The 60,186-nt window shown below is 30.7% G+C and overlaps 3 protein-coding genes and 1 long non-coding RNA gene across 4 annotated transcripts; 2 read left to right on the top strand and 2 right to left on the bottom strand.

Moving 5' to 3' along the window:
• The first annotated feature begins 10,079 nt into the window (after window positions 1–10,079).
• Window positions 10,080–27,274, top strand: LOC125838597 (uncharacterized). The gene is made up of 2 exons (XR_007443584.1): window positions 10,080–10,403; window positions 26,777–27,274. It is a non-coding gene; the product is annotated as an uncharacterized LOC125838597 (long non-coding RNA).
• Window positions 27,275–27,717: 443 nt separating this feature from the next.
• Window positions 27,718–30,931, top strand: LOC125838571 (uncharacterized). Its single transcript, XM_049517624.1, has 2 exons — window positions 27,718–29,250; window positions 30,575–30,931. Exons 1-2 carry the CDS (start codon window positions 28,151–28,153, stop codon window positions 30,621–30,623), a joined length of 1,149 nt encoding a protein of 382 aa, XP_049373581.1. The 5' UTR covers window positions 27,718–28,150; the 3' UTR covers window positions 30,624–30,931.
• Window positions 30,932–35,269: 4,338 nt separating this feature from the next.
• On the bottom strand, window positions 35,270–39,422 carry LOC125838563 (3-ketoacyl-CoA synthase 10). Its single transcript, XM_049517615.1, has 4 exons — window positions 38,925–39,422; window positions 37,480–38,105; window positions 35,902–36,284; window positions 35,270–35,794 (listed from the first exon to the last, which is right to left on the bottom strand). The coding sequence occupies exons 1-4, from the start codon at window positions 39,324–39,326 to the stop codon at window positions 35,583–35,585; spliced, it is 1,623 nt and encodes a 540-aa protein (XP_049373572.1). The 5' UTR covers window positions 39,327–39,422; the 3' UTR covers window positions 35,270–35,582.
• Window positions 39,423–49,601: 10,179 nt separating this feature from the next.
• LOC125838562 (uncharacterized) lies at window positions 49,602–59,539 on the bottom strand. The gene is made up of 10 exons (XM_049517614.1): window positions 58,669–59,539; window positions 55,348–55,539; window positions 53,803–54,150; window positions 53,278–53,341; window positions 52,116–52,333; window positions 51,913–52,026; window positions 51,418–51,523; window positions 51,073–51,284; window positions 50,034–50,137; window positions 49,602–49,921 (listed from the first exon to the last, which is right to left on the bottom strand). Exons 1-10 carry the CDS (start codon window positions 59,476–59,478, stop codon window positions 49,777–49,779), a joined length of 2,313 nt encoding a protein of 770 aa, XP_049373571.1. The 5' UTR covers window positions 59,479–59,539; the 3' UTR covers window positions 49,602–49,776.
• Window positions 59,540–60,186: the final 647 nt, after the last annotated feature.

The raw sequence follows: 60,186 nt of genomic DNA, 5'->3' as shown, positions 1-60,186 counted from the left end.
AGTGGAATTTTATTTTTTATTTCATAAATGGACATTGCTAGATCATATATAGAGTTACCTAGTACTCCATTCTATAAAAAAAAAAAGCATTCTTAAACTATACCCTTAACTTAAACTATATTCTTAAAAAATTTCTTAACATAAAACATCCCTCAATTATTTAAAATTTGACAACTTTCATTCTTTTGTTAAAATTTGTCAAAAACTAACAAATTATTCACAACATGTACGGTGCACACTACTCTCAACAAATTAAACTCCCTAAATCACCCCAATAAACCAATTTTGTTCATTCGACATACATCTAAAATAATATTATAAATTTTTTTAGTAACAACATTTTGCATTGTCTTCCTTTAATTAGCAATTTTATTTTTATTTATTTTTCATTTGATTTGATATCAAAGAATTATCAATGGAAATGGTTTTTTTCATTTAATCTGCAAAAAGTGGTGTTGATCGAAGACTTTTACTTCTAATAATGGAAAACGAAACTTGAGTACTAGAGATCAAAATTAGCTGAATCTTGATCACTTCAATTATTAATTTGCCCCAAAAAATTATTGATCTAACGACATTTTGACTTTGCAAGGTGAAGATGGTGTGAAATTAAGCTTCAACTTCATTTAGTTGGTAAAGGAGAAGTAAAGATCATATCTCCTCGTAGACTCACACCGTCCTAACATTATTTTTTTAACAGCAAACATGAGTCCCAATTTTTTTTTTAAAATTTTGGATGCTTTTTTCAACCGGTAATAATATTGAAGATTTTTTTTTTATGAGAATAGTATGAATTGCATATGTTTTTGTGTGGAATTCGCTAAATTTTTGATAAATTTAAATAGAGGGATGAAATTGTTAAGTTTTAAATACTTGGAGGATGTTTTTTTGTTAAGAAGGATAATTTAAAGATGTAGTTTAAATTGAGGGTATAGTTTAAGGATGTTTTTAGCCAAAAACTCTAAAATTAGTTGTCTAGTCTAGAAAATCAAGAGATAATTTACCTTTTTGTGTCTATTTTACCATTGTTATTAAATACTCTATCCGCCCGCTTTTAATTGTCATGGTTTCTTTTTTTAGAATTAAATTATAAGAACTTTAACTAACATTTTATGATGTATTTTTTCATCATATTGATATGCAAGAAATTGCAACTTATAGTACTTTTCGTATAGTTTTTGAATATCTAAATTTTTTCTTTAAAATATCGAATTAATATAATCTAATTTAACTTTGAAAATTAATTAAATTGACTTTTGAAAAACGCAACATGATAAATAAAAGTGGACAGAGGTAGTACTACTAATCATCTAACACGTTTCTCAAAGCATTAAATTTAATAAAGTCAAAGGATAAAATAATAATATTGCCCCTATTATTTATTGTTTCTTAAGGGGTGTGTCATATCAATAGTTGACAACTATTGTTGGACAGAAGAAGTATATATTATTGATGAATGGTGAGAGATGTTTCGTGAAACTAATCGAGATGCACACAAATTGATGCGGACACCATGATTGTCATTTTTCTTTAAAAAGTTAAACAAAAATCTTGAGCTCAAACTCATATAATTTAAATCATGAATCCGCTTTTATTTTTGTATATTTACGTCTCAAAATTGATATTGATTTTTTAAATGAGAAGTTTCGAGTGTTGTGGATGCATGAATTTGGTGGTGCCTGCCTGCAAGCTGCCCTAAATGCAATTTGGTAAAATACAGCCATTGGTATCAATAAGTGCAATAATGCATTGAAACAGAGTAGAACTTGCCAATGCATAATGGTAATGAACCATCACCATCTTTTGTGGTCATTCCCCCTCTCTCTCATTACTAGATTATAATTTTTTCTATTTTTCTTTTTAATTTATTTTTAAAAAATTGATACCTTCTCTTTTTTAACAATTTTTTAGTTTCAATTTTTCATACGACATGTATGAATATCTTAAAATATTTGACATATTTATAACTTAAAATCATAAAATTTAATTTATTTTTTTTAAACTCTATGTCAAGTCAAAAATATATTGAAATGGAAGGAATAAGAAAATAATAAAGTTGAGAGTACAGTGGGTGTACCTTGTTCACATGGAGGGGATTGATTTTGCGTTTCCCTTATTGGTTACAATTACAAGTTGTCAATTGTCATTCACAGCCATAACCAAAGTTAGCAATAAAGCTATTTACTTTCTACTTTGCAGCTCTATACTCTAGGACATGGTCCTACCCACCACTTATAACAGACAATGACCTTTCAATTTTGGGCTTCAACGGTTGAGAAAAGGAGGTTAAAGGTGTAAAAAGGGTACCTTTCGAGTAGGGTGTACATAGCCGGGTTAGCTTGAGTTTTTCAAATATCAAATTAAACTATTTATGTCGGATTTTTAAATTTAGAAATCAAATCAAACCAATAAAATTCAGATTTTTCAACTTCGGGGTTTTTCGAATTTTCCGATAAATTATTCATACAAACATATATAATTTACTTGTACTTCAAATATTTATTTAATTCTACCAAAATACAACTATCTAAGGTGTTTCTTAAGAAAAAATAACACAAAATATGATATGATTAATGACACTAAAATATCCAACAAATAATAATAATAATAAAATCGCGTAAAATAAATATTGCAAATTAACAAGTTATAATGAAAATGATCATAATTTAAAAGTACTAAATCATGTTAAAATAAGTTTAATAAGTATTAGTTACATGACTAAATATTAAAGGAAATTAAAATTAGATTATGTATTTTAAGGGGTCGTTTGGTACAAAAATTAATAACGCATGGATTAGTAATGCAAGGACTAGTAGTGCAAGGATTAGTAATGTAGAGTTTATTTTTATCAAGTGTTTGGTTCATTGTTTTCAACCTCATCTTGTGTTTGGATTAAAACTATTTAAAAATCTTATTTCCAATTATATCCTTGAATTATTATGTAATTGGGTCAAGGTAGATAATTGTTGGACAATATTATATTTTTATGGCCTTCTAACTAGCTATGAGAAGAACAATTTTGTTTGTCATGTTTCCTATTTTTCACTTGAATTATTTGAGGATAATAAATTGTCATCTTAATAAATTGATCACTCACAAAATGTCAATTTTCAATTTAAAAAACATAAATCATCTACTTTTAAAATTAAAAAGACGGTCAACAATGGTAAAATTGAATAAACCATGTACATTTACACATAAAAATTGAAAGTTATAGTTTTAAAATGTATGTAATTTTTTAAATTGTTCAAAATACAAATAATTAGAAAACCACGCAAATATATATAAAATCGCAAACGTCATGTAGTAATATATTTGCCTTTTAATTAGTAAATGTTAAATAACTCACATTTCAAATTTGTATTGGATTTATTTAGTAACAAACAACTCTCTCTAAATAATTTGTAAGATAATTTATTTAAATAAATTTACTAGTACAAATATAAAACATAAAATCAAGAAAATAAACAAAAATAATTAAAATGATTTGAGGGATATTTTTGTCTTTACATAGACTTATCCCATGGTATTATATCATATGTATTACTAATACCTCTAAATGGAAGGTATTAGTAATACATCCTATAATACCATCTAGGATGTATAACTAATCCATGAATTAATTATACATAGGCTCAAATTTCTACCAAACATAGTACTAAACAATATCATACATAATACATGAACTATTTCTTTTAATGCGGCCTACCAAATGGCCCCTAATTGTCTAAATCAATGTAAAATTAAAGAACAAATACTCAATACTATTGTCATTCTTAGTGTTGAATTGATTTTCTTTTTGCATTAGTATTAATTTGATTTTGATTTAAGCTTTATTATAATTATCAACATCTGAGCACTATAATCTTTATTGAACCATTCAGAATTTTAAGTTTCAAACTTGAAATAATATATTAAAAGATAAAAACTACGAAAAAGTATAAAAATTATGTCAAAGTAAATATTTTTATGTATAAAATAAAATTTTAAAATTATATATATAATGTCGGGTTGGTTTTTTTTAGTTAAAACCAAACCAACCCAAATATAGCCAGTTCTTTTTTTTCAATACCAAACCAAGTCAAACCAAATCACTGGTCGGGCTTTTTCGATTTGACTTTGTTTGCAGTTTGATTCGATTTTGTACACCCCTACTTTCGAGATTCAAATTATATGAATGAAAGTTTGGTGTAGTAAACTTTCGTTACATATGAGGTCTGTGAAAATATTGAATGACGAGAGTTTATTGTATATAGTCTTATTCAAAAGATGAAACTTTCTCTCATATACATTCCAGAAAAAAGTTGAATTTTTTTTAGTGGATATAAGCGAGTATAAAGGGAAATTACATAGTAAGACAAACATGTGAATCTATTTATTATATATAGTTATAATTTAAAAGAATTACATTACATAGCTATACTTAGGATTTTAGTGCCTCCCTCTCTCCTCCTCTCATTCATCTCTCTCATCACTCGGCCACGTCGCTCGTCCTCCTCCTTTCTATTTTTTGCCTGGATTGAAATTCAATAAGCAACAAAGGACGGGGGAGGAGGGGGGTTGATCAAATTAAATGGGATATTACTGATACAAATTTGGCGAGAGATAGTGGGGATCTCTCTTCTTCCTCTTTGATTCCATACTTAAACTTTCAATATACCTAAACGAGTGAGAGTTACAATATCATAGAAATCGTATGTTTTGAAAGAATATAAACACATGATACAAAAATATAACAAGGATAAAATTCAATTGAATATATTGATACAAATCTACAGTCACTTTCAGATACAGGCAGATACATTGATACATAGTATACACAAGGAACAAATACACTTGATACATTATTTTAATACAACTTGATATAATTGTATTCGTTGATACAAATTAATTGCATCAATCATATTCATAATATACAATCTAATACAACAAATATAACATGTATTCATCATCTTTCACCTCTCTTCCAAATCTTGCTCATCCTTCTCCTTCCTCTCTCACTCTCTCATTCTCGTCGTCTCTTTCCTATTTCTAACATGTAACTATAAATCATAATTAAATAAACTATATTTATAGATCTCTAATTAAGCTTAAATTATATATATATTTTTTTAAGTTCCTCCATATTTAATTATTAGTACAACTTATTTAACGAAAAGTACTTGAACACACTAAATGACAAGGGAATTTGTGCACAAGCTTGCTAGCATTTCTGTTCACCGTGGTTTTTACACAAGGACCTGAGTTTTAAATTAGTTGTTATGTTTTGCTTCTTCACACTTGAATCATATAATTTTATAAACTAATGTTTTCAAATATTTTTTAATCATATGCTTGACTTATTAGCAGATTCTGTCCAAGTTCCAAGCTTGAAAGACAAGCTAAGCATTGCATTACAATTTTCTAGTCCAAATCTAGAAACCACAACAGGTTGTTGTCAATTGTCATCAATATTCTAAACGCATACACTTGTTTAGACGAAAATTGTTGTACAACATTGAATCTTAGAAATTGGAGATTTATTTCAATTTATTATTTATATTACAATACTATTTGATTTAGAGGTGTCGAGCTAATTTATAAAATATTAAAATAAATTAAGTTAATAAATGAACGAATTATTACTTCATTAAATCTTATTAGATTGAAGTGAGTTGGGTTGTAATGAGTTAAAAATTGAGTCATAACTCAATCTGTTCAATTTTTCTTAAATTTTAAATTCAAAGATTGATTTTTTTCTATAATTTATTTGAGTACCTAATAAATTGTCTCTTATATTATGATTAAAAAAATATTTTAAAAAATATATATAGACAAATTTTTCATGAATCAATATGAGTTGCATATCCACATTGTTTTAAATGATTTTGTCAAGTGCAAAGTTGGTACTAGCAATATGTCATATGCATATCAATTTACATCTAGCAATATATTATGTGCACAATTAGAATTAAAGAATTGCCAAAAAGGAAAGAAATATCTTTTTAAAATGAACTAAAAAAATGTAAGACAAATTAACAATTTAAAACAGAAGAAATATTAAAAGAAATTGGCTAAAATCATCTCTGAAGTATGACATAAATCTAAAGTACATCCTTGTATTATATAAGTGAACAAAAACATCCTTATACTATCCAAAAAAGTTGCAAGATTCATTCTTTTGTCTATTTTTTTTAAAAAAAAACTCACGCCACCAACAAAAAAAAATATGTCAAGTCGAATGAATATTTGTACACATGATTAAGCTAGTCAAATTGGGTGATTTTGCTAATTTTTAGATATTGAGTGTTTAAATCATATTCAGATAAAATATATTCAAATTTTAACAACTCCAACTTCAAAAATTTCAAATAAAGTAATTATATTTTTTTCATAACTAAACGGCTACGTAATTTCACTAAATTTCCAACATTTCTATACATTGTATAAAATGTGAATTGCATTGTAAAATGTATTTTTTTTTACATAATCTTTATTGCCATTAGAATCTACTGTATAAATATTTCAAGACTTGTGTATTGTTGCAAGTCAATTTACTTGATAATACAAAAAACATAGAAACTAACAACACGCAAAATTTAAATTCTGAGAATGAAAGATTCATTTCCTATCCATATCCTAATTCTTTTTAGGTAACTTTGATCTTCTTGTCGTGGCTAAGAAATGATGAACAAATAAAAGAAAATAAAAATTATTGATTCAATCAGCTTCTTAATTACAAAAATAATCTGAAGAATGATTCTTGTTATTTTTGGGATATTATAAAAATGTTTTTTGTTCACTTTAGATAATATAAATATGTACATTATATTCGAGTCATAGTTGAAGGATAATTTTAGCCAACAACTCTAAATATTAACTTAAGATCGTCATAAAAGCTCAGAAATTTCAAATTCTAAATTCATATCTACTTGAACTCAAGTTATGAAAATGAAGAAATCCGATTTGAAAAATGCTTTCCTAGTAATATAAATTTAAATTAATCGAATTAGGTATTTTATTTTATATTTGACCTTTTCAATATTCCATCTGTGGTGAAGTTTCAGGGGGTCCCCCCCCCCCCCCCCCACGTGGATATCATTGTCAGCAAACCATGTCACGTGGATACGTGGGCCCATTTTACCAATTTGATTTATATTCAGAGAATTTACCTACAACCAAAAATAAATTGGAACTTATCTATTTAAAATCTCGATAGTCTATGGAATTCGCCCGCAAATCGGGCTTCAACATTTAATATTACAGTTGCAGAGATATACACACATTTTTACTTTCAATTTATATAAAAAGAATATGATTCTTTTTCCAAAAAAAATAATTAAATAGTTTCCAAAAATATGATATGGTTGAATTTGTATAAGGTTAAGGACATGTGTTCTGATGGTATTGATTTTACTCGTTAGGTTTAATTATTATTTATTAGCAATTAAATATGTTTTTGTACGTAAGCAAAAAATGAAATAAAGATAATGAAAAGAAAGTTGTATGGACTAATGGATCCCAAATGATATTCGTTTTCACTAGATTCAGTGATGTTTGAGTGTTATTAGCTTCAGATTCGAAAATGGTTAAGTAAGTCATTGTTAAAGTAAAGACAACGCAAATATGAAAAGCTTAGAGCACAAGAGTGTAAGTGTATTTCTGGTGTATTACTTAATTAGTATCAAATACCTTATATAATTGTATTAAAACTATAATTTTTAAGTTTCTAAAAGTAATATGTCAACCAATGAAAAAGCTATACTCAAACTCTAAAGTATTATGATCAAGTGATTATTATTCGCGTGAAAATGACATTAGTAGTGCTACCTAATATTATAAGAAAATAACTATATGTCAGGCAAAATGAAGCTTATTTCACACCTCACTTTAGTGCTATATAACATATAAGGGCTAAATTTAACACAAAAGGTGAGATACAAAGAACAAGCTAGAGTTGAAAATATATTTCTACTTAATGTCAAGCTTATAAAAGAGAATAACATACGTTATAACTCTTTTAGGTCTAGTATTAAAGAAAACAAGTATTGTTGTAAATCCACCTAACCACTATTGAACATATCAGGAGGTAGACGAACATAAATAACTAGAGATTCTAAATAATTTATTGTCTTCAATGTACCAATAATTATATGTAAGGGATCATGTATTACAAAAATAATGCATTTATTAGCCTGAGATATTATTAGTACCTTATATGGTACTTCCCTGTTCAACAATAGTTGTTTGTTATATTAAAAATAGTTGTCTAACAATACTTGTTCAATTTAGATTAGGAGTGTGCATTATTTGGATTAAATTGAAAAATCAAACTGAATTCTAATTTGGATTGGTTTTTTGGATTTTTGGTTTGGTTTTGGATTAATAATTTACTTTGTTTGATGTTTTGGTTTGGTTTCGGATTTAGAAAAAAAAAAAAAAACCGAATTATATATATATATATATAATGTTTAGAATTAAGTTGGAGTTAACCACTTTTGTCCCTTTTTAGTTATTTTCATTATGATTTAGTTTATTTTTTATGTTTGGACATCTATAATTGATATACTTTTAAGTATTGTGTTTTACATTTTACTCGTGATTTATATTAAAAAGTATATTTAAGAAATTCAATTTATATATATATATATATATATTATTTTTTATTTTTTTCAAACTGCAAATATAACTTTGTTATGTTTCTAATTATTGACATAACCGATTAACCGAATTGAAAAAATCCAAATCAAACCAAATTTATTTTGGTTCGGATTGGGTTACACTTCTTCAAAAACCCAAATTGAATAGTTCAAAACCAAATCGAAAAACCGAATGCACACCCCTAATTTAGATAATTTATCTTTTGTGTCTATTTTGCCCTTGCTATTAAATATTATTTATCATCGAACACAGTTTTCAAAGCATTCAATTTAATAACGTCAAAGGATAATATAGTAATATTACCCCTATTATTTATTGTTTCTTAAGAAGTGTGCCACGTCAATAGCGGACAACTATTGTTGGACAAAAGAATATTTTTTTTCCAATTTAACATACCCTTTTATGTATTAAGATGTGTATTACTAATGTCATGGATTTGTAGGTATTAACAATACACTGATTTTAATGCAAGACCACTCAATTTTCCCCCCATTTTTTTCATCATAATAATGGAGGGTATCTTTATAATATTTTTTTTATGTAATGCATGCTACATAAGTAATGCAAGCATACTTAATTCATTTAATAGATCAAACACTTTGTCCCTTAATTATTTTAGAATGAGTTATCCCATCATGTATATGATAACTTATCGCATGATAAACGGTGTAATAAATAATATTTCATCCGTCCATTATTAATTGTCATATTGCGTTTTACGAAAATCAATTTGACTAAAGAGTAAAGGTGTAGCAGAGGTGTGTAATAGGTCACTGTATTAGTTTAAGCGTGTAACTGACTTTTCGAGACAAGTTCGGGGATGAATTTATGCCTTTTCCCTTAAATTAGTTTACATTAATTTGATATTTTAAATAAAAAAAATTAGATATTCAAAACTATACCGAAAAGTACTTTAAATTGCAATTTTTCGCATATCAATATAATGAAAAAATACATCGTAAAATGTTAGTGACAATTAAAAGTGGACGAAGAGAGTACAATGACTACCTAATACCTCTAACCAAACGCGTAATACAATAATCCTACATTTATCCTAAATTTATTATATCTTATACTTTACACCAAACAACTCGTTAGTTCTATAATTAAGAATGGAAAGTGCTAAATGACTAGAATTTTAAAAAAAACTAGAATATTTTTTTTATTTAAAAAAAAAACTGATCATTTTACCATTTTTTAGTTAAAAGGTATTAAAGTTAAAAAAACAAAAATATTTAAAAAGATAAAATAACATAAATAAAATATCAATCTGATTAAATTTTCTGGTCAAAATTTTTTTTCCATTAAGAATTTATAGATAATGCAATATTGTACCTTGTTAGTACATATTATTTACACCACATATTATTGTGTGTTGTTAAAACGTGGTCGGGTACACTTTTCACCCTTCTAAAATAAAAAAACAACAAAGGAAAATGAATGACCTAAAAAGTAAAATACTAAAAAATTCCAAGTTCTCCGCTCTGCTGCGGCGGGTTTAGTCGGCGGGGTAAGCTTTGATTAATCGGATAAGAAGATAAGAGAGGGAAAAACGGCAAAGGTGTGAATGGAATCGAAAGAAGAAAAGGATAGAGTTTTGTTGATGTATTTAGTGGAAGAATGTAATTGGCCCTATTTTCTGAAGAAGAAGATGATTGGTGGAATCAGGTTTCCTGTTCAGATCAGATCTTACAAATAGAGAGAGAAAAAGGAAGCAAATTCCATCTTTTTCTCTCTATTTGATGTTATCCAACACCACTCAGGTCTCTTCTCTTTCTTACCTACCTTTAATTCTATTTTTTTTAATATAATTATTATTGTTGTTGTTTATCTCTATTAATATATTGCATTTCTTACATATGTGTTTCTAGAATTTTTATTTGTCTGTGCCTGCAACTTACATGATTCTCCCCTCATTTTGTGATTTTGGGTTAATTTAATTCATTCTTTTGGCATAAGAAGTCCCAATTTTTATTTTTAGTTTTGAATTTTAGTGTTTATAATTTCAAAGTTTGCATGCACTATCGCCTGATTAGGGGTGTCAAATGGTAAGTTGGATTGAAAATGGAGATATTAGAATGAGTTGCAATAAAAATTGAGTTAAGTTTTGATCCGTCCAAATTTACTTTGGGTTCAAATGAGCTAAAAATTGGATTGGGTCATCCGTTCAATTTGACTCGCTTAATCTCAATAATTTTAATATATTGTTATCTAACTTCTATAGCCATAATGTAAATTTCAATTCAACAAATTTGTTTTAAAAAAAAAGAGTTACAAATGAATAGATAATATTAAAAGATACAAATAAATATTATTTCATACCTTCAATAGAGGAACCTACAATACGTCAATGCAAATAAAGAGTCTTAAAACGAGTTGAAATTGGAGATTAAATTAGGCTTAATTGAGGATTCTCTTAAAATAAGTTAATGCTTGAATGCGTTGATATTGAACCTAATTCAAATTATATTGAGCCCAACACTTAAAATTCTGGATGAATTAAACCGATTATCTATAATTGGGCTCATTTTTGACACTCCTATTTGTGATATTAAGTTTGTGAAGCATGTAATGATATTTTAGGAAAAGTGTGATAGCGTATAAATTTAGAGATACTATAAGATTAATTGAAAACTAGTTTGAATATGTTTGGTATATTTTGAAGTTTTATTCTTGCTAAGAAGAAAAATTCATACATAATATTTCATTAATCTTGAGAGGATATATGATAAGCACTAACAATGATTATTACAGTGTCGTCTAATAGTTATTGAAGTGGTTAAGAATAGGAGATATTTATTTTAAATTTTGAAGCGGTAATATAAACATTACTATGTGATTTCTTTCATTGGTGAAAAGAATTAGTTGACAACTACATTGACTGGAGATAGTAGATACAATATAAAATTAAGTGAAAAAGGATAAATATACTCCAAACTATCGTAAATGGTATGCATATACCTTTCGTCATATTTTTGGGACATTGTTGCCCCTTCCAAAAACTAGAGCATATATGTCACTCACTCTACCGAAAGATTAAATAGAGACACATGGCACAATCTCATCCGTCGATCCGATATTTAATAAATGTCGGGTCGGTGGATAAGATTATCACACGTGTATTTCCGTTAGTATAAATGGTATATATGCTCTAGTTTTTGGACGATAGGGGTACCAATGTCCCAAAAATATGACGAAGAGTATCTGCATACCATTTACGATAGTTCGAATTATATTTGTCTTTTTTTCCTAAAATTAATTGAGATACAATATAAAAGGTTAAGATGTTACATATAAAATCAAAATAGTATAGTTGAAACGAGATAGTGCTAACCAATATTGTTTGGTAGAAGAAGATCTACCAAAGTTGACTACAATTTTTTTATTGGATTGTAAAATGCAATTCATTTTTGAGTATTTAATTTGGTAAGTTTCATCTCCATCACCTACCTTATTTTGGTCGGTGTGGAGTCTATAGTATTTAATTTCAAGATATTCATCCATTTATTTTTTATAAAAAAAAATACAAGTTAAAATATTGGGGTAGGGGAGCGGAAATGGGAGGGGATTACAATGTGGGGATTGGGAAATTAATCTCTCACCAATAAAATGAAAATTCATATAATCAACTAATTGAGCTACTAAGGTTCCTCTCTAGATATTCTTCTATGTTTTGCATCCTGTTAATTTTTTTCCCTTTCGTAAATTTCTATTCCTTTTAAAAATATATACAGACCAGATATGATTTTCACCCTCACTCGACACTTAAACATGAACATTGTGCCTAGTGCTTTACAAAAATCAGAACAATACAAAAGATAAGGTGAAAACACTCCCTGATCAATCCTTCATAGCATCACCCTCTTCGGCTTCATCACCGGCTTGAGCGGGATCTACCTCCTCGTCAGAATCGGACACCACATCCGAGCTAGTACGCAATCTCTCCTCATCGATCAGAATGTCATCGTCAATCGGCTCACGAAACTCAGGACCAATGCCAAGTAGGGCCTTGGCGTGGGCATTCAGCGGATAATGCTTTTCAACATCTCCCAATTGTGTGTCAGTGGAAGCCCGACATCCATTCTAGTGGCGCAGCATCTCTAGGCCATATACCTTGGCCATGATAAGCTTATCCTGCCTATGGCGCTCTACAGTGGTGAGAGTCGGGCCAAACTCAGTGGTGGGCCCCTTTGTCCTCGTGATGTCCACAGGTGTTGGGAATAATGGTGCCATGTAGTCCATGTTCTCTTCTGAACAATTGCAGCACGACACAGACTAGTAATAAGACCACCAAAAGCATATCTGCGCTCCTTATGAACTCGGGCCTTTCGCATCGCCGATTTCAGGACAGCTCCAATGTTCACTCTGTGGCCGTCATCAAGGCATAGACTAAACAGACCATGTCCCGAGTGATATCTGTGTAATGCAGTCCCGGTATCAAACAATGCATCACAATCTTCAGCCAAACCCGAGCCTCTCTAAGCATGTGGGCATAGGGGAGAGATTGGTGATATCGCTTCCCACTATGCTTAGTCTATTGCACCATCGATTGTGGGCCGCCAAGAATATGTCGAATGGCCCGGTATGGTGGGCGTATGTTCAGCCCTGTAAGACTAGTGGGTCCGCATCCGGAGAAGTCCTCACAATGTCATTGAGGACTGCAGGAGTTATAGTCACATTGACACCCCGCACAATCACAAAAAGAGATCTCGCGTCAGGCACCCAGTTGACGTAAAACTCGCGTACCATGTGCAAGTTGCACTCTCCGGACTCTGCGAAGATGAACTCCATATGCAGCTCATGGATCCGCCTCAGTATTTAGGGGAACTCCGATACCAAGTTGTCCCTGTCAATACACACATTAGAAAAATACCTCGCTTCATTGTGCTTCTTCCACCATGTATTGCCTTCTTTGGTCACAACTTTTACCCTGAATCACCTGGTTTGGCCCTTAGGTACTACAGGTGCGAGAGGTATATTCCCCCCACTTGGAACATGTTTCCTTTAGCTAGAGGTCGCCACCTCCTTACCAGGTCTTTGAGTTCCAGACATGGTTACCTGCAATCACAGTACAATTCAGCCCAAGCACAATACACAATATTGATAAACATGGGTGATGTGCGTACACCACCCCACACTTATGTCAATGTATCCCTTAGCCTAGGTAATTAGACTTCCCACAGGCGAACAAACATACACCAATTTATGTGATTTACTTTCCTTTTTAGTCAGTACAAAAAAGAATGACACATTTCTATATTAAGTAAAAATTTAACTATAAAATGTCTATTTTACCCTTAATGAAATAATTTATAGCCACACAAATTTCTGTAATTCATTTTGGACCACAAGTTTTAAAAGTCTTCCTTTCTTTCTTAAACTTCGTGTCGAGTCAAACTACCTCACATAAAATGGGACGGAAGGAGTAACAAATTCACTTTTATTTGTCCACTATTTTAAAAGTTGATTTTCACTTTTACATATTAAGAAATAAAACATTAATGACTTATTTCCTAGTAAAATCTAAAACTATAAATTGTTTTATAAAAGACGTGCAAAGTTTAAAGTGGACAATGCGGAAGTATCAAATAGTTGCATCTATTCGGACCACATACAATGTGGCTATGTGTAGAAATCTGTGGGTTAAGTATGGGATTCGTGTTTTGAAAATAAATGCACATTCAATTTGCCATCCTAATGTGTTGTAAGGTTTTAATAATTAAGCCTTGAACAACCTCAGAGTTCAGACTATGTCTAGAAAATGGAATTGAAATAGTAATACAAGATGCAATTTTTTATTTTTGGTTGCAAAAGAGTTTAATACTTTAATTGTTCTAATGCCTCCCCATGTATAGTTTGTTTGGTGATGAAATTAAAGATTATATGCTTCAAAATTAATTAACTTTAAAACTTGTTATTACTGCTTGAAGCAAAGAAATGTATGAATATAAGTGAAAGTGAAAAAAGTTTAGCATTACATCACATTGACTTTTTTTTATCCTAGTTGTGGATCAAAAAAGAAAAGTATTTGACTTTTTCCCTAGTAGAAGTGTGAACATAAACCACCATTTTATATATAAAAAACTTATGGTCCCTTTTTGGCACAAAAGAGAACAGAAAGAAGATAGGGAAAACGATCCAAGAGATAAAAAAAATACTAGATGATTTTTCATTAAGCTTTGTTCGACAAAATTATCATTCAATTTATATTGTTATTGGATGAATTTTTACTAAACTTTGATCGACAAAATTATCATTTAACTATATTGATCGAATGTAATAGCATTTGATGAAATAGAACATATCTAGTGTCAAAATTTATATATCTTACTAGGTGAAATAGTCAAAACTATTGCCTACATGTCTAATGTCAAAATTATTGTCTATATGTGTGTCAAAATTGTACACTGCAGATGGCAGTGTATTTACTTTAGGCCAATTTTATTGCACTTTCTGGTCCCCTATAAGAAGATAGCACTTAATATCTTTTATTTTATTTGAAGATATTTGCTTAGATATTTCTTGAGTTTTAAAGTGTTAATGACGTTCTTGTTAATCTAGTGAAGATGGAATTAAATACCAACGTAATGGCTAAAAGTTAGAAAAAGTAGCACATTAAAGTTGGAAGTTTTTTAATTTAAAGAGTTCTGAGTGCTTGAAAATTTCGAAAGTGGTACTAAAGAAATGGAGTGGTGCCAAGCATTTTAAGCTGACAAAAACAATAATAGCATACCTGATTAATTTCACTTAACAAATTATTTCATTCTTGCTTCTTTTATCCTGTCGACATAGAAGTCACTCTTATCTTGCCCCACATAATTTTATTCTTAATCATATCTCTCCTAGTATGCTGATACACCTATGTGAGGATCCTCATCTCCACTACCTTCATCTGTTAAACGTGCGCAATTTTGATTGGTCAATATTCTGCCACATACAATAATGTTAATCTAACCACCACTCATGTTTGATCCAAGATTTAACTCTAGGGTCCATCTCCAAATTTTCATCCTATTGTTAATCCACCGCACATCTTGCCAATCAAAATTGTGTTACTATGAATAACATACAACACAACACTTTCCCTTAAAATTGTCATGTCAATTCCTCCATCACTATAGCAAAATCGAAGAAATATTTTTAAAGATGCACAATAATATGGCTTTCTCAAAGAAAATTCTTGCATACCAAACACCGTTTGACCATAGATTTTGATTCCAAAACTCAAAATAATATTAGGAGATCATTTCAAATAATTGTTGGTTTATTATTTTCCATATCATTTCAATTTCAAACTTGAAATATAGAATTTGAAGTTTGAAATATAGATTTGGTAAGTTTTTCAAATTTTTAATGATAAAATTTCAACTTTGTTTTCATATTCAAACACAAATTCGACTTTTAAGTTATTTCTTTTTTAAATTTCAACCAAATCATGTCCAAACGCGTACGATATTTGGGAGAAAACTTAGGGCTTGTTTGGAAAGCCAATCTGGTAATTGGATTTGGTGTAATTGAGTGTAATTATGTTGTCTGTCCTGTTTGGTTGAACATGTAATTACTTGGTTAGCAGGTAATTAGTGTAATTGGCGGGGGTAATGTCACGACCCAGACCATCGTGATTGACACCCACACTAACTCTCCGGTGGGAGAACCACTACTACAATCCAACTAAGCAAATAATCTAAAAACTAAGGCATTTAAATCAAACACCAAGGAAATAAAAATAAAGTTCCCATAAACTTTAACAATAATAACTAACAATGCAGAAGAATAACCTAAAACCTGAAAGTCAATGTACTAAAACATCTAATAATGATCCAAATCTAAACAAGAAGGGATATAACCCTATACTAATGAACTAACTAAAATAAATGTCTAAGTCCGGAAATGGTGGACATAGACGAAAGAGAACTCATGACAATCCGGAAGAATTGACTCACCCTTGAATTCGAACGATCATTGATCTCTTAAGCAAGGTCTGTCAATAGCCGCTTGAAGATGCATTGTACTCAACAAAAAAAATAAGAGCAAGTGCAGAATCAGTACACAACCACAGTGTACTAATAGGATTACACGGCTATCTCACTAGTGCAACATAAACACGTCAAACAACATTATAATCACATGCATACATATCAACATATACAATATCATCAACATTTATGCACAACGAACTTCTCATTTTATGTCAAATCATTGGTCCTCTCATGGAACCCAAATCCAAAAGGTTAGCATGTCGGAACGTGGCAATCGATCCCATATTTATGCCGGAACGTAGCAACTGATCCCATTTTTATGTCGGAACGTGGCAATCGATCCAAGTTAGTTATGCCAGAACGTAGCAACCGATCTCATTCACACACCACAATCACAATCACAAGTATATCATCAAGATCATACATTTAAGTCATGATTTCATGGCATTCATCAATTATCTATCTCATTTACAACAAGTGTGATCAACATTACAACATTCATACATATACAAGTATCATAATGACGCAAGAACAATCATACATCACACAATCATAGAATCACAATCATCACCTACCTCGAAACAAACTTGAAACCCTAAGAAACTTGATCCTTTCCTTTTCAAATTCGCTTCGCTTGTTCTTGGTCTACAAACAATCAATATGATACGAGAATCAATTAACAATCATTAATTACTCGAATTACTAATAATTCTATAAATCCTAGGTCAAACCTATGATTTCAATTATTCAATTTAGGGTTGTTTCTATCATAGAATCTATAACAATCTCCCCCCCCCCCCCAATCAATATTCACTCTTTCTATTACATTCTACGGATTGAAAAATGGATTCGGGAAGTAAAAAATTTGCCTTTAGCCTCAAGAATGGTTAAAAACGAGTAGGAGTCGCTTGTGAGTCGTTTCTTAGCTCAAAAGGTCAAAAAGTGCATAATTAGGTCGTTTAGGGATTTATAAACGACTTTAATTCACGTTGGGCCCGCCACAACGGCAAAATCCAGCGCCAACGCAGCATTCTCGAGACAGTTATTTTAAGAATTCCAAAATTCTAATTTCACAACACACCTCTAAATCACGATGCTCAGTAAATACTATTTACGCTAAGATCAATTCCGGGAGTTCTACTCGCTCGAATTCAATTTCGTAAAGTCATACGAATTTCTTAACGAGTTATCTAACTACTCATGTAATCAAAATCATAATTGATTCACCCGATTATTACCAGATTTTCCTACACCTCAATGACTCTAATTTCGTCTAAATCTGGACAAGGTTGGGAAAATCCAAATACTACAAAAAAAAGTTTTTCGGCCCTAAATTTTCCCCCCGTTGGCTTTTCTATAACGACGGGAACATGCCGTTATAATAGTTACCAATTTACCCATCACTCGTCCCCGAGTGACAAACTTAGGAAAATAGGCTAAGTAAGGGATAAAATAGTACCTGAATCGACGAACAACTGGGGATACATGAAATATCGGATGAACACTCGATAAATTAGGAGGTAAAGCTAATCTATACGCTACCGGCCCTACGCATTTAAGAATATCAAATGGATCGATGTTTCTAGGACTTACCTTACCCTTCTTACCAAATCTCATCACCTATTTCATGGGTGAATACTCCTAACCTTATCTTGCTCATCCTTCACTAAATCAACCCCCAATGGTTTCACATCTCCAGCCTCAAACCGTCTTATGGGTGAACTACATCCCCTTTCATAGAATGCCTCGAATGGTGTCATATCAATGCTGGAGTGATTACTATTATTATAAGAGAATTCACACAAAGGTAAGAACTTATATCAATGCCCTCCAAAATCAATCACACATGCCTTCAACATGTCTAACAACACTTGAATAGTCCTCTCTGACTGTCTGTCTGTCTGTGGATGGAAAGATGTACTAAAAGTGAGTTGTGTGTCCAATTCATCATGCAATTTCCTCTAAAATGTGGATGTGAATTGGGTACCACGGTCTGAAATGATAGAGAGGGGCACTCCATGCAACCTCACTATCTCTTTCACATAAACTTTAGCCAATTGTTCAGCATTATAATTTAATTTTATCGAAATAAAATAGGCTGACTTGGTCAATCTATCAACCACTACCCAAATAGAATCAAACTTCCCCACAGTCTTGGGAAGACCAACAACAAAATCCATGGCTATTCTTTCCCATTTCCATTTCAGAATTGACATTCTTTGAAGTAAATCTGCAGACCGTCGTGATTGACACCCACACTAACTCTCCTGTGGGAGAACCACTACTACAACTCAACCAAGCAAATAATCTAAAAACTAAGGCATTTAAATCAAACACCAAGGAAATAAAAATAGAGTTCCCATAAACTCTAACAAAAGTCTAACAATAATAACTAACAATACGGAAGAATAACCTAAAACCTGAAAGTCAATGTACCAAAACATCTAACAACGATCCAAGTCTAAGCAAGAAGGGATATAACCCCATACTGATGAACTAACTAAAACAAATGTCTAAGTCCGAAAATGGTGGACCTAGGAAAGAGAACCCATGGCAGCCCGGAAGAATTGGCTGAATCTTGAATTCGAACGATCATTGATCTCCTAAGCGAGGTCTGTCAATAGCCGCTTAAAGATATCTTGTACTCAACAAAAAAATAAGAGCAAGTGCAGAACAGTACACAACCACAGTGAACTGGTAGGATCACGCGCTATCTCACCAGTGCAACATAAACAAGTCAAACAACATTATAATCACATGCATATATATCAATATATACAATATCATCAACATTTACGACCAACGAACAACGAACATTTTATGTCAAATCATTGGTCCTTTCATAGAACCCAAACCCAAATAGTTAACATGCTGAAATGTGGTAATCGATCTCATATTTATGCCGGAACGTGGCAATCGATCCCATTTTTGTGCCGAAACGTGGCAAGCGATCCAAGTTAGTTATGCCAGAATGTGGCAATCGATCTCATTTACACACCATAATCACAATCACAAGTATATCATCAAAATCATACATTTAAGTCATGATTTCATGGCATTCATCAATTATCTCATTTACAACAAGTGTGATCAACATTGCAACATTCATACATATACAAGTATCATAATGACGCAAGAACAAGCATACATCACACAATCATAGAATCACCTACCTCAAAACAAGCTTGAAACCCTAAGAAACTTGATCATTTTCTTTCCGAATTCGTTTCGCTTGTTCTTGGTCTACAAACAATCAATATGATACGAGAATCAATAAACAATCATTAATTACCCGAATTACTAACAATTCTTTGAATCCTAGGTCAATCCCATGATTTAATTATCCAATTTAGGATTGTTTCTACCATAGAATCTATAACAACCCCTCTCCCCCCCAATCAATATTCACCCATTCTATGATGTTCTACGAATCGAAAAAACGGATTCGGAGAGTGAAAAACTTACATTTAGCCTCAAGAATGGTGAAAAATGAGTAGGGGTCACCTGAGAGTCGTTCCTTAGCTCAAAAGGTCGGAAAGTACATAATGAGGTCGTTTAGGGTTTTATTAACGACTTTAATTCGCGTCGAACCCGCTTCGGCGGCCACCACCCCGCCAAAGCAGCAAATCCCAGAGCCAAAGTACATAATAAGGTCGTTTAGGGATTTATTAACGATTTTAATTCGCATTGAACCCGCCACGGCGGCCACCACTCCGCCAAAGCAGCAAATCCCAGAGCCAAAGCTACATTCTCGAGACAAAGAGTTATTTCAAGAATTCCAAAATTCCAATTTCACAACACACCTCTAACCCACGACGCTCAGTAAATACCCTTTACGCTAAGATCGATTTCGGGAGTTCTACTCGTCCGAATTCAATTTAGTAAAGTTGTACAGATTCCTTAACAAGTTATCTAACTACTCATGTAATTAAAATTATAAATGATTCACCCGATTGTTACCAGATTTCCCAACACCTCAATGACTCTGATTTCGTCCAAATCCGAACAAGGTTGGGAAAATTCAAATACTACAAAAAAAGTTTTTCTCCCCCAAATTTTCCCCCCATTGGCTTTTCTACAATGACGGGAACAAGTCGTTACATGTAATTACACTATCCAATTCACAGGAAGAGATTATGAATTTCTTGTGTAATTACCAGCTGATTACTTTTAAAAAATTTCTTTTTATTTTCTCGTTTTAATTTTTTAATTTATGTTATTTTAAGTTCTTTTTTTATTTTTATTATTCTAAAAATTTCTAAAAGTTTATTTTTTATTTTATATTATTATATTTCATTTTCTTTTCATTCTCAACCTTACTTCTCGTGATTCTACGCAATTTTTTTGTATTATCTATTTCTTTATGTCATGCTTATTTTCTCATTAGCATAATTTTATTAGTAGTCTAGTTTTTAAATTAAAAGAGAATTTATTATTAAGTAAGGTTATAGACTTACATTTTCTTTTTTAAAATAGGGAAAATGGTGTGATATACCCCTCATTTTTGTCATTTGGAGCTGATATGTCCTTCGTTATGAAAGTGACTCATATATACTCTTACCATTATACAAACGGCTCACATATACCCCTACCGTTACAAAATGAGCTCACATATACCCTTAATTTAACGGAAGTGAAAAAAATAGTATTAAATTTATGTTTTTGACTTTTAAATTTTAAAATAATCATGTAGGGGTATATATGATCCTTCTAGCGAATTTCAAGGTATATTTTAATTTTTTTCATACATAAATTATTTTTTGATGTCTTTGATTATCACTTTTTGAGTTTCTTATTCTTATTTTATTTTTTTCTTTCGTTCGTTAGTGTATAGAGAAAATTTTAAAACTAATTTTTTTCTCGATTATATTGTTATTTAGTTTTTGTATTGAAAAAAAAATTGGGTCATCTATAATAAAGTTTACAAGAAAATTAGTGAAACATAAATAAATTTGACCATCAAAATAATAACTTTAAATTAGTCGTTGAAATAAAAAAAGTCAAAAAATATTATGTCTGAGGAGGATTAAATATACCCATATGAGATTATATATTTTTTAAATAATAATAATTAAAATATTAAATTACAATTAATTTTTTCACTTCCGTTAGAGGAAAAGGGTATATGTGAGTCATTTGTATAGCAATAGGGGCATATATGAGCCACTTTCATAATGATGGGTATATCAGCTCTAATTGATAAAGTTAAGGGGTATATCAGGCTCTTTCCCTAAAAAATAAATAAAATTAAATAATATTAAAGTATGCTATGTTGAAATTTGCAATAAGAGTATTATGTTAAATTTTTTATTTTGAATTTATAACTTATGTTATATTTTCAGTTTCATTTGTTTTAGTAATATTGAATTCACATTGCAAGTCATTTTTTAATTAGACTTGGATCTTTTTCTCGAACATTTAATAATTTATGACATTTTATTTATATATTAATTTTTTTATCAAACATGCATTTCACGATTTTCGTAGAAATTTCATACTTTTAATTTTTATGATCAATTCAATTGAAATACATTAATTTGAAAAAATATAAATCAGTTATTTTTCATAAAATTAGTTAAGAATGTATGCTTTTAATTAATATATTTTCAAAAAATAATATATATCTTAAATATTTAATTTAATAGTATTTATAAAGTTTTTTATTTCTCTAGTATAAATTTAAATAATTAATTTTTATCTTTAAATTTAATAGAATTTTATGATTGCAATTGTGTATCCAAACAGAACATGTGTAATTACACTATAGCATCCAAACATGACATGTGTAGTTACACTGAGGCAAACAAACACATCAATGTAATTACTAGACTGATAATTACTACCCTAGTAATTACACCAATTTCAATTATCAGGTGATTTTCCAAATAGACCCTTAACCTTTTCCTATAATTGGTATTTTTTTGAATAATTATTGCCATTTGCTAATATTGATTGCCTGACACCTTTAACTTGCACAGTTATGTGAAAGGTTGGATACCATTAAGAGCCTTTTTTTCCCTCTGGTGATGATTGGACATTTCCATGTGAATTGAGCAAATAACACAGCTTTCACAGTTATCCTTTACTGGTTTGGATCATAGAACAGAAAACATCACACAAATAATAACAAAAATGGAAATAACTTTGATCTTTTTTAGCTGGTTTAATAAAAATTGCTTGTGTTGGAGTGAAAAGGCCCAAGGATATATTGCAATTAGGAATGTTAAATTAAGGGTACGTTTTGGTTACGTGAGATAGAAATTATAATTTGAAATCATATTCGGTGAAGTTAAAGTTTTGTTGGACATGCAATTTTTTAATTTTTGAGTTGTATTTTTGCTCATAAACATAAGAATTCCCTTAGTTGTGAACTATCACAACTGCATCAATTCTTTATACAATTTACTAAATAAGTAAAAATTCACAACAAAAGTATAACACACTATCACAAAGTTATTCTAAAGAAAATACAACATTTATTGATCAAATTTGAGTATGGTCAATATTATTAGTAACTACATCATCATGTTCATATTCCGTGAATATTTCATCACTCCTTTTGTATTCTCACAAAAAAATTATACAGATATAGAATAATGGATTTTTAATGCAATATATAAATTTGTGGGTTAATTTTTGTATTTGTAAAATATGAAATCATGATATGAAAATTTTAAATTAAGTTTTTTAGAGAATTTGATATGTCATCTCGATGAAATCACATATCCTGATTTCATCTCGTAATTTCAAATCACGATATAAAATCACTTGTCCAAATGCCGACTGAAATTCAAACTTTGGTGAAATCTCATGGCTTTGTCCCAATATTTGTATAATTGTATGATAGTATTTTGGTATTATTTATTAATTTCATAGTTTTTGGAATGAACTTGTAAGTTTCGACAGATTACTGCATTTGCTTCCTACGTACACTACAGTGTCATACTCGTGAAGATAACAGAAGGTGTCGGGGGTGTAACCCCAATAGTTGATTAATTTTTATTTTGCTATAAATCTTTGCAGGATAGGAACGGTTTGAAACTCAGTGGATAATGAATTCATCCTTCTACTTTTCCACGCCTAAATATCAAGTTTTTGTTTGTAATAGGATTCAAATTCGTGATGAGCGTCTAATCTACATACTAAGTGCACTCTTATCACTGAATCAAAGTCTGACGATTAATTGAATTTATTGTTAATTATTAATTAGACAACATTTTTATCAATACGCTCTTACCGGTGAACCAAAACCTGGAGATTAATTGAACGTATTATTAATTAGACAAGTTTTGATCAATTTGAAGCTTATAGTTTGACAGAAATTACTTTTTTTTTATAATTGCAGTGATTGAGTTAACTTACGTTCATTTCGACTAATTTCACGGGATATCTACCATTTTCCACCAACATCATGTATCAGGTAACTCTACCCACCAAAGTTATAGATGAAAAGAAATCACCTAGGATTTTTATCTCTACTAGAATTTAAATCTGAAACTTCATAATTCTTAAAATTCATTGATCACTAAGCTACACCCTTAAGTGCAATTAATTGAAATTATTTTATTCAGTAATATTCTAAATTGTAGGCATTTGGTAGTGAATAGACATTAGAGGATCTAATTTTTTTATTTTTTTTATAACGTTGGTGTCTGAGTCAATTCACCAGTACAACTAGGGCTGGTAAAGTGGTTAAAAAGAACGAGTAACCCCATCCAATCCGATCCATCAGATACGAGTTGGATATTCGATTCTTAAAAAATGGATCAAATTTATATTATCCATTGATTAACTCATTTTTTATTTGTGATAAATAGAGTTTGATTGAATATTTTATCTGTTTTTGTTCAACCCATTTTTGATCTGCCCTTTTTCTATCCGACCCGCTCTTTTGTCATTCGTAGACACAACTTTATGGTAATTCTTTACACAAAATTTGGGCAAATGGGAGAATTCACCTACCACCGTTTCTAGTTGACTTTGAAGTATAGTTTCCAAGTTTGTCATTCTAGTCCTTTGATAGTTTGGTTACCCTTTGAGAGTTGGGCTATGTTATTTAATGACCCTCTTTCTAGTGGTGATTCTTTATTATAACTACAACATACGCATTACTCCGTGTAATTTTATAAGTGGAATCTCGTGTGTACGTAATCATACCCCTACCTTGTGAAGATAGATAAATTGTTTTTGATAGAGTCTCTGCTAATCCATTTTACCTATTTGCTGTTACTCTAATCTTGAAAAAGACTCCATGCCACTGGCAGGTCCAAGTAGCATTAGAAATTAAATAGAAACTGTTTGGAAGAAAAGCAGAAATATATATGAAAGAAAAGGAAGTGGGAGGTATGGAACATTTCTGTCTTTAACAGGCTGTGTGTGTATAGATAGCCTTTCCAAAAGGTCCAAGTTCTCTGTTTTAAGTAACAGACACTAGTCATATCAACAATTTGTACATAAATATTGGATTTTATTAAACAAATATTATTATTATGCTCACATACAATTGTTTATACAAAGAAAAATTGTTACAATAGTATGGAGATTCTCCTGTCAGTTTCTGTAGGCCTTCTGCTGACGTTTTGATCCTGGTCCCATGGTACCAACTTACTAGCATTACTTCAAAACCATCATAAAGTTGTATGTCTAAAATGCCCTCTTGTTCAATCAATTGAAAAATGGAACAAGTATCAAAAGTCTTCAACCACAACAACTAAAAGCCTCAATTTAATGTAATCTGGGTCGGCTATATGATTTCTCGTTGATCGTGTTGTTCTACGAGCATAGAAATTTCAGACACCTAGAAAAGATAAAGACTTAAAAGTAAACGTATTAACATGCTAAAACATATTCCCAACTAATTGATTTCACCTCTCTATTCATCGCTAGGTTTGCATGAATTTCAAGACGTTTTCTTCCATGCGATTAAGGTGTACCTCGTTCTCTTTTAATACTTTTAATCACCATGATTTCACACCTACAAATGATCCATATGGTGATTGACACAAGACATACCTAAACAGTTTAAATTGGTCTTTTTCTCATTTATACTCGATATGTAATTTTTGATTTAGTTATTTTTTAATTTTTTTTAGTCAGTATGATTACACATCCATTTTAGTAACCGCATCTCTACAACATTCATCTTGCAGATATATCGGACTTTAGAAACTAGCATTTACTCTTTTATATAACATTGTTAGTCTTACAATTAATTTACAAGTTACCTTTCAATTTGATAGGGATCCTTCTTTCACTTAACACCTTAGTACTACTTCTCTATTTCAACCATTCTATTTTGATTTAACAATACTAAAATAACAAAAATCTTAACTGCTTAAAATACTTTTTAGAATAAATTTTGTGTTAATATATATCTGATAACTACAGTAGTGATTGGTCTATGAAATTAATGACTTGAGAGGTTCAGGGCCATGTCATGAAGTTATCTTTGCCCTTTTGTGCATGAAATAGAATGACTTAATCAGTTTGTAATTGAGGATTATTACATACATCTATATCTTGTACAAGATATGTATAGAATATATAGATCAACTCTGTTTTTCTGCCTTGACGTATGTGTGTCTATTTTCCTTAATTTTAATTGTTGGAAATGAATAAAGAAAATGAACATTTTGCTACAGTCCTAGTGCTTTATGGAAATGAAGAGACAAGTAGTTTAGAGATACAAATCCTTTGGTAGGATGTATGAGAGAATCTAATATACATATTAGATATGGTATTATTTAATTCTTTATTTGATAGAATATTAGTTATACACCATGTTCAGTATCATAGAGTGTAACCAATACATAACAAATCATGATATTAGTAATACAAGGGTCATAGCAATATGCATGATTAAAGACAAAATTGTCCGCAATACACCAAATCAAACAATGGATAAGAAATGATTCCAACATATCTAATCTCAGCATAACACATTCCTGAATTACTAATCCCAACATAATTAATACTACATCCTATTTAGTACTATTCTAATACACTTTACCAAACGTCCCTACCCTGATTCTTTCTCTAGTTGAATGATTGATATGTCCTGCCTTAACCATTTCTTAGGTAATTCTGAGAATTGTTTTGTCAACGGTTAGATAAGTATAAGATGTGTGATTTTCTGAGCATTGAAGGTCTTTTTGCAGGCCTTAATTATGGTGGAGGCTAGTGGACTGCCTTTTCTTTTGGATGGGTGGCAACCCTTAAGACCAATAGCATCCTTTGAAACTCGGAAATAATGGATTCACTCTTTTACCCTTTTCCACTTAAAAATCAGGCTTAGTTCGTATACTACAAGGCTCGAGCCAGTGGCCTAAATCACAAGTCCCTCAACCTTTGCCCCTTGAACTAAGTCTGGTTGGTTTGAGACTGTTTTTCTTTTTTCTCCCAATTGTGTTTTCATTTCTTGTTTCTTTAGTCGTTTTATTTTTTGAACACCGCATATATATAATGAGACTTTTCTAGCCTAACCAAAAGGTCACATGAACATGCCTTAGTGTCATAGACAGACTATTATGCACCACCGAAGTCATCAATGTACATGAATCCTGTGAAAGTCCATTATTTCACACTTTGGAGTTTCTCTAATCTTGATTTGGCTGAGTGTAATGGACACTAGTCAAATTGTTGGCTTTGATGATGAAGAATTTGATTTGTTCTCTAGTTTGGCATATCTTTTTGAAAACTATGCTTAGAACAAAAGGTTTGAAATTTGACTTTGACAACTTAAGTGATAGATGTGGTTGAGCCAATCATAACACCAACTTTGTGTGTTATTTATGGAATGAGATTAATTTATCCAAAACAAGTAAAAATGAACAGAGGGATTCAAAGTATGGACTCATGGTTGGGCTCACCTCGGACTTGATTTAACTTGTTACCATAGCAAGTTTGATAGGCTTAACTCGACTCAACTTGATTTGGCTCAATACTCAAATTTATTTATAGCTAAAGTTGTCTTTGTGTGACCTATAGGTTACAGGTTCGAGTCGTGAAAGCAATCACTAATGCTTGCATTAGGGTAGGTTGTCTACATCACACCCAATGTGGTGCGGTTCTTCCTCGGACCCTACTAATGTGGATGCTTTGTGCATCGGGCTACACTTGATGTTGTTATAGTGGATCCTCCAACTATTATGGAAGATTATGTCTCATACCTCCTTTAACTTGATCCTATTAAAAAAAGGAGAAGGGTGCTTACACATGTAACTGTCATTTTGTAGAGTAAAATCTGTTATGAACTCTTCCTAACTACCCCCATCTAAGACTAAGTAACAAAAGAATAGTAGAAAAATAGGAAAACTCCAAAAGTATTTAAAAACCCTAGACTGTCTCTAGCTATTTATATGCACCTAAGAGACCTTCCTAACCTCTGCCTCTCCTCTGCATAGTGTGTACTTTGGCTCCTCAGAAAATGAATGACATGTTTCTTTAGACCGACCTTCTTGCTATATTGACGTCCATTTCCATCCTAAAAAAGATCCCAAAAAGAGAGAAAAGCAAAGCCATTTCAGTAAAAGATGAGGGGAAGATCTTCACCAAAGCAAGGAGGAGTTATGGAAGTAGCAAAGGTTGATAAACTAAAACAAGAGCCTCATCTCTCTGGTGCCTATATTAGAAGCCTAGTCAAACAGTTAACTTCTTCAAGAACCAAAGATCCCTTGAATCCTAAAGACCATGATGATTCACTAGAGAATTCAACAAAACTTGATGATACTTTGTGTAGTGATACACAATTTTCATCACCACAGCCAGCAGCACCACCACAGATTAAAAAGAAACAAGTGAGGAGGAGACTCCACACTAGTAGACCTTATCAAGAGAGGCTTTTAAATATGGCCGAGGCTCGGCGTGAGATTGTCACTGCCCTTAAGTTTCATAGAGCGTCTATGAAACAACAGCAGCAACAACAACAACAATCACACACTGAGCCACAGTCGTTGCAGACTTGGCCTCAGGAATCTTTAGGGGAAGAACAAGGGAAGCCAAAATCCCGGAGAAACCCCAGGATTTATGCTTCCAACACCATGGCTAATAACTTACCATGTTACAACATGGAAAATTTCTCCAATTCAACCTTCCCTTGTCTTCCTCAATATCCTTATTCTTGCCCTGTTTCATCCTTTGGTTCCCAATTACCTTTCCAAGACAACATGAATTTTCCACTTCCCAACCAAACATTAGGATTGAATCTCAATTTCCATGATTTCAACAATTTAGACGCAACCCCTTATTGTAGCATCAGCAATAAAAATTCAATCTTTTCATCATCATCTTCTTCAGATGAATTCCATTATGTGGGAGAAGGGGTTGGTCCTATTGGTGAAATGGTGAATTCAAGGTTGCATCCATCAATGGATGACCAAGAAATGGAAGAGATCAGATCAGTAGGGGAACAACATGAGATGGAGTGGAATGACACACTCAATTTGGCAACTTCAGCTTGGTGGTTCAAGTTCTTGAAGGCAATGGAAATGGGACCTGATGAGAAGAACATTGCTGAGGATTATGGATGTTATCCATTTGATGAAGTCATGGAATTCCCTCCTTGGTTTAATCCAAATGAAACCTGCTTGCAACAACATGTCGATGATACCTATTCTCATCCTACCTTACCATGGTAACTATTTCTTACTAATTTCACTTCTGTTTTTGTTATTATTTGCTATGTCTTCTTTACATCTGTATGACCTGCTTGAATCGTGAATCTTTCGAAAATAGCCTAATAAAATCGACGTATATCCTAACCTGATGAAATTACACTAGGATGGATGTAGGATGTTTGTTGTTGTTGTTGTTTCATTTCTTCTTTCACTTTTTATTTTTAGGTTGCTTTTTATGTTTAAAACATAAGGAAATGTTTTTTGTTCCTATGTCATCTTACTGTACAAGATGCTCTTTGTTTATTTTTATATGCAAAAAATAGTGTCTCACAGAAATGTAGGATATAGTTGATTATAACATGTTAAATATAATCTTATTTTTTGAACTTTATATATAAGTAGCGAAAGTTTAATGCATCGAGTTATCCTTCCGACTTTTCTAACATCAGTTTTCTGAGAAGAATCACAATTTATTTTAGGAAATTTCCGTGGCCAAGAAACAGATGCATCATGTTTTGTTGGTATTAGACTATTCGTATACGGAAGTATGGGTCTTTGCTAGCATTGACACGTCAAACGGTGGAACAAATGAAACAGACAACCCATTGGGCCCACTTTTTTTTAATAATCTTTTTGTGCTTTTTCTTTTTTTGGGCTAGGAGTTTGTTGGGTCATTGAGAAAATATTGAATTTGTAATTATCTCTGCCTATCTTTTTTTCTTTTAAAATTTTCCTGTATTTATTGATTTTCTTGAAATATTTGATTATCAAGAAAAGAAAAGTGATATAGTTTGATATCTTACTGATTATCTCAAGAGTTTAAGGGATTCAAAATCACTAATGTCTTAATACTGTCTTCGTGAACACCTAAAAATTTATTTGAGATTTTGATCTTTAAAAATACCTAAAAATTTATGAGCTATTCGAGATTTCTTAGAGAAAGAAAAATTTGATGTCTTCATGATCTCTTTATGAATATCTAAAATTTTATGAGTTATTCTGAAATCTGAAAATGAAATCACACTTAGTATATATAAAGTTTTTACCTTTCAAATTAGATATAAGTACCAAACATCAAATTAAAAGAATATTGATAAATCATATTTCTATATTTCTTTTTCTTTAACTAAAAAGAAGAAAGTTGATGCTTTTTTTATTTATTCACATCATTATGGTCATCATCATCATCATCAAATCTGACTTTTAAAATATTATATTTTCATTGTTTTTTTAAGGGTATTTTTTATAACTATATTCAGAGAATATTTGTTATGAATATGTAACAAAAACTACTATCTTCTCCATATTCTTATTTTATTTAAATTTCTTGTGTTGTTACAGTATGGACATTGAAGAAATTGAAGGAATGGATGTGGAGTGGTTGGCTTGAAAAGAAGAAGATTGACGGTTTTTTTTTTTAATTATAATCAAATCTTTGGCCTTTATATTGAAGCCCCAAATTGCTGTTTTTTTTTCTTTTGGGGAAGGAGGATTTTAAATTTCTCAATTTCTTTGTCTTTTATTTTATTTTATTTATTAAAAAAAAAGAGCAGTAATAAAGGCGTTTGCTAGAAATCGCAGGGTCTAGAGAAAAATAATAGACGAGGGAGAAATTAATTATTATATGTATGTCTCCCAGTTTTGCTTTTCTGTCAATTATGAGAGATCTGGTATTTAATGGTTCTCATCATTGTATTTTAACTTATATTTTTAGAAAATTTTGTGTTTTATTTGGTTGCGTATTTTCACAAGAAATATTTTACAATTTCTGGTGCTAATTATTGCAAGCTTCGTTAAAAGGGAAAAAAAATTCATTAGACCAACATTTCTCCTTATAATTTAAAATAATTACATATTGTCTCACTGATTAATGATTTTTATTAGATTTTAAGTTAAATACATTTAAATATATGTATTTTAGCTATGAGATACACTAAAATAGGGAGATAAGCGAGTGAAAATAAGAGAGACTATTGAAATTTTCAAATAGATATGAATTGTACAAGATACATCATGAATCTGGGAGAGAGGCCTGCAAGATTTTCAATGTATCTAGAAGAGAGGCTAGCGAGAGAGAAAGTCAGATACATGCGAATCCGCTTGGATATAATATATCTAGAACAAATTACATTTAATTGTAACCTAATGTATTCGAGTTACATGTATGAACACACCAAATATATGTATTCAAATTTTATGATTTATAATATTACAAATTAGCACAATCTAAAAAATTACCCGTAAATTAGTAGGATTTCTATAAGTTTAGTTTTAAAAAAGGATCATCACTTTTTTCTCATTTTTTTTTGGTTATATTAAAGAATTGAGAAGGAAAAGGGACAGTAGAAAATTGAACAAAATGATCCTTTAGTCATAATTGGCTTTTCCCAAAATAGCTCAACAATTATTTTTTATTAAAAATAGGTATTCGACACTATTCAATTGTAAGTGAAGTATAACTTGCGCCTTTCTTTTTCACCTTCATTGATCTTCTTTTTTAGCCATTAATGACTTCTTTTTCTTCTATGTTTAAAGCTCAAATGTTTAAATTAACGTGTCATAAACGTGAATAGTTTTGAGTGAAATATATATCTAAAGACTTGAAATATTGAGTGCTATATCTAAGTTTTGAGATTGTTTGGATGAAATTTTGAGTTGATCAGAAGTGAACAACAATGTTTATAGAGGTATATATATGTCTCTCATATATAGTTATACTTTATCTATGCACTAGTATACACTATTTATACAATATCGATACTATATAGAGGAACTTTCACATATAGTCACTCAAAAATAGCTTAATTACACTCCATAGCTATAGTTTGCTAATTACAATTCGTAGCTACATGTTATAGGGAGGAGAGTGGCGAGCGAGACTGGAAGAGGGAGGAGAGAGGGCAGAGAGTGGGTCAGTGGGAGAGAGGTGAATTGTATATGTATATCGGTTAAATAATTGTATATTATACATATGTATTTGTATATTTTGGCGAGAGAGATTGGGAAAAGGAGGAGAGAGCGAGCGAGATTGGGAGAGGGAGGACAGAGGCAAGCGAGAGAGGACAATACTTTGTATAATTCGCATCTTGTTTGTATAATTTTCATGTGCGTTTGTATAATTCATGTATTTTTGTATAATTGAGTAATATAAAGTCTAGAACTATACAAATATAATAAAACTCGAAATAACGAATTGATACAAACATAAACATTTGAACTTTAAACAATTATACAAAATATATTATTCAAATTACATTATATAAATTATATTATACAAAATCCAAAAACTACACGTTTATACAAACTTTAAAAAGTTATACACAAAATGATTGAATGTAGATGATGACAAAACTGAAAAACCAAAAGAAATCACCGTCATATACAAATATAAACAATCATATACAAATACAAATCAAATAAAGAATTGTTGGCTGCGAATTATACAAATATGATGAATTATACATTTACAAACTCGAAGCCACCCCCACGTAATTAATGTATAATGTTAGTCGCGAGTGATAATTATAGCAAACTATAGCTATGATGAGTAATTAAGTAGTATAAGTTTGTTTAATCGCGTAATTTTCCCTACTATATATATATATATATATATATATATATATATATATAAATACACACTTACTTCGTATAATTAATTTCTATATATTCAACTGATCACCTGCACTACACGAAATCAAGAGGAAAAAAGAAGGAAGGAAGAGCAACTTGTTATTACATTTTTTGTTTAAAGAGTTTCTATCAATTGTTTCTAAAATGACTTATAATTTTTTCATAATTTGTTTTTTTTTCTTTGTTAATAGAATTTTTTTTTGGGACAAATAGATCTTATTATAAAATGAAAATAATCTTTATATCGCTTATTCAAAAGTAAGTGATCTTAGGAAGAATTCAAAAAAAAAAAAAGTAAATTAAATGGTTAACAGTATACCATATCCTTTAATTTCCTTTAAACAATAGGAGTAACGAAACTTAGAACACACTATCTTATCATACACACAATTTTCCAGGCTATGTTGTCTCTTTTTATAAAAAAAAGAAAAATAATCAATTTTGTCTTCTTCGTCACATATTCCAGAGATTATTGAATGATTAAATAAGACAGGTAAACATCATGATCCTTAAGCTCTTCCAAGCATATTCCCTATATCACCTTTCACACAATCAAAAGACTGAGTATACACACACATTTATCTTAAGCTTTGGAGCTAAGGAGAGAGCTTATTTATTTCTTGGTTGGGTGTGCATTCCTTTAAATAGGCTCGACGTAAATTTACTTTTATATAATTATACATTATAAAAAAAAATCTAATAAAATGATTGTCTGTATATGTAATGTTATATAATATATCAATATTGTAAAAATAGTTATCTAATGTATTAGTATTATACAAATAATTATGTAATATATCGATATTGTATAAATAGTTTTGTAATATATCAATATTATATAAATAATTATGTAATGTATCAATATTGCATAAATAGTATATACAAGATATATATACTCACACTCTTTTTATACAAACACTCACTTTTTTTTTAAAAGGAAAATTTGAAATAAAACTAATATGTTCTTGCTTGCTTCTACTTTCTTACTCTTTTTGCTCTCTCTTCTCTCTCCTCTTCTCTGTAATGTCTGTATAAGTGTGTTGTTGAAGAAAATAGTCATGTATTATACAGTACTTGTGGATTTAACAGTCTTAATTTATTTTGTTGAAAATTTTTTATATCTTTATCTACGTCTATTATTTCATCTAATTGTTGACTGCTACTAGGTCTAGATGAATTCATTATTCTAGCTAGCATATTGTTTCCTAATCTATCTTGAGATAAACTGACCCTTTGTCTTTCTTGGGAACTTCTATTCTTGTTTGAAAAAATGTACATGCCTTATCCCTTTTTGTTATTCTTGGTTTATCCTTTTGTGGAGTTATTTCTGTCTTTTTGAGTTGTTCTATTACAGCTTGTATATCGTTGTCTTGTTTTGCTATATATATATATATATATATATATATAAATTGTTTCTATAATATTGCATATACAAATTGAGTTTTAGTATTTCTTCGAGAACGAACCAGAATTTAAATGTGAGGTAGTTATCTTCGGACATAAATATATATTTTAGTTATTATTTTTCTCACATTTTAATACCTTTAATTATTTGTTGAGTATTGATTATATTATTTATTTATTAATATTATATTTTAATGTGTAGGAATGAAGTGATATAAAGATGAAGAGATTTGGAATGAAATTGAATAAAAGTGTAAAGAAATAAAGAATAAAAGAAACCATGGAGACATGAAAGTAGTGGCTTAATGATTGGGACATTGCAAATAATTGACATTATGGGTGTGTTTGGTATGGTAGAAATGATTTTTCTAAAAATGCTTTCTTATATTTTCATGTCTGAATAATGAAAATATTTTCTCTAAGAAAACAAGTTGTTTAAAATTATAGAAAATGACTTTTTTTTTATTAAAAATAGGGAAAATAAGTCTTATATATAAGCGATGTTCTATGTTTATGGTATCTTTCCCGCTCACCCAACGCCTCCAATCCCTACCCCTTTACCATCTCACCCTCGCTACCCCTGAGGCTCCGTTCTCCACCCTTTTCACCCTATAGTGTTCTATTAAATTATATATAATATTCTTAAGATAACACATTTTTGCTAACTTACCAAATATTAGGGGGGGGGGGAGTCAACTTATTTTTTTTTTTGAAAAATTAGGAGAATGTTTTCGATGAGAAATATTCTTCTTCCTACCAAAGACACTCTTAAAAAAACAAAGAAAGGGAGAATATAAGAGATGAAAAATAAACATGATCGTGTTGTGTAAGTGATGATTGAATTATTTTGAACAAAGGATTATGACCCAATGAATATTTTATCTAATTTTCTCTTTAAATTAATTGGGCTAGTAAATCCGATAGCATCGTATGCTAATACAAGAAATATAGGAATTAAGCAAGAATTTTGAGAAGATGACAAACTTAATTAATACAAACATGAACAACAAATACATAAATATTTATTTATCACCAATATAAAATGTTCGTAATACATTTATTTCCCAAATTATAGACGATAAGAAATTAAAGAAGGGATCAACATATGTTTGTTAAACTTGGAACACTTAATTTTCATTAACAATCCATGTGATCGAGATCAATATTTTAATAAAATAAGTACCTTAATTAATTTCCATAAATCAACTTAACTTAATTATAATATCAATACTCTTAGACTATACATTTATATAGTCATTCATAAATTCCCATCGAATCTCCCAACTCCAAATCGATCATAAAATTAAACTCACGTTTATTGTGTGAGAGACTGTGGATACCTATCAACGCAACCAAGCCAAGGATTAGTTGAAGGCTTCTTAACGCGACGAATAGCTTTCCAAACCGCACTGTTGCACTTAAAACCTGACCCAAATGCAATTTGCCACACACGATCGCCTCTTTGGATTTTCTCCTTAGCCTCCAAATAAGCCAACTCGTACCAAATGCTACTACTAGACGTGTTACCTGTTCAGACATAATAATATATAATTAAAACTATGTTCACTCTAACAACATAACTTAACATGTTATAAGTATATATATGAGATGATCACGTAGTTCAATATTAATACCAAATCGATGGAGCGTGGCACGTGATGCTTCCATATTTTCCTCACTCAACTCTAGGTTTCTTTGAAGCTCATCAAGGACAGTTTTGCTGGCTGCATAGACACAAAAGTGCTCAAAAGCAAGTTTGTAGTCTGGAATATAGGGTTTAATATTATTGGCCTGCTGGGAATTGTTATTGTTGTTATTATTTGTTTTGGCATTTTTATTGCCAAATAAGTGCCTCCAAACTAAGTTTCCAAAGAAGAATAGTTGTTCTGATAAAGGTAGAACCAAAGGTCCTAATGTAGTAATATTAGTCTTCAATGCATCTCCTCCAACTTCTACTAAATCTTTGCTTATCTTTAGCCCCTTGTAACGTTGGCTATCTTCTTCTTGGTAAATGCACCTGAAAAATGTATAATTTTTGTACTCGACTTTAGTAATAAAGTTTAAGTTATATGCACTGACAGTATTTAAAAAAAAAAGAATTATGCAATAATTATCGATACTTTAGTTGTGTGGTATAATCTTTTCAAATTGATTTATTTTTATGAGAGAATAGCTTGTTCAAAATTAAGCATAATAATCATGAAATCAATTGACACGAATTAGACAAATATATGTATTAATGCATTTTCTTGTAATTAATTAATACACACAATGATTAGATCAACCTAATGAAAAAAGAGGGCAAAATAAATGCATTTTTCACCAATTAATAAGATGACAGAGGAAAAGAGCGCTGATTAAAACGGCCATTTTTAAATTTTATTTTTTATGTCTAAAAAATCTTTATGGCCAATCAAAGTCAACAAATGAATATTGTGTTGTCCACATAAATAAATAAATATATGCAAAACTAGTAAATGCTATGTTTGGTTAGCCTACCTGACTACTGCTCATTTAAGTCGATGACTATTAAATTATTAATAAAATGTCGACAAGACTTTTAAAAGCACAAATGTGAAGATACTCCCTCCGTCTATTTTATTTTTTCATCACTCAGACACATTTTTTAAGAAATAACCAATAAAATGATAGATTTACTGTCGCACCGTTTGAACATGATAAATTTAATATTTAAAAAAATACATTCATAAAAAATGAATAAAACTTAATAATAATAATAAAAGAGATATAACATAAATTATTTTTAATTTGTCAAATTGAACAAATACAAATGAAGAAAATTTATTTTTAATATAATGAAGCCGGGGGGGAGGGGGTATAATTAGTAGAGTAGTATGTTGGTTCCCAGAATTTAAAGTCATTTATTAGACAGTTGAGACTTGAGACATTATTTACCTGGTTGTAATAAATGGCTCAACCATATAGTTTGAAATTAAATTAAATGTACACCCACCCTCAAGTACCATATATATCACCTATATATCTCACATTAAAAGCACACAAAATTGTACTATCTGTTTGCAATTAGCTGTCTTTTAAACTTTAGTAGGACACGTCCCTATAACACTTAATTTTACGATATTAATGCACTTATACGAAAATTCAAACCTTATCGTATATAAAAAAAAAAAAAAAAAAAATGACAGTTTAAAATGTTTAGACGAAATGATCACAAATCGAAAAATACTTACCTGAATGCACGATCATTGGAAGCTTTATGTGTCCTCACAATGTGTTCGAGGCTGTACTTAGCACGGTGGTAGTCTCGACGACGATTAGAGAGGAGGAGGGCGGAGCAACCCATTCGAAAAAAGCAATTTGGAATAAGCATAGACCGCTCTTTACCGGGGTACCAATTATATCCAACCATCTCACCACTAACCACGACCGCGTAATTATTAGGGTTAGCTTGTAACATGTCACGTGCCAAATCTAACGCTATTATTCCAGCGCTACAACCCATTCCACCTAAATTAAAACTAAGAATATTTCCCCTCATTTTATAGTGATTTATTATCATGGCTGAAAGTGATGGAGTTGGGTTGAAAATACTGCAATTCACCACCAATACTCCGACGTCTTTCGGGCGAATTTTCGTCTTCTCGAAAAGTTCATCGAGTGCTCCGAACATCACCGTTGATGCCTCGAATCGTCCTTCTTTCATGGTGGCTGTGTTTTCTGATGATCCAATGGATTTGGGGACGTAAGTCTCGTCCCCAATTCCAGAAGATTCTAGAATTCTTTTCTGAAATTTGAGACTAGACTCATCGAATTTGCCCGAATTCCGTGCTAACTCGATGAATTGTTCCTTTGTTACCTACCAAAATATTAACATGACATGCATTAAGAATAAGGTTCAACTTTAAGTTATATACACTAACAATAAATAAAAGCTTTATATTATCAGTATAAATTAACATGTTATAAGAGGTTGTTTAATTACTTTAATTTTTAAGCTATTATAGATCATATATTAACGTAATCTTATGATGTAAAAGTATTATATATTATCGGAGCACAAAATTTACACTTTTTAACCATATTACTTTACCATATGTTTCTATGTAAAGTACATTAATTTAACCTTCTCTTTTTTTTTTAACTAGAGGAGGAAAAAAAGGTCAGCTAGCTCGTACGTGCACACTTTATTAAAAGAATATTTGACCAAATCTTCTAATACGACAATTATCAATTTAACATTTACCTTTTATATAATTTTCACAGATATCTAATCTTTTTATAAAACTAGTCAACTAATCATATTTTTACTTCACTCCTAGAAATGGTTAACTAGATCTAAATATATACAAAAATAACAACAAAAAAAGTTAGTACGATCTATATAGTAGATGAATATGTCTTAGTACGATCTATATAGTAGATGAATATGTCTAAGTACAAACATATAAATAATAACATATTCAGTGTAATCTCACAGGTGAAGTCTGAAAAAATAGGGTGTACACTGACCTTACCCTACATCATGGAAGTAGAGAGTTATTTTCAAAAGAACCTCGTTCAAACATATCTTAGATTAATAAGGAAAAGAAAAAGATTAACAGCTTGGTGCACGAACCATCCCATGTTCACGCAGGGTCTAGAGACCACAAAAAAAAATTGTACAAGTAAAAATTACCTTAAAATCATCACTTGGCTTGTAACATGCAAAATCAAGAAGGTAAATAGGTCTTGGCTTAGACATGATATAAAGAGAGATAGTGAAGACAAAGAGTGCCACAAATGACAACACCGTAGCCAAATCATAACGTGTTGTGCTATCCCAAACTTTCCTCCACAACTCCTCTCTACTTAGACTCCCAACTTCAGCACTGAAAACCAACACCAACACTGGCAATATAGCCAAATATATCCCATGTTTTATCAAGTAATGATACCCTAACTTCACATATTTTAAGTTAACTGATTGCAAGAAATCGGGCAAACGCCTCCGTACCCTAACGGAGAACGTTTGTGATCCCTCATCCGATATCCCTCGGTTCACAATATCCGTCGATAGAAGATGTTCTTCTCGAGCCATAATTGGAATTGAGACGTAATTGTTGTTTTTTTTGGATGGAAATATAGGGATAATGTATATCTTTTTTATAAGATAATGAAAGGAGGAGAAAGTGTAGGTGCATTTATTATGGAATTAGGCGTTGGGAGAATGGAGGGGTAGGGTAGTTAGGTGAGGAGAAATTGTGCACCCAATTGAGAGAGGTGTTAGTTGGATGCTATCATCTAGCCATAAATTCCTAGTAATACATTTATGACAAAGTAGTTCGAAATTATGCAAATGACTTTTATTTTTTTGGTTTTCTACCCTGTTTGATATTTATATTAGAGTCCTGAATTCGTGTCGATCGAAGTACCACATCGGGAATAATGCGCTCCCTAACAAAGATCACGACTTCATACCCAATGAGATCGAACCTGAGACTCTGATTAAAAATGAAGAAATACTTATCACTCCACCGCACGACTGCCATCGTTGGTTATGCAAATGACTTCATTATTATTGATTTGCATGTACGCTTGCTATGTTATGCTTAATAAAGTAAATACTTTCTAGAAACTTCTTTTCACCGCCTTCTTTTTCTGTACGTATGTTAGGTGTTTCCAGCTCAATTCCAAGGGACAGTGAAATTATTATTCCCTTGGAGGGTAAATGAGTGAGTTGAATCAAACTTGAACGATTAAAAAGGGTGTCATATCAGTTAATAGGTTATATCATGATCCGATTCTCTTAAAGTTCAATTGTTTGGATCAAATAATGGGATGACCCAACCCTCTACTCCTTTTCATTTACGTTTTGAAAAAAGATTATGAAAGTTAATTTAATTTTTTCTTAAACTATTATCTTCATTAATTTCTTCCAAATTTACATAGAGAGAGGTATTAAAAATGTTCTTAAACTTGGGGTAAATTATTAGTTTCGTCCCCGAATTATTGACAGTCTTAAAAACAATCATCTACTTGATTAATTAAACTTAGATACCCCCGACTTGCCACATGACATATCAAGTTGAAAAATTCTATGCATTTTCTTTTTTACTAATTCAGCTCTCAATGATGTGGTGATCATATAATATTCCACGATCGATATGTTCTGGACAATGAAGTAATGAAAAAATATCAAGCCTCTTCTTTCTTTTCTTTTTTAATAATTTTCATAATAAGGGTCCGTTGGTACAAGGGTTACTAATTTGGAAAAACTACATTGATATATAACTTCACTACCATATATATTATTATTACCTATACTTTTAAAATATTATGTATCTTATCACTAATTAAGAGTTTTTTACCATATATTGAGAAAAATACACTTAGATACATGTATTTTGCTATCAATACACAAAAATAAGGAGAGAGGCGAGCGAGATTCGTATGTATTCCAGATATATGTGAAACACACTAAATAGATGTATTTGTATGTATGTGGTGTGATTCGCATGTATCTGGGATATCAGATACAGTGGAGTGTGGCGAGCAAGATGGGAGAGAGACGAGGTAGGCGAGTGGAATTTGTTATGTATCCCAGATACATGTGAATCCATTTGGATACAATGTATCTAGAACAAATTACACCTAATTTTGATCCCATGTATCCCCGATACATGTATCTCATCGTATCTGGACAACCAAAAATCTTATAAGATATGTAATATTGCAAATTAGAGTGTATCTAAGCAATTAGCTCTTAAACTAGTGGAATTTATGTAAGTTCCCCTACTAATTTTAGAATTAATTTTAGAATGAGTTTATTCCATATTTGGTTAGTTGGGATAAAATCGAGAGATAACTTATCTTTTAGTTATCCTGAAATTATAATATTATTTTTATCTCATATTTAAAATATATTGAATTAACAATTTTGGAATAACTTATCAGTTATCCCCCCAACTAAATGAGGGTAGAAGCAACTTCAAAGGAGAGAAAGACAAGTTAAAGATAGAAGCAAGTCAAAGTTTAGATATACGAATCTTTTATATATATATTGATCATTATTGTGGTACGAAAAATCATATCAAAAAGTTATAATTCAAGCTCAAGATATAAATGATACAAGAAAAAAAAAATGGTGACAATAATAATTGTGTTGCTATTGTTGGAAAAGTAGTTACTTTATCTTTGTTTGTGATAAGTATGCCATTAATCGTATGAGTCCAGTCCACACGTATATGTTTTGGGCTTACTGGTGATGAAATCAAGCATTAACCCATTTCTTATTTATTTATTTTTTGTCTTTTTCTGTGGTCTGATATACCCCTTAAGAAATAATAAATAATAGGGGTGATATTACCATTTTATCATTTGACTTTATTAAATTTAATGCTTTGAAAAATTTATTAGATGATAAATAATATTAGCAAGTGTAAAATAGATACAAAAAGTAAATCATCTCTTGATATTCTAAATTGGACAAATATTATTGAACAACTATTTTTTATATATTGAACACCTATTATTGAACGAATGGAGATACAAACTATAGAAAACAACAAGTAGTTGGCTTTCCAAAAGCAGAAAATTCTAAATCAGTGGTTACTCCCGCCATCCACTTTTTTACTTTCCTTTTTTTTTAGTATGTTAAAAATAGATGTTCAGTTTAAAAAATCAAATGAACGGTGGGGGATATTAATCAAGAATAATCACACCACATATTCTTCATTAGGATTCTTGAATTAATAAACGTATCGAGAAACATTACTACTCCCTTTAGTTTAATTTATTTATCTGCTTTTAACTTGGACATGAAATTTAAAAAAGTAAACAAATATTTTTATTGAATCTTCTGGTACCTCTTAAATTAAAGATATATAAAATATATCAAAATATCATCTAATTTTATAATCTTAAACATGTCACATAAAAAATTAAAATAAAAAAATTACCAAAATGAACATTTTTTAATAAATAAATTTTAAAAAATAAAATAAACAGACAAATTGAAACATGAAGCAATAACTAGGGAATAGATAAGGAGAACAAAAACACGTTAGTTGGTTTATTCGTGTTGCTTATCTTAAAATCTATGTCAAATTCTAGTCTAATAATTGAGTCATCTTTTAGTCTTATGTTTAAATGATTTAAAATCTATTATATATATAACGTCATTTTTTGTCGAGAGGATTTGGTGAACACCCTCGCCTCCTCCAAGATCACATGCTCTTTTTAAAAATAGTTTTAAAATATTGCAAAGTTTTTCTATATTTCTTAAATTTATGTCAAGTCAAACTATTTAATAAATTAAAACGTAACAGAAAACTTATAATATAATATAAATAGAGTCATCATTGATAAATTGAATGATATATAAACTAGTTGAAGAATCAATAGCATAAGCCCTTGGACTTTGACTTGTAAACAAATCATAATTTCAATCACAACAGCATATCAGACGACAGTTGATTATGCAAATGACGTCATTATTATTGTTTTGCATGTACGCTTGCTATGTTATGCTTAATAAAGTAAATACTTTCTAGAAACTTCTTCCCACCTCCTCCTTTTTCAGTACGTATGTTAGGTGTTTCCAGCTTAATTCTAAGGGACAGTGAAATTATTATTCCCGTGGATGGTAAATGAGCGAGTTGAATCAATAACTTTGAACGATTAAAAAAGGTGTTAAATCAGTTAATAGGTTATATCATGATCCGATTCTCCTAAAGTTTAATTGTTTGGATCAAATAATGGGATGACTCAACCCTCCACTCCCTTTCATTTGCGTTTTGAAAAAAAATTATGAAAGTTAATTTATTTTTTTCTTGAACTGTTATCTTCATTAATTTCTTCCAAATTTACGTAGAGAGAAAATATTAAAAATATTCTTAAATTTGGTGCAAATTATTACTTTCGTTTCCAAACTATTGACAGTCTTAGAAACACTTTTTTACTTTATTAACTAAACTTAGATCCACCCCGATCTGTCACATGACATAGCAAGTGGTCTCAAACTCTTGTAGGAGCATGAAGTTCTTAATAAAAAGCCGAGAAGAGTGTTAAAAACATGTTTAAACTTGGCAAAAGTTGACAAGCATATTTCAAAGCCTTGTGAAGGACTGAAGGTAACTGTGTAATTGGTGGGAATTAAAATGAAACATTTGTGGTTATATAATGCAATGTATAGAAGACAATGTTCTTAACCATTTTGTAAATGATATGCATGTTAAAACCTTATGGGATAAATGAGATACTTTATGCTTCGAAGACAGGCAGTAACAATTAGTTATTTCTTCTAAAGCAATTGATAAATTTGAGATATATACAAGGAGAGAATTGTCCTATTTCTAATCATAGTTTAAAGATGTAGGTATTAATTGTTTGGAATGTGTGTGTTATTATACCATGTTAGATTATAATACTCTTGAAAAACTCTATGTATTTTTATTTTTATTTTTATTTTACTAATTCAGCTCTCAATGATGTGGTGATCATAGAATATTCCAAAATCGATATGTTCTGGACAATGAAGTAATGAAAAAATATCAAGCCTCTTCTTTCTTTTCTTTTTTAATAATTTTCATGATAAGGGTCCGTTTGGTACCAGGGTTACTAATTTGGAAAAACTACATTGATATACTTCACTACCATTTATATTATTATTATTACCTATACTTTCAAAATACTATGTATCTTACTACTAATTAAGAGTTTTTTACCATATTGAGGAAAATTCTCTTAGATACATGTATTTTTGCTATCAGATACACAAAAATAAGGAGATCAGAGGCGAGCGAGATAGAAGGAGGTGAGCGAGATTCGTATGTATCCTAGATACATGTGAATCACACTAGATACACACTAAATATATGTATATGGTGTGATTCGCATGTATCTAGGATATCAGATACAGTGGAGAGTGGCGAGCGAGATGGGAGAGAGGCGAGGTAGGTTAGTGGAATTTGTTATGTATCTCAAATACATGCGAATCCAGTTGGGTACAATGTATTTAGAACAAATTATACATAATTTTGACTTCATGTATCTCTAGATACATTTATCTCATCGTATATGGACAACCAAAATCTGATAAGATAAGTAATATTACAAAATAGAGTTTATCTAAATAATTAGCTCTTAAACTAGTGAAATTTATGTAAGTTCTCCTACTAATTTCAAAATTAATTTTAGAATAAATTTACTCCGTATTTGATTGGGATAAAATCGAAAGATAACTTATCTTTTAGTTATTCCATAATTACAATATTATTTTTATCACGTATTTAAAATATATTTAACAATTTTGAAATAACTTATCAGCCAACTAAATGAGAGTAGAAGTAACTTCAAAGGAGAGAAAGACAAGTTAAAGATAGAAGCAAGTCAAAGTCTAGATATACGAATCGTATATATATGTATATGATGATTATTATTGTGGTACGAAAAAGCATATAATAAAAAGTTATAATTCAAACTCAAGATATAAATGATACAAGAAAAAAAATGGTGGCAATAATAATTGTGTTGCTATTGTTGGAAAAGCAGTTACATTATCTTTGTTTGTGGTACGTATGTCATTTATTGTATGAGTCCACACATAAATGTTTTGGGCCGCTTGCTGGTGATGAAATCAAGCATTTACCCTTTTTTTTCCGTCTTTTTTCTATTTAATATACTCTTTCTATTAGATAATAGTGGTCAATTATTGATTTGATATAATCCTTTAAGAAATAATAAATAATAAGAATAATATTATTATTTTATTATTTGATTTTATTAAATTTAATATTTTGAGACATGTATTAAATGATAAATAATATTTAATAGCAAGATTAAATTAGACACAAAAGATAAATTATTTCCTAATTTTTAAATTGAACAAGTATTAATAAATAACTATAGTATAATGGACAACTATTATTAGACAAAGAGAGTATGTACATCAGTACATCAGATATTTATCAAGAATAATTACACCACATATTATTCATTATGATTCTTGATTAAATTAATATTTATATCGAGAAACCTTATTACTCCCTCTATTTTAATTTATTTATCTGCTTTTAATTTGGACATGAAATTTAAGAAAGTAAACAAATACTTTTATTAAATCTTGTGGTACCTCTTGAATTAAAAATATGTAAAAATATATCAAAATATCATTAATTTTATAATTTTAAACATTTCACGTTAAAACTTAAAATCAAAATGTTACCCCAAAAAAAACATTTTTAATAAACAATTTTTTTTAAAAAATAAACAAATAAATTGAAACATGAAGCAATAAATAGGGAATAGATAAGGAGAACAAAAACACGTTAGTTGGTTTATTTGTGTTGATTATAATAATTGAGTTAACTTTTAGTCTTACTAGTATACATACCCGCGCGTTGCGCGGATGATTTAAAATGTAATAGTTTTATAATTAAAAATAACTAATAAAATATTATATAGCTTTTAATTTTATATATATATTATGTTGAATTCTTTTAAGGATAATCAAACATCAAATATTTCAAATAATTTTACGTGTCTATACTTTATTCTTTTTATGTCATTTGAATAAAAAAACTATGTTAATAATTTATTAATTCTAAGTAACTACAATAACACTTAAAATATATATCTCAATTTAAAAATAAATAAATCAATTGAATCCCGTGGGAGATAAAATAGACCTTGTAATTGTTATATTGAAGTAGTTGCTAATTTCCTATAAAATAGATTTAAGAAAAGTGTGATCTAATTTTTTAGTGATATCTATAATTTTGAGTTTGTAATGTTTTATTTTTCGATTTACAAATTAAAATACTTTGAATTATGAGTTTTTAAAAGGAAAAAGAAGTATTTCTTTTTTGGATTTTCGATTTACAAATTAAAATACTTTGAATTATGAAATTTTTAAAAGGAAAAAGTAGTATTGAAATGAAAATAAATATGAGTAGGAATGTATGGCACAAATTTAGGCTTGTTTTAGTTTTAAAATTTAAATATTACTTTCAGTTATTGTTTGGAATTATTCTAATATTCAATTCAATATTGATCTAAGATATATCAATTTTGTTGATAATTATTTTAATATTTTGTGCAATATAAATTAAATATTTTATATGTATAAATAAATTTTGAATTTGAATTTATATGATTGTTATTCAATATTTTAATATTTTGGTCTATTACTTTCCTTTATTATTTTTCTAGTAAAATTTCGTTTATTTTAAACTTCCAATTGTTATAAATAATCAATTTAACCCTTTTGGGAGATAAAACTGACCTTGCAATTGTTAAAAAAAAAGTAATTTCTATTTTGATATAAAATAGAGTTTTAAAAAGTGTGATTTAATTTTTAGTGGTATCGTACGTTAATTTTGAGTTTGCAATGTTTCATTTTAATTTGTTAAATTTTGTTTTTGGATTCAATTTACAAATTAAAATACTCTGCCTTTATGAAATTTTTAAAAGAAAAAAAAAGTATCAAATAAAAATAACTATAAGTAGAAAAGTATGGCACAAATTTCGGTTATTCTGATTTCATATTTTTCCAGATTCTTGTAAATTCTTTTTTCTTATTTTCTATTTTGAAAGTTTTTAACAATTGCTTGTATGCAAAATTTATATAATTATAATCAATTTATTTTTAGTTTAAATAGTTGATATAAAAGATTGATTAATTCCAAAAATAAAAAATAAAGTAGAGAAGTCCTAAACATACATTGATTTATGGTTCCAGGTTTTTAGGAATCCAACATGAAACGGTAATGTGTAGTTAGAAATTTTTTGATATAATTTCATAAAAATAGGTCTTGTATTTAAAAAATTATTTATTTTTAGAATAGTTTTGAAACATTACAAAGTATTCACATTTTTTTTAAATATAATAAAACAACATCACATAAATTGAAATAGGATGAATATTTTTTTCATAAGAGAACAAAGTCATATTTCTATGTAATATATACATATTGTATATATATTTAAATAAGCATATTGATTAATAGTATAACACATACTCCTTCCTTATCTTAAACAAAATTAAACATACTCCTTTTCATTAATATGAAAAACTATGAACTTATCTTAAAAGAAATATCAATGTTGTCAGAATCTATTTCTGAACTCTTCTAAATCAAATGATCTTCTCTTCATACTCATGAACTAATCATAAAAGCAAATACGAAAAGCAAAACATATTACCATGTTTAAGTAGTTGAATAAATATAAGAGAATAAGAATTCTGAAATGAGTAAGTTTTTGGGAAGATGTAAATGGTGCAGTTAAGAATTATTTTTGTTATTTAAACGTGTGTTATGCAGTTAACTATTTTCTAGGAATAAAATTAGTTATTTATCTTTTAAAATTTAAATTTTAAATTAATCACTCAAATTTCAAAAACTTATCCGTTTGGATATTGATTTGGATAACTATCATTTTCAAAAAAATTAAAAAATGAAGTAAAAAAAAAGGATACCTAAGATGTAGTTACGTAACTTTTATATTTTATTTTATTTATATTGTTTTTTTTTTTGTAAAATCATTTTTCTTTTTAGTGTTAATAATTTTTATTTTATTTTCAGATTTTAAATTAATATTAATAATTCATAAATTTAATATTTTATTTAAAAATATTAAATCCCAATTTTTTTGGTGTTGACAGTTGGCTTTAACTGTAAAATTACATTGTAAAAATATTTTTAAATCAAATTTTGAAGAACAGAAAGATGCAATTTTTTTAGTAATTGCTGACATGTGTTTTTTTTTTAAAAAAAAATCATATTTTTTATTTATCTTTTTTAAATTGACTTTTTAAATACTGAAATTTTGAGATTTATTGTGGCGCTGACATGTGGCATTTTCCCTCTCCTATTATATATAGATAGATTATTATTATTATTATTATTATTATTATTATTAAATAAGGAGGTTGTGGAAAGATGGTTAAAAAAAATTTCCACAAAAAAAGGGAATCACACACACACGTTACATATTTAAAATTTAAAATTATTTTAAAAATAAAATAGTAATTTATTATTAAATCCTATTACATATATTTAATTTTAATTATTTTAAAATTTTGCTTTTTGTGGTGCTGACACGTGGCGCTTTTCACCTCTCCTATTATATATAGATAGATGTTTAAATGATTCAAAATCTATTATATATACAATGTAACTTTTTTGTCGAGAGGATTTGGTGAACACCCTCGCCTCCTCCAAGATCACATGCTCTTTTTTAAAAATAGTTTTAAAACATTGTAAAGTCTTTCTATATTTCTTAAATTTATATCAAGTCAAACTATTTAATAAATTAAAACGTAATAGAAAACGTATAATATAATACTCCATAAATAGAGTCATCATTGATAAATTGAATGATATATAAACTAGTTGAAGAATCAATAGCATAAGCCCTTGGACTTTGACTTGTAAACAAATCATAATTTCAATCACAACAACATATCAGACGACAGTTGAATATCCAACTTGGTGAGGGATAATAGTCTTATGGTTGAGAAAAGACTTGCCACCTGCCTTCACTTAATGAATATTGTTGCAAGAGTTTTACCCAAAATAGAAAAATATCATATACTTCATCCACTCAAGTTATACTTCTATCTTTACTTTGATATAAAATAAATGGTGTTTTACGTAATCAAAAAAAGTATTGATTATTATTTTTAAAAATTATATTTTGTTTAAATATGTAGATTTTTATATAATCAAGAAACTATATCAAATAGTTACTATTTGATTAAGTGTAAATAAGTAAAGATATTCTCTTTGTCCACTTTTAATTGTCATGTTGCGTTTTTCGAAAGTCAATTTGACTAATTTTCAAAGTTAAATTAGAATTCGATACTTTAAACAAAAAATTTAGATATTCAAAAACTATACAAAAAATACTATAAATTGCAATTTTTTACATATCAATACGATGGAAAAATACAACGCAAAATGTTAATCAAAGTTCTTATAGTTTAACTCTATAAAAAGGAAACCATGATAAATAAAAATAGACAGAGGGAGCATTATTTACTTTTTACAAGCGTTTGGATTAACTTATTTTAGGAGATTTGACTTTTACTTTTTAAAAAAAATTATTTTTAGAGACGTTTGAAAAACATTAAAAGGGAAACTTTCAAGTACTTAAAGAAACCCAAACAAACAACCCACAAGAATACACATGAAGAAAAATGGAAAAACAATAAAGGATAGGAAGGCTGAGACACATAAGAAATTTATTAGGTTCGAAATCTATTATTTATATACTTATTTAGTAAAAAACAAATTAACACTTAAACGAGTTTTGCACCAAAACTACTTGATCAGAAGTAATTGTTTTTTTTTTCCCTTGAACTGAATATACTAACCATTATTACATCATGCAAGAGAATACACATAACATCAGCAGTTCCATTATCCAAGCTACAACACAGAATGGTATAACATGAAAAAACTAAGTTACAGAGTAGCCAAATGCAATCTCAAATTACAAAACAAGGCAAAGGGGCAATGAGTTATTGCTATTTGGTGTCGAATAGATCAGTCCAAGAGACGTGAGACCATTGCGCTGCTGGATTCAGGTCCATGATTATTTACACTAGGGATGATGTTAACAGGAGATACAAACTTAACAAACTCTTTGAGTTCTGAAAAGCTGCTGTGTTCGCTGTATGGTACTTCATACCTGAGACCAAAACAAATGATGTTTTCATCAAATCAGAAATGTGCAATCCATTGATGTAGTACATTGACTCAGTTATAGTTAATACACAAGTTAAATAGTAGTAGATGATGACCTGATGATAGTACCCTGCTGCCACCTGCTTCCAGTTGACTTCTTCTTTCCTTTACCAAATGACCAACCAGTTGGAGAGAAAGCAACTATAAGACTGTACCGACCCTGAAGTAGTAACTAACCGTTACATACCACTCAAAGCTGGATCAATAAACAAAAGCTTTTGTATATGGTGGTGCAAAAACCTATTGGTTAGAGTGTTCCAAGTAAAGATGTAACTGGACAAGGCACATTCTACCAAAGGGTAGTAGTCAATGACAAAGCAAGAGTATATGCAGCCAGGAAATTCAGTTCTGGTAGAAAAATGACGGTACACACAAATTTTCCCAAGAAATACTCCATCTTAATGTTGTGTAACATTCTAAGGAAAAGAAAGTAAGGACCTCCAAGTGATATGCTCAACCAATAACTTACACTCCTTCCTATTAAATAGTGGTTGAAAAGAAAGTAACACCACATTAAAAGTTAGAGTGTGTGTAATTTAATAAATTTAAATTCTTGAAAGTTGTATACGTTGTGTAGAAATAGAATTTTTTGAAATGGAAAGAGTGTCATAAATTAAACAAAGGGGAGTAACCATAAAGGAAAAACATATATGTAATTTACTTAAGTGCGCTATAAAGGAAAAACATATCTGTAATATACTTAGGTGCAAGGGATGATGACATAATGAACCCAACCAAGACGCATAGAGGTGTGCCTACGAATGAATTTAGCTCTAGATTTTGTGCAAACTTTTGGCTAGACTCTCTTGGTTCTTGCTGAGAAAGCATCTAATTGATGTCAGCAAAACTGAAAAATGTGTAGTCTATTATAATGAGTATGTTGCAGTAAAGAAAACTTTTAGGCCCTCCAATCAGTATAAGAGGATGATATTCACTAGGTGGAGCTTTGTTATTTTCAATCAATATAATTACTGATTAACTATGGACCTCAATTCAACACCAACTTTTTTCCATCTCCAAGATCTTTAAAACATCAGACTGTGGCTGCATCAGAATTTAAATCATCACAAAGCACTTGGACATCAAAAAACTTACCGCATACTGATTAGAAACATACTTCAACCTTTTGAAGCTAGCCAGTGTCCACATAGGCACGACATGAATTTGACTTTCCTGCTCATTTAATGTGAAAAACTGCATTTCTTCTCGAGTAAAACCCAGACACTCCAAAATGCTCAACTTTGATGCAGTGACATAGACTTTCTTCTGCAGAGCACGAGCAACCTCAACAAACAACCTCTCTTTTCCTAAATCAGTAAGGACAGAAACCATGAGAAATTGCCTTTTGATGAAAGCATTAAGCATAAGATACTAGGTAGCTTTTGAGCTTTTGGCCACAATATTTATCACGAAACTTAAAAGGCCAGAGATGAAGTTTACCTATAGTATAGCTACCAATGAGAAACAAGGTCTTCGAGTTGAAAGTTTCAGCTTGTATTGATTCAATAACAAATTGAATAACAGCCTCCTGTTTGGGAAAGTCATACTGCAAGGCAAGCAAACACTTACAACATCTGAAGTATTAATGGAAACAGCTGATGACATACTGAAATGTATTCAACTGTATATACAAGATTTTTGCTATTTCATATGTTCCTGGTGTATGGATTGGTCCTGTATGTTTCCTGTCTTTTGAATGTATTGGGTAAATAAATTGTATTTGCTACTTCTTACAATTGATGCATAACATAGTCAATTATCGTTTCCTATCTATATTATTTCTTGTCATGTCAGATGTAAGGAGAAAATCTCAATATTAGCTAACATATATGTGACATGATCATACTAGAGCATTTCCTCAAAGTGTTTGCTTCTATGGCCAGGGCATGACACTCAAAATATATAACCATATATTGAGTTTACTACCTAAAATACCTGAGGGTCACAGTATGTAGTATCTAGGATGAGACTGTGGACACCACAAGTCTGCAAGATTGCATTCCTTGTCATTTCTTCACAAAATCGGAAATCCCCCGTGTGCAGGACAGCCTATTGCATAACACAAACAAAGCATCCATCAAAAGAACAATCAAACTAGAATTCAGAGAAAGCACAGGGCAAACCAATTAGAACCACACCTTACCATTGGGTGGCTCAAAAAGGATTATTAGGGAACCCGGGCAATGATTTGCATCAAAGCATGTGACATCAATCCCTGCTATGTTGATCTTCTGGTTGATGGGTAAAACTTGCATCATGTCCCATGGGATTCCGATCTTCAGATTAACAAGCTTTGCCGTAATTGAGGAACAATAAATCTTTCCATGACAGAAGGACTTAGTGAGGCCTTGATAATCTACAGAGAAATATGATAACAAAATTCAAAGCTTGACTGATAAGTAATTGCTGATCACATAATCATCAAACTAGATTATCATATACACCTATAAGGATGTGTCCAAAAATTTTCAATGAACGTCACGCCATAAAGGCAGTAACCAATCAAGTAGGTCTTAGGGCTGATTAATATCTATATGATGATATCCACATTACAAATATGTAACATCCTTAAAAACCTCTTCTTACTAGAAGATACAAAAGTTATCAAGTGACTACATGATAAATGAGGAAATCCTATGCAAAAAGGTGAATACGACAAGTAATGCAATGTTCTAAAGAAACAGAAATTTGTATGTGGTGACCATTGAGAAAACCAGCATTTATTTTAGTCCAGCATGTCCTATAACATGAACATGGAGAATAAGCTTAATACGAAAATGAAGATAACGCAACCTTGACAGCTTCATTTTATTGACAAGTGCGTGAAGGTAAATGTTCTTCTTCATAATTGTTAAACATGCAATTACTCAATCGACTGATAGTGTACCTCAAAACTTCTGCAAGCAAATAGATGAAAGCTCTAAGTCTCATTACAGGGTCAAAGTCAAACCAATTCCTGCCTACATCTCATTTTTGTTGTAGTTTGACTTAACATCGTTGTTAATATTAGAATAAAAATTGCTAATTATTTAGCATTTGTTACAGGAAGGAAAAGGACTTTGGGCATTTGGAGTGCAGAGAAGTTTTATTATAGAGAATAAAAAAAGAAGGTTCCACAACTTTTTTGAACAAATACAAAATATATTTATGCCTTCTTTTAAATTGAACACAATTTTGGAAATGCCCCTACAAGCAGAGTTAAAGGAGACTGCCTTACGAGCTGATGCTATTTTCTCTGTTTCTATTTGTGCTGATTCAACTATAAACATTTGAAAATATGGTTGTCAGAAGAGGTCTTACGATCTAAATGGAAGTGGCTGAGGAACCAATGAGAACAATCTCTTCTCAAGTACTTGAAAGCATCCTGCAACAATGTAAACAAGATACTTTTAGCAATTTATAGCAAAAGAGAGGTATAAAGAATAACAACTTTATATCTTAGCATTTAGAAAAAAGTCTGGTACTTTTTTGTCAACAACGTGTCCAGTGTAATCCCACAAGTGGGGTCATAGTGCAATAATGTTCATTATCAATAACCCAATGTCACAAGCATTAAGACACCGGAAATCATACAACTAGTTAAACCACTAATACTGTAGAAAATACACATTGGCATTGCTTTGAACCAGCACCTGTAATCTCCATTGTAGTAAATCCAACAAATGTGTATATATATGGAGAGCTTCCAGTAATATATGCACATTTCAAGCATCCTACTTAATTTTGGTAAAAACAGATGATGTTTATTAGTATATTATGCACTTTTCCAAGAACTGAGATGATACAAAAGCCCATGTAAGTAGGTTATGTAATTAGGGTATTTACCACTCGGAATGGTGTTCCTGGTATAGAACACCACACGGGAATATCTTTAGATTTTGCACTTTTGGCTGGAGTTTTCTTCTGAATTCTCTTACGGGAAGCACTTGAACAAGTTCTTTCGACCTCCGTTTGTGCCCTATCAGTAGCACAAACTTTCTTTCTTTCCGAAACAGGACAAATGAAATAATCTGTTATCAACTTGCTTGGTTTAGTACCAGCATCAACAGGTATAATCTTTGTAACATCTTGTCGAGCTACGTTTTCCTCAGCAGTTTCCTGTCTTAGCTCCAAAATAGAGTTAACGATCTTTTTTCTAGGACCAAGAGCAGTGACACCAATGCTAAATAAATCCTGCAACGGAAGTTAAAATAGTGGAATTAGTTTGGCAAAGATACAACTAAAGCTTAGTGGTTTGGGCACCAAGTGAAATAAACAGCTTTAATAGTTTGTCACCAAATCACATAAATAAGATAACAGTGGAAATAACAAATACAGCTCAGCAAAGCCCCCTTCACAACTCCAACTTGGAAAGGATTAAGCTTGAGGAAAGGTAAAATGGACTAATTACTTCTGCAGAAAAATCACCATGAGAAGTATATTCAATGAATACATGGTAGAGAAACAAGTTTGCTTTATAGGTATGTGAATTTTCCAGGTTCATTCCCCTCTGGGGAAGAAAATTCAAATCTAACTTTTTACCTTGATCTTCTTGACTTGAACCTAAAGTAAATTCTTTTGGGGGCAAGAATTTAAAGAGTAGCTCAAGCGGTACTCAAACAATAATAACCAGAGAATTGTCACTTTAGTTATTATTTAACTGATTCTTCAAGACTACTGTTGTTTCCAGTTCTCACTGTTGCAACCTTGTACTGAACCCCCAACGGCCAACTCCAAATAAGAAGTTGTAGTTCAAAACTTGTAGTGGTAGGACAGGACGTCCAACAAAATAAGTAATGAGAAGAAACAAAAACTGAGATTGATGGTTAGGTTATAGATTCTATTTCTTTGGGTGCACTCAATGGAGGGAACAACACACCATTTTCTAGAAGGGAAAACATAAGACGGAGAATCCTTGAGGCCATGGCCTAACTCTGCCCCTGAACATCTCACCTTTGGTGCCATATAGTCAATTAACGAAATAATGGCCCTTCACATATTACTAGGGACATAAATACACCAGATTGGTTTGAGTTTTATTATGCTCTGATGCATTTTAACCAGCCGAATTTTGAGTTTAAGGCTTTATGCTCACAACATAATCTTTAAAAATAACCATGATTAGTAGCCACTTAAATTCTAAAAAAGTAAAACCCTTCATTATAGGTGCATCAGGTTGAACGTAATCACTCTCACAGGAACAAGCGCACTTCCGGAAGCAAAGAATTCCACAAGTAACAGCCAAAAAAAAAACATAAATCTTATACTTCCTTCTATGTCCCCTTTTATTATCAGAAATCTCCAAGGAGAATATCGACAAAACTGGTGTGACTAGAAATATCGTTATTTTTTGTGCACAAAGATATTAGCAATGAAGAACAATAAGCAAACCTCTTCTGTCAAGGATTTTAAAGTGTCCCAATCAATCTCCTCCCGAACAAAGATTTCTTCATATTTAGCAAGTCCAAGATTTCGTAACCATTCAACAACAGGTGACATGTGGACAACCTCTTTAGGACATGGGGAATCATTGAGCACTTGCCCAGGACACTGAAAAGATACATCATTATTGGCAGTAACCACCTGCAAGATGATCAAATTTGTATTGAGGTAACCACATTTAACCTCCCATATCTTCTTTAAAATCAGGAAACAAAGGCAACTTCTCTGATGAACCATAACAGCAGCAGTGTCTCAAACACACTTGAATTAGAAATATGATAAACGTAAATGCAACTGAAACCGTAAGATGGAAATACATTATTTTTTAAGGTGTTGAACTAGGTCGAATTCATTAACAAAGATCATGTCTATCGGTTTTCTTTCATATAAATGCTCTGATGGTTATGTTTGTCTTGGAAACTCACGTTTATTACCACTAGTCTTAAAAGTATGATCGAACAAAGTTTTGTCAATCTGGGGGCATACCCAACTTGTGAAGGTTCAACCCAGAAAACATGAAACTGGCCACTAAGGGTGACCGAATACAATTTCCAAAAACAAGAATTTAATACCACCATTTAGGGAAGAGCATTTTAAAGCTCATCTCAGAGGATGGAGCAGTATAATACACATACAGACATGCGGAAAGGAACACTTGCAGACTTGGAACTGCAATCATGTGGCCGTTAAAAATTACACATTTTCATTTTCCACACCATGATTATGAATATCCTTATATGAAATAGCTATAAAATTTTTGCTCAAAGCAATTCAAAGAATTCTATGTTATTTTACTTTTAAATAGCAACCAAAACAGCAAAAAGTAGAACAGATGTCCACCATTTTACTAGATATATGTTAAACGGTATCACAGTACTTTAATCATTGCGATTCCAACTGTATCAAAAAGGAACAATAGTGTGAATTTGATTGTAATAAATGAATCTTAACTGAGACCATGGTGGCATGTTGGCATTGCACAGCATAACCCTTTGCTTATTATTAACTTCAAATGCTTGTTTGACATCTTTCTTTCTTACTTTCGATATAAGCATTTGTTGATACGACAATAAAAAGTCAGCAGCATGGTAAAACTGTCAAAGAAAAAAGCAGGGGGGACAAAAATTTAATCAAAAGACTAGCTAGGGTTACTAAAAGAACAACAGAGTCATCCCCAAGGGCTTTGGACTTTGGTATAGTGGTAGGAGCACAGCATGTGATATGTGGGTAACGCGCTCATCACGAGTTCAGAACCTACTGCTGACAAAAGCCTAGTATTTAAGTCGAGAAAGGGTAGAGGGACAGCCCAATATCCACCGAGCTTCAAACAGTGTACAAATTTCCCCCCGGGGATTTCTTAGTTATCAAAAAATAAAAATAGAGTCAGTTCATCAGATCCTTAGTTAGAGATCTTCCAAACTAAAAGATGTATATTTTAAAGATGGGCAACTTATCCTGTACGGGGTGATGAACGAGTTCCCATAAAGTCTGATTTATCTATTTGTCCAAAGCTGGCAATCAGACAATGAGTTGCATTCCAGACTCTGTTCCGGCCACCTTTAGGTTGAAAGATAGTGACTACATGCTGATAAACATTTCTCAAAGGAATGAGGCATCTTTAACCCATATGATATATATCTCTAGTTGATGGTGCATCTTTTTACTTGATTACTTTGTTGATGAATTTCCATAACTCTTGACAGCAATGAATCATGTTCACATCATTCAGAGAGGCACCCTAACTATACACCAGTTATACCTTTTTAAGATGCATCTCTTACCGTACTTTTCTCCCACTAAGTGTTGGATCTATATCTGAATCTACATTTTCCTTATGCACCCAGGGAATCACGTTGGTGCTAGAAGAGATACCCATCACAAAAGTATGCATTGCATTTCCTTCTAATCAAGGCATATCTAGCTGAAACTACTTAGACATTGGTGTTCCTTTCTACTATGTAACAAAAAATTTTACCTTTTATATCAGTGGTACCTTTGCTCAAAACCTTAACTCTGACTAGTGCCACTATAGCACATTGCTTAAGAAGCATTCACTATTCTTCAACCTCCATAATCTTCATTCTCTAAGGGACTTCTGGATTGAGATCAACCAAATATAAAAGTAATATCTTACAACTTGTAGTAGTAGTCGATTCTAAATTCTTAACTATGACCCAAAGAAACAAACTAAAAAATTTCAAGATATATATGTAGCCTAACCAGTATCATGTTCAAAAGTTTTATCCAATAAATGTTTTTTAACCAATATCATAGATACACTAGTTGGCAAGAACTTTAGCAATCTTTGACCCACATATATAATCTCTCACCTCTTCTTTGATGAATCTTTCACTTAATTCTTTTGTTACATTCAATACGTGTTGAACTCAATTTACCTTGGTATGCCCCTTTATACTCTTAAGGATGGCTTGGTTCACATGTTAGTTATGCGGGAATTATAGTGCAAGGATTGTTTATGTTGCGATTAATAATAAAGGGATTGTTATACACTGATTTATAACCAAGAGAATTGTTATACATGAATTACTTACTCTAAAAAAAACTTTTGACTTTGCATAGTCTAATCCTTGCCTGCTAATATACATATGCTTCCACATTTTATTCTGCATAAATAATTGTACATAGATTATCGTATAACTTAATGATGGTATTATCTAATATCGTCAACTAGACATTATATTAGTTATACGCCGGTTATTTTTTCTTATGCAACCAACCATATATTGTATTATTCAATATGGGATTTATGCTAGAATTACTTATTCCTAATCCATCAACCAAACGACCCCTAATAGTAAGATTAGGTGTTTCACTATTAATCTCGTCTATTTTGTGATAGTACTCCCATTTTCATCTATCAAAATTAGTGGACCAACTATTACAAGGTTTAAAATAGCAATCTGGTAGTTCAAACTATAGCAGTAGAGAGAAACCATATCACCATTTAACATGACTACTTCCTCGGTCAACAAGTTGGGCACAAACATTTTCCTTCATCATCACCTCAATAGGGGAGGTGCACTGTTCCTTAAAATCAGTATATCATATAATATTGGCAACATTATAGGAACTACGAAGTGCTCATGTCAAAAGAAAACATTAGGAAAAAGATCCAAGCACTCTCCATAAACTGATGTGACACCTCAACCGTAAAAGAAATCAATTTAACACTGCCATACACATGTTTCTTAGGTATATGTTGCTACATTCCATACAATAAGAAACAAATATTAGGTAAGAGCATCTTACATCAACTGGAGTCTCGTCTTTGTCAAGACACTCATTAGTGTGAACCAGTCGCATTTCACCACTCAAATCTGAAATATCTGCCCCACAAAGGGGACAACAAATGAGGCCATATTCTTCGTCTAATCCCAAGCACTCTTCTGGCCTATGCAGATCAGCTGTCAAAGCGTCACTGTATACTTCATCCTCCTCACCACATAACTTGAGCAGTAAATCAAGCTCAGAGCACTCCTCTGATTCCTCCTCATTCCTCTCTTCGAACCCACCATTTGAATTGAGCAATCTTGCCTCTATCGACTTAAACAAGTAACCCCTCTTTAATTCTTCCTCATTAATCGTTCTTTGGACCCCAGAACAACAATCTAGAGTTGATTCTATGTTATCCAATCCATGACCCAAATCCAAATCCTCAAAATCAGACTCCGATTTCTGATGAGCAGGATTAAGGCTCTTTCCATTTTCATCAGATTTTTCAACAACAACAGGAGCAAGACTGTCCTTTTCTACACTTACTGGATGTTGTTTCGGCTTCTTGGTAGGACGAGAACTACCTAATCCATGGCCCAAATCAAAATCCACAGTACACTTTCCAACAACACCAACGTTCTCCTTGCCAACATGTGGTGAATTTTGTTTTGGCTTCTTGGAAGTAGGAGGAGTGGCACTATTATAAGGTCTGAGAGGCTTACGGGATGCAATTTTTGAGGTGGGTTTTGGCAAATGGAGCTGAGAAGGAGATGGGTCTTGAAAATCATCGTCGTCAGTGAGAGCTGAGGAGATGTTTAAGGTTTTAGGGTTGGAAGGGCCGGCCATTGATGGGAGGAAGAGAGATTCAGGTGCATTCAAATTTGGATGAAGAAGGGGCAGACAACAAATGGAGGGAACAGCCCAAATTTAATTTGTGTGGCCGTAATTTTAAAGTGAAGTTAAATATGACTCCAATTAGGGAAAAGGGACAAAAATGTGATGAAATGAACAAAAACTCATCCGTTTATAATTTGACTTAAAGATATCCTTATCGTCAATATTTTGGTTCAAAAATATTTTTATTATTTAGAAAATGAGCATTTTGACCCATTAAATAATAATAAGGGTATTTTAGGATCAAAGTTTTGACGACAAGGACATTTTTGATAAACCATAAACAGATGACATTTTTGTTCATTTCACATAGTTTAAGGGCATTCTTTTTTTATCAATTTCCTCCTAATTAATCACACACTTTTATGGTGTTCTTACATTGAAACTGATTATATCAAGAAGTTTTTCATATCCACACTTGAACATAAGATTTCTAATTATGAAAGGATCGGTGTCATTCATTACATCATATTTATTGGTGATTAACCAGACTTTTAAAAATTTACTCCCGTCCAACAATACTTTTTCGCTATTGATTTTACACACTTCTTAATAAACTATAAATAAAAGGATAATTTTACTATATCACTCTTTGAATATAATAAATACAATGTCTTGAAAACGTAATAGGGAAATGACTATAATTAATGATAAAGATAA

The sequence above is a fragment of the Solanum verrucosum genome, unplaced genomic scaffold (genome assembly GCF_900185275.1).
Source record: "Solanum verrucosum unplaced genomic scaffold, falcon-dt-bn FXZP01000182.1, whole genome shotgun sequence".
In the NCBI taxonomy this organism is placed as follows: Eukaryota; Viridiplantae; Streptophyta; class Magnoliopsida; order Solanales; family Solanaceae; genus Solanum; species Solanum verrucosum.
The sequence above is the reverse complement of the archived record's forward strand: the minus strand, read 5'-3'. Positions and strand labels throughout refer to the sequence as shown.

Coding starts and splice junctions, on each gene's coding strand:
- LOC125838571 (XM_049517624.1), top strand. CDS start 28,151: ATGAGGGGAAGATCTTCACCAAAGCAAGGAGGAGTTATGGAAGTAGCA. Junction 29,251..30,574: donor TCTCATCCTACCTTACCATG/GTAACTATTTCT, acceptor GTGTTGTTACAG/TATGGACATTGAAGAAATTG.
- LOC125838563 (XM_049517615.1), bottom strand. CDS start 39,326: ATGGCTCGAGAAGAACATCTTCTATCGACGGATATTGTGAACCGAGGG. Junction 38,106..38,924: donor AGCCAAGTGATGATTTTAAG/GTAATTTTTACT, acceptor ATATTTTGGTAG/GTAACAAAGGAACAATTCAT. Junction 35,795..35,901: donor TGCCACGCTCCATCGATTTG/GTATTAATATTG, acceptor ATGTCTGAACAG/GTAACACGTCTAGTAGTAGC.
- LOC125838562 (XM_049517614.1), bottom strand. CDS start 59,478: ATGGCCGGCCCTTCCAACCCTAAAACCTTAAACATCTCCTCAGCTCTC. Junction 54,151..55,347: donor TAAAATCCTTGACAGAAGAG/GTTTGCTTATTG, acceptor CTTCCGTTGCAG/GATTTATTTAGCATTGGTGT. Junction 52,334..53,277: donor CAGCCACTTCCATTTAGATC/GTAAGACCTCTT, acceptor ATTTCTCTGTAG/ATTATCAAGGCCTCACTAAG.